Source organism: Protopterus annectens, chromosome 6.part1 (assembly GCF_019279795.1).
Source record: "Protopterus annectens isolate FY-2018-M chromosome 6.part1, PAN1.0, whole genome shotgun sequence".
Classification (NCBI taxonomy): domain Eukaryota; kingdom Metazoa; phylum Chordata; order Ceratodontiformes; family Protopteridae; genus Protopterus; species Protopterus annectens.
In genome coordinates, this window is record NC_056738.1 from 197,615,768 (window position 1) to 197,687,856 (window position 72,089).

The window sequence follows — 72,089 nt, forward strand, 5'->3', positions numbered from 1 at the left end:
AGGATCTTAGGAAGATTCCCAGAGCAGTCAGGAGGTAGTAAGTGGAGACTATTTGGATATCAGTATGCAGCCCCAAAGTTGTAATTCTTAGAAAAGGTGTGTACAGAGAACCAGGTTGCTGCTTCAAGGATGGCTTGGGTAGAAACTTCCCTATGGAATGGTGTGGTGGCAGCCACAGCTATAGTGCAGTGTGCTTTAATATGGCTTGGTAGTCATTTCCCATGGTGTTGGTAACAAAAAGCAATGTTGTTTCCCAGCCACCTGGAAAATATTTGCTTGTGAACTGTCTGTGCACATCAAAGGAATTTAGGATTTTCACTTCTGAATGCTGGGACCTGTGAGGGAAAGGAAACACTGGAAGCCTAATGTTCTGATTCAAGGCCAGTACAATAACCACTTTCAGCATAAAAGGAGGATTGCTACATAAGACCACTCTATCCTTATGGAACACTAAAAGAGCTCTCTGTGCAATAATTCTTGCAATTCCAAATACATCTAGCAGTGGTGACTGCCACCAAGTACAGTGTTTGCCAAGAAAGAAGATAGATACTGCAAGATACAACCGGTTCAAAGGTAGGCAGCCATCTGTCTCTCATGTGGCTTAAGATGAATCAATTTCTTACAGTGTAGGTCTAGAATATAGAGGGGGATCCATGGGCAGTCAAGTACAGACAGCAGATGCATAACCTTTGTGTGTCACCCAATTTTAAAGATATTTCTACTGATATATTACCTGTATGATCCTTATATATCTGTAAATACCTTGACTGTACTTACAAATTTCACTGTTTTCCGCACAAATCTTAACTTAAATGTCAACTCTAACACCGTAAATAAGTTTTATGATTTTACTATTCCAACTTGAAAATGTTATTACTTTGTCTATAATTACTATGTTCATTTAAAATTTTTTGTATTGTAATTTGTGGAACTTTTCTCCTCGGGCTTCCACTGAAAAAGGGCTATTACCTCAGCTGGACAAATCCGGTCAACAAATGTAAAGTAAAATAATAATAATAAATGTGTATGCCAGGCTTGATTTGTAGAGGTCTGAGGTATATTCCAGTACAAATGCCACCTTAGTCTTTCTGAGGTCTATGCCCCTTTAGGTTAACCAGAAGAACGTTTTCCATTTTGCTAAGTATGGTTTTCTTGTACAGGGCTTCTTCACCTCCTTCGTAATGTTTGGCATGTCCTCTGAATATTTTTGCCTGCCTAAGATTATTATAGTATAAGATTATTCTGGCAGTCAGCCTGATTCTGTTCAGACTGGGCTGTAATAGGGTCCTTTTATTCTGAGATAGAAGGTCCACTTACTGATACAGTGCTTCATGTTTTCCACTTGCCAATTTGTATAGGAGAAGGAACCAGTACTACTTTGGGGAGCTATGAGGATCACTTCTGGCCTCTCCTCCTGAACTTTTGTCAAAATCCTGGGAATCAAGGACATAGGAGAGAAAGCATACCAAAATAGACCTGACCAATTCAGGGAGAATGCATCTGTCATCCAGGCTCCTAGAATTGCTAGCCTTCAGCAAAAGTGGCTCAGCTGCCTATTTAGATGAAAAGCAAATAGATCTTTCTCTCGCACCCCACCCTACCTGCTTGTTCAATCTAAGAATACTTCTCTGTGTAGAATCCATTCAACAGAGTCTGCATACATCTTGCTTAGTTATAAACAAAGACATTGGCAACCTTCAAACACTGGACGCCATCCAGTTTGGGTTCGTGAAGGGCCGATCATGTCTCCTGAACCTGACTGACTTCTTTGAATCAGTCTCCAGAGCCATGGACGAGGGTAAGGTGGTCCACACAGCCCTCACCAAGGCCTTTGACACCATCCCCAACTCTGGAATCATAGATAGACTTGCTAAGCTGGGCATTAATCCATACGTCACTCGATGTATTGCCAACTGGATTACTGACAGAACCCACACTGTAAAAGTAGCCGACTCCAAATCCAGCTCCAGACAAGTGACAAGTGGAGTACCTCAGGGTTCAGTCCTGGGACCGCTCTTGTTTGGCATCTACTTCTCTGAAGTACAGGCCAACACTAAGGGACTCTGGCTAACAAAGTTTGCAGATGACTGCAAACTGGGAGCCATTATTGAATCCCCAAATGATGTGGATACTCTACAAAAGGGCCTTACAGAAACAGATGCTTGTTGCCAGAGCCATGGGCTCAAGCTCAATGCCAAGAAATGTATAGTTATCCCCTTTGGGGAAAAACTTGTAGCCGTGAATTACCATATAGGTGGCAGTACACTAAACACTGAAAGTGTGATAAAAGACTTAGGGACACAGGTGGACAGTGGTCTCACCTTCGATAACCACATCGCCACAACAGTCAGAAAATCCTTCTATGTGGCACACCTCATCACTAAGGGCTTTTCATCCAGAAAAAAGGAGGTCATTGTCCCACTGTACTCATCCCTCATTAGACCCATTATAGAATACAATGCCCTGTTTGGTATGTACCTCTCAAGAAATCTGCAACAACTGGAAAGGCTGCAGAAATACCTCACTAAAAGAATCACAGGCCTAAAGCAGATGCCCTACACTGACTGCCTTAAAAAACTCCAGCTATACTCTGTCGCATATCGTCTACTCAGAGGTGATCTCTGCTTAACATACAAGGCCATGTCAAACCCAGAGCTGTTGGACATGCTACACTTAAAGAAATCCCAATCCCGCAGAGCCACACGCTCCAGGGATCTAAATCTTGTCATCACAATAAACAAAACATGCTGGAGAGATAGGTTCCTGACCCAGAGACTCCCCAGACTCTGGAATAGACTGCCCATACATGTCAAGCAGAGCACCTCTTTGGCACTCTTCAAAAGGAACCTTGACGATTGGATGGGAGAAAGGAAATTCACCCTGGGGATCACGTCAGTCGCCCTACTAGACAGGGGTCCAAGAAGTAAATAGTGTGGGAAGAAATAGCCAGGGAATTGTTATGGCTAGGCTTGTATAGGCCCTAGGGCTGATAGCCTAGTACCAACCTATGAACCTATGTTTGCTATCACATTCTGATCTGAAGGGATGTATATGTCTGTCAGAAATATTCCCCTCTCCACTGCAATTTCTCATGCTTGCATGGCTAGTGTACACAATGCACAGGGATGGATCCCTCTTTGCTTATTTCCTTTCATTAAGCATTGTGGTTAGTTTATAGGTTCATACTAGGCTATCTGCCCTAGGGCATTTATAAGCCTAGCCAGAATGTGTTTGGCTTTCGACACCCATTTTAAATTTATTTTGCTATGCCCTTTTTCGAGGTTAGTATACTGTGCCTCTGTCTAACAGTGACACAGAAGTGATACCCGGGGTAAACCTACGATCTCCCATCCACTCATCAAGATTCCTCTTGAAGAGAGTCAATGAGGGACTCTGCCTAACCTGGACTGGGATTTTATTCCAGAGTGAAGGGAGCCTCTGGGTTATGAATCTGTCCCTCCAGCATGTCCTATTTATTTCAGTGCTGAGGTTCAAGTCTCTCGAGCGTAGCTCGATGGGATTTGGATTTTCTGAGGTGCAGCATGTCCATTAATTCTGGGTTGGACATGGCTTTATACGTCAGGCACAGATGGCCTCTGAACAGGCGGTATGCCACTGAGTAGAGCTGGAGTTTCTTTAACCGGGCAGCATATGGCATCTGTCTGAGCCCTTTGATCCTCTTGGTGAGGTACTTTTCGGGTCTTTCCAGTTGCTGCAGGTTTCTGGTAAGGTACATCCCAAAAGGGGCATTGTACTCAATTATGGGCCTGATGAGGGATGAGTAAAGAGGCACGATGACCTCCCCTGATCCATGATTAGGTGGGCTATATAAAATGTTTTTCTAACCACTTTGGCCACGTGGTTGTCAAATGAGAGATTGCTATCAACTTGGGTCCCCAGGTCCCTAATTACTTCTTCTGTACTTAATGGATTACCACCTATGTGGTAATTTGTGGGCACTTTGTTTTTGCCAAAGGGGATGACTATACACTTTTTGGCATTTAGCTTGAGGCCATGGCTCTGGCACCAGTTGTCTGTTTTATGAGGCCCTTTTGGAGGATGCTTGTGTCGGCTGGAGAGTCGATTATGGCGCCCAGTTTGCAGTCATCTGTGAACTTGGTCAGCCACAGTCCTTCCGTGTTGGCCTGTACCTCCCAAGAAATATATACCAAACAAGAGAGGTCCCAGGACTGAGCCTTGTGGGACACCACTTGTAACTGGTTTGGAGTCTGACATGGCTCCAGCAATTCTAACCATGTGGGTTCTGTCCTTGAGCCAGTTTGCAATCCATCTAGTGACATAGGGGTTTATATTTAAGCTAGTGAGCTTATCTATAATGCCCGAGTGGGGTATTGTATCGAAGGCTTTTGCGAGGTCCAGGTAGGCTGTGTGGACCACCTTCCCCTCGTCAATGGCCTTGGTGACTGTTTCAAAGAAATCAACCAGGTTTAAGAGGCAGGATCTGCCCTTAACAAAGCCGAACTGGGTAGGATCCAGTGTCTGTAGGTCCCCAATATCTTTATTTATGAGGTCCATGATGATCCTTTCCATAGCTTTGCAGAACAAGCTAGTCAGGCTTATGGGGCGATAGTTTCCAGGATCCGTTGAGGCACCACCTTTATGGAGAGGGACCACTGTTGCTGTACGCCACTCTTTGGGCACATATCCTGTAGTTATCCTTCCATTGTATATATATGCAGTTTTAACCTCCTCAAAGAAATGTTTAGAATAAAATGTGTGTGTTCAGCATGTTCTCTATTTTCATTATATAACTGAGTAATGATAGAACTAGACATGTTATAAAGGCTGACAAGGGTGGAGGCATAGTGGTTACAGATACTCTCAGTTATATAATGAAAATAGAGAACATGCAGAACACACCTGAGTTTTATTCTAAACACTCCTTTGAGGAAGTTAAAACTGCATATATAGCATAGAAACATAAACTAACCACAATGCTTAATGAAGAACTTATTAGTGAAAACTTCTTTGAGTATTTGAACACTCCTCACCCCAAGCTACCTTGCTTTTTCAGGATTCCCAAACCCCATAAGAATAGGGAAGATCCACTTTACAGACAAGTTATTGCAAGTGGAGGTTCCATATCAGAGGCCACTGCCATACACTTAAATTTTATTCTACAGCCTCTTGCAGAAAAGAACTCATCTTTTATTTTATGTGAATGAATTAAACATATTGACAACTATTGATGTTAAAGCCCTATACACTATCACACGTGCTGTATTGAAGCAGCTACAGAGGCTTACAGCAAAAATAACAATGCTACACAAGGGCAAACTGAGTGTTTGGGAAAGCTAATAAACCTGGTGTTGAGTTACAATTTTTTCAGTTTCAATGGCCAGGCTTACAAACAGATGAGGGGATAGCCATGGGTGCAGCTATGGCCCCTAGCCTGGCCAATGTAGCCTTGGGCAAGTGGGAGGAGGAATTTGTACTGCAAAGTGGATACCATGAATTTTTGACCAGCTACCTTCACTTTATTGACAATGTATTCACAGTCTGGCAAGGTGAGAAATCTAAACTCACTGAGTTTATCCATTGCATCAGTAACTCCACCTCTTTCCTGAAATGTATCACTTCCATCAGCTCGGAGTCAGTGCAGTTCCTTGATATGACTGTCAGTACTGATAAAGACAGAGAAAAAGGAAACCAACAAGAGTGAACTACTTACTTTACAGAGACAGTATGCATCCAGTAAAAACTAAGCACAATGTAATAAAATCACAAGGCTACAGATTAGCACACATTACCACAGATTTGGCCCTTTTTCTCAAAAATATGAATGATTTTGAAAATGATTTCTTAACCAGAGGATATGGCTTAAACATGCTGCATATGATCCTGGATCCCATTAGAGATTCTAAAATTAACAATGACCCTATATGGTAAGAGGCCTTCTGGTAGAATTATGCAACAAGGCCACCATAACCCAAAAGAACAGAAAAGTAAGGACAGTTGCATTTTAACTTACACCCGTGATTTTAATACAATTAAAGCCATTATTACAGAGAAGTGGGCCATCCTCACTGACAATCAGCAGCTTGTAAGGGTTTTAGGAGAACATCCTACTTTTGTATATAAAAAGAGCAGAAGCATACACAGCTATGCAGAAAAGAAAAATAAGAAACACCAGGATGACATGAGCACTAAAATCTGTGGCCTATATAACTGCATTTTCTGGGAGAACTTGCTGGAGTGCGATTCATTTGAGCGCCCCTTTCTTACAAAAATGGTGAAAATTTCAGCAGGTGGTAACTGTAATACTGAAAAAAGTTGTATATAGGGCTATGCATAGCTGGCTCTAGCAGGTGCACTTTTCCAGTATTTATTTAATATAGGTAGACCAGGATGGGGGCACCAGGTGGTGTGGGAGGGGGCATCGTGGAGCCCTTTTGCCTAGGGCACCAGTTGACCTAAGGCTGCTCCTGGAGCTATGTGCAATGATGTCCCTGCATTTCATGTGGGTAAGACTGTGAATAAACTGAAAAGGAGGATCTCAGGTCATCTTTTTGACATCAGACATAAATGCCAGAGGAACACCTTATCCAAACACTTATTAGAACACCCCAGACATTCTGGTTTTAAATTTATCATTCTGGACTGTGTGGAGATGGATGAGCTTGAAGGGGACATCAGTGGTGTTTTGGAAAAAAAAGAATTACGCTGGCAGCTGAAATTAAATCCAATCAGAAAACCAGGACTTAACTACTATTGCTCTATTAAAAGTGTCTTGAATTTACGTAAGCTGCCATACAATCTGTAAAAGTTTTTTTAGGGAATTTTTGTGGAAATATTTTATGTACTAAAAAAAAAAAAAAAACAAAAAACAAAAAAACAATGTGTAGTATGTGTATAAATATCCAACAGGAAAAAACGACCAACCTGTGCTGTGTAAACGTCTCATCAAACAAATAAACCAGAATAAAGCAGCCCAAAAAAGTAGAATGATGAGATGACACCAGGCTCTCAGCATAAAACAATCTTTTATTTTAAAACAACATAACAGCTCTTGCTGCTTCTTCAGCTGTCAGTATAAAAATGCACACACAGCAATTTATACAGAAATTCAACTAACAAATCAACCAATTAAGCAATTATGTATTAAAAGGATACAAACAATAAATGCAATAAAAATTTAAAAATAAGAAATAAACTTAAATTCAACTAATAGAAATAAGTGTATGTAAAGCTTATCTATAAAGTGAGCATGTCTGTAACAAAGATTTAAGGGGGACTTTATCATTTAGTCCTGAACCATAATCAGCCCTTAACTGAGCTATCCACTTACTCTCTAAGCATTCAGTAGCACTCCTAACATCACCCAGCCTGTGTGTGCATTTTTTTATTGACATCTGAAGAAGCAGCAAGAGCTGTGAAAGCGCTTATGTTGCTTTAAAATAAAAGATTGTTCGTTTTATGCTGAGAGCCTGGTGTCATCTCATCATTCTACTTATATGTATAAATATGTTTAGTTACTATAACCTCAATTCGGCTTTGATTAGATTTAGCACAGTTTTGCATCACAAGACATTTCAACAGTAAATTCAAAACACACATTTTTGTCATACCACTATTACCATGAAGTATTGGTAAAATTCCCCCATTTGGCATACCACTGTATACACCTGCACAATTTTATAAATTACTGGTTTACTTCATCCACTATTTTGTGTGTGTGTTTTTTTTTCTACTGGTTTTCATTGAAGAAACATATTTTTTGGGTTGTAAACATGAAAACTGTCATGACAATTTTTTAACAGCAAAGCACTGACATTTTTTCTGAGCTGTAAATAATTTTTTTTCTGAAATAATTTTTTCTAAATATTTTTTCTGAGCTATAAATAACTTAGTTTTTATACACACTAATACATATTACATATGATTAGACAATTATATATTTATGTACAAAAGCAACGGAACGAACCAGGCAGAATCCAGGCAAGAGGCAGAAGCACAAAAGTCAGTAATGCTGTATAAAAGCACAACAGTCAATAATGCTGTAAGAAATCATTCATCATGGCTAGAAATCCAAGAACCACGCAAGAAGTCTTCAAATAATAAAAACAATCCACAAGTTTAATAAAAACTGGTAAGCGCTTTCGCTGTAGAGCTTCTTCAGACCAAGTACAAACTAAAGAAATCACACTATATATACACATATTATCAAAACTTCATCCAATCAAAGACTGTTCAAAGTAATTAAAAAATTAGCAAGTAGCAAACACTTAATTGAATCATTCATCTGAAACAAATGAATGCTCATTCATTCAAATTGCAAAGCAAGCAAAATAAGCAATACTAAAACACATGCTAAAATAGCTGCACTAAAAGCTGTCTAATAAAGAAACAAAAATGTATATATATGTATATATATATATATATATATATATATATATATATATATATATATATATATATATATAGTAAATGAATGGTTACATAATGCTATGCTCTTAAATTAACTATACTAAACAAAAATGTATAAACATATGAATATATATACAAAAATAAATATATGTAAATATACATACAAATATCATGCAGTCCCAAAAATAATTTATGTAACCTTCTTTTCTTTAAGAAAGGTTTAATAGAGGCCCTTTCATTAAGGCCTTTTCCTCTGTCAGCACGAAGTATAACAATCCAACAGGTTTCTCTATGCTCAGTATGTGTCAGAATATCACCTTCTCTAATACTAGGATGAATAATTTCAATGACTGAAATTAAAGGTGTGAGTGTTATCCTGTTCTAACACATGCTTCGAGAGTGCATTATGTAAAGAGCTTTTTCTAATATGATATATATGCTCCCTCATTCTGTCACGGAGCACCCTGTTGGTTTTGCCAACATAAAAAGAACTACAGGCTGTGCACTCTGCTAAGTAAACAACATGGGGGGATCATGCAGTTTGCTTCTACTTTAAAAAATAATTCTTTTCGAAGATCTGGATGATAGACAACATTAGATGTGTTAATAAACGTACAAAAATTACAGGTACCACATGGCAGAGTGTGCCCCATAACAGGGGTCGTGTTGACAGAATTCCTGTCATAACACAAGAACCTCCTCAAGTTTTTATGATTCTTGAATCTAAACTTGGGAATATCGCCCACTATCCTAGCTATAACATCATCAACTTGTAAAATGGGCCAGTGCTGTGCAAAAAGATCAGTAACTTGTCTATAATCGCTTGTGAAAAACAGAGGAATTTTAACTTTATTTATGGTGTTATTTTGACCATTAACAAAACCTGCCTCCAAGGCAGGTCCAAAATACGGTCTCACTGTGGTTAGCCTCAAATCTTTGAGGTCTGACCATTGTTTGCTGATTTCACTAGCAGTGTATCCCCTGTCCAATAGCTTTCTATGCAAACCAGCAAGCTCGTGCTGGAAGCCGTCCAAAGATGGATTTAACCTAGAGGCCCTCATTCCCTGTCCTCTGATTAAATTTCTAAAAATATAACCAGTATGCATGCTGGACCTAAAAAGAAAGGTATTTCTATGACATGTCTTACGATGTATACCTGTATTAATTGTGTGCTCATCCAATTTTTCAATATAAATGTCCAGAAACTCAATACAAGTATAAGACCAATTCTAAGTAAACTTAAGACTGTCAGTTAAATTATTAATAACATTAAAAAATTGTACCAAGTCATCAGGTGACCCTCGCCATAACAAAAACAGGTCGTCGATAAAATAACACATGTTCCTTAAAACGTGTAAGAGGGAATAACATATTAAGCTCCCAATGGGCAAGAAACATATTGGCGTAGCTATTGGCACATGAAGTGCCCATAGCTACTCCATGTTTCTGTAAATACATTTCATCGCAGAAAGTGAAAACGTTGTTTTCAAGAACAATTTCTAGGAGAAAACAAATCAAGTCAATTTGCTTCTCAGAATAATCACTATGTGCTGATAAATACTCATGCACATATTGCATGCCCAAATCATTGGGAATCATGGTAAATAATGATTGAACGTCAAAGGTGACAAAAATGACATCAAAGACATCCTTGATATTTTCATATAAATCCACCAAAAACTGTTTGGAATCTCATAAAACTGTATGATTCTGACTGATGACAGGTCTCAGGAACTTCTCATCATACAGTGAGAGTGGTTCAGTAACCCACCCTCCTCCAGCCACAATAGGTCTCATGGGAGGATTGGTGGGATACTTATAGATTTTGGGCAAACCTTGAATTGATGGAATTAATGGATCAGTTACTTTCAAAAAAAAAAATAATTCTTCGGTGATAAGATGAGCAGAGAAAATATCCAAAATATCATTACCAACAGATGAAATAATATGATGCACATCCCCAGTCGAGATCTTATCATAAAAATTAACATCAAGGTCATGGATTGACTATAATGTGACCTGTCCATGACAACTATAAGCCCGCCTTTATCTGCTGGGCGAATTACAATAGAACTATTATTTTGCAACTGATTCAAAGCTAACCTTTCTGGACATGTAAGGTTATATCGGGTGTGCTTCCTAAAATTATTACAATTATCATAAAAATGATAGATATTTTCTTCAGTCAGTTTAAGGTATGCCTCAACCAAAGGATGATTACTAGGAATAAAGCTACTAGACTTCTTCAAATTAAAATAATGGCCCATTTCATCACTGGGAACAGGTCCTACATCAGAACCACCATATATCAAACGTAACATAACATTCCTGCAGAAAACTTTCAAATCTAAGATTGTATCCGACATCTTGCTCTTGCAAGAGGGTATAAAATTTAAACCCTTACAAAGGACCCTACATTCCTCAAATGTCAACTCATGTGCAGAGATATTAAGGATTAATGATTCAGCACCTTGCCCCACATCTTTTTCAGGGTTTGATTCGGATGTGGCTCCCCTGAAAATTTGCGCTTGTGGCACCCTCTGCTGACTGATCACCCCCACCCCCTCCCTGATCCATATGGACTGGTAGGGGAAAAGGGAGTTAGTCTATGGTGCCATTTCTGGCTATATTTAAAGTTTCAATGCCAACTGTGGGAAGACTTCTATCCTTTGGTCTGACAACATTGCCTGAATCCTGACCTTTATTATTATATTTGTTCACTACAACTTTCTGGTACAAACTACCCGTATGATTCACACTCCTAAGTGGCACCGGATTGTCGGACTGCAACCCTAACTCGGTGGTGCCAGGAGGAAATACTTGATTGCCCACCATGTCCGCACCATCTCCAGCTACTTCTGCAAAACTTAATACTCTAATATTGGACCCTTTAACTAAATCATGAATACGTTCATCACTAACAGTATCCCCCACAGACTCAACAGTACATCTATTAGAAGCATCATAATTGCTGCTATCTGCAGCACGATTGACGTTAACTTTAACTACGTTATTCCTTGCAAAATTGTCCTCATTATTATGTCCGGTACGCGGCTACATAAAGACGTGGCCGTTCCGAAAGTCATTTATGTCCTTCAAGACTTTAGTTTTCTTCTGATGCACCAGCTTCCGCTCAAATATGGCTACACCATCTAACAAACTTTCAAAAACAGGGGTCAAAACATCATGGTGATATTTCTTAATGAGTACATCTTGCTTTTCTTGTAACGAATGTCTTAGCCTGTCCTCCTCCGGGCTGAAATAATCAATAAGTAAGCACATATAGCTGGCACTTACCTCCAAGTTCAGCTTCTGCCAGCGTGCCAATAACTCAGGGTGTTGAGACCCTTGGGTTGGCATGTTGAGAACTCGAAGTCCTAGAGGTACTATCTTTTTCTCGAGGCACAATTCAAAGTGCAAACGTTGTGCTTGTAGTCTTTTTAATTTAAGGAAATCATGCTCAATATCCTCCATGCTGTGCTGCAAGCTGTCCAAATCCCCTGTCTCATCGGTGATGTCATCATCAGTTGTGCGAAAATCAAACTGCCACAGGCAGCTCCTGTCTCTCAGCAAATACTGAGAGAACCTTTCTGAGAAGGGTGGTAGCACAGTATTCACTTTGCTAGTAGGGTTATAGTCCAACTCGATCGTTAAGGGTTGTTCTGTTGCCATGTCCTCATGGGTTGCAGATAATAAGACAAAGATAAAAAGTAGTATAATAATTATAACCAGCAGCCCAAGAGGTAAATCTTCCATTGCTAGAAAATAACTGGCAAAAATAAAATATGTACAACAGCAACAGCCTGTAGTTCTTTTTATGTTGGCAAAACCAACAGGGTGCTCCGTGACAGAATGAGGGAGCATATATATCATATTAGAAAAAGCTCTTTACATAATGCACTCTCGAAGCATGTGTTAGAACAGGGTAACACTCACACCTTTAATTTCAGAGTCATTGAAATTATTCATCCTGGTATTAGAGAAGGTGATATTCTGACACATACTGAGCATAGAGAAACCTGTTCGATTGTTATACTTCGTGCTGACAGAGGAAAAGGCCTTAATGAAAGGGCCTCTATTAAACCTTTATTAAAGAAAAGAAGGTTACATAAATAATTTTTGGGACTGCATGATATTTGTATGTATATTTACATATATTTATTTTTGTATATATATTCATATGTTTATACATTTTTGTTTAGTATAGTTCATTTAAGAGCATAGCATTATGTAACCATTCATTTACTATATATATATATATATATATATATATATACATATATATATATACATATACATATATATATATATATATATATACATATACATATATATATATATATATATATATATATATATATATATATTTTTTTTTTTTTTGTTTTGTTTCTTTATTAGACAGATTTTAGTGCAGCTATTTTAACATGTGTTTTAGTATTGCTTATTTTGCTTGTTTTGCAATTTGAATGAATGAGCATTCATTAGTTTCAGATGAATGATTCAGTTAAGTGTTTGCTACTTGCTAATTTTTTAATTACTTTGAACAATCCTTGATTGGATGAAGTTTTGATAATATGTGTATATATAGTGTGATTTCTTTAGTTTGTACTTGATTTGAAGAAGCTCTACAGTGAAAGCGCTTACCAGTTTTTATTAAACCTGTGGATTGTTTTTATTATTTGAAGACTTCTTGCGTGGTTCTTGGATTCCTTGCCATGATGAATGATTTCATACAGCATTATTGACTGTTGTGCTTTTATACAGCATTACTGACTTTTGTGCTTATACTGCAACACTGACTTTTGTGCTTCTGCCTCTTGCCTGGATTCTGCCTGGTTCGTTCCGTTGCTTTTGTACATATTTTATTTTTGCCAGTTATTTTCTAGCAACAGAAGATTTACCTCTTGGACTGCTGGTTATAATTATTATACAACTATATATTTATAGTATTCTAGTCAGATAATGTTTATGGTTAGATAGCTATGTGTTTTTTCTTGTATCAGTCTCGTTAACTCTTTTTACTTATCTACCTATGTATATGATTTTAGCTCTTGTCACAGACCCCATGAAGGCTTTACTGCATTAGTTAGCTGAAAGCAATTTTAGTTAAAAGTCTGAATTTGTATGTGTCTGTTATGTTTTTCTTAGGTTTATAGGTTAGTACTATGATAACTGCCCTTGCGAGCCATTTTAAGCCTAGCAAATTATCCCTTGTGAGGCTCAAACCCTGCACCTTGTGTTTGTAAGGCAAACACCTTAACCATTAGGCCACCCTCCCAACCCATTAACTCTGGATGTCCACAGACAGCTTAAAATATACTTTTAACACCTTCAAAAATTCTAACCAGTTATTCAAAACAGATAACTTCCAAGTGGTTGTCCCGATTTGGGAATGTGGGTTGGAAATAGGTAGCGTTTTCCTTATAAATATCGAAAAAAAGGATAAAAACTGCCAAAAGTCACCAAGAACCATCCAAAAAGCAGCAACCACGATAGAAGGCACCAAGCAGTAGTTTTTTAGAAGCAGACTTGTCAAAATTTATTTCGAACACACAGTTAAAGCATAAACGCATTCACCATACAAAGAATTGTGTTTTCGTCATCAGAATGACTTCATCAGATAACCAGCATACCCTAAAGCTTTCAATTTATACTTGAATACATCTTTTTCCACCAATAGAAATTCACTTTTAATTAAGTAATAAAATGTTCTTTATATAAAAATATATATATATATATATATATATATATATATATATATATATAAAAATACCATTTCAGTTAAATATTGTTAAATGTACTAAATGCATTTAATAAATATAATATTATAAACATATTCAGTTTAAAAACAATCATTAATTAAAACATCAATTAAAGTAAAAACATTAAAAACCGTTAATATTGTTTTCAGGGAAATAGTGTGTCACCTATCTATGAGAACAGTGCCCTCTCCTGACCAAACATGTTTATTACATTTAAAGTTTTGCAGCTCTCATTTTTAATAGAGGTACTATGGAAATACAATCATTCAGACCTGGTATTTTGTCAGCTTCTAAAGTGATTTGCCACCACAGTTCCCTAAATTCAATTCTTTCTTCCCATAATCCCCCTCTATTGTCATTTTTTATCTGTTCTACCACTAAAAATTTGTACTTATATTCAGGACAAACTTTAGTGTGCTTAAACAACGCATTACTTTCTTTCCCTATTGAAATGTCGTAAACATGTTCGTAAATCCTTCTTTTTAATTTCCTTTCAGTCTTTCCTATATAAAATGAACCACATTTTTCACAAGTAGCTATATATATTAAACCTTTCGATTTACAATTGTAAAACTCTGCACTATTTACATATCTACCTCCACTTTCTAAGAATATTTTATCATTGTTAATAATGTATGGACACTGGGTGCAATGCCCACATTTGTATGTACCTATTCTACTTCTCTTTTTTTCTATTTTATTTCTATTACCACTATTCTCTATTATACATCTTATATTTGGTGAATTTTTGAAAATAACTTTCTGTGGTATAGTAGTTATATTTTCTATATCTGTCAAGGCTATAAATTTCCCCCATTCTTTTAAAAATATTTTTTTGACTATATTATTCAGACCATTATATTCGAGCAACAACGTTTGCTGATATTCTTCAATTTCTTGTTTATTACTATCTGTTTCCTTGATAGCTTCTCTCTTTTTGTATAAAGGACAAAATTTATCACTTCTCCCTTTTTCCACCTCTTGTCTTATTTGTGTAATAAATGTTAATGGGTAACTTCTCTCTAGAAACATTTTTTCTAAGAGGTCACATTCCTTTTTAAAATCCATATCAGTACTTGTCATTCTACTTCCTCGAACAAACTGTCCCTTCACTATGTTTCTTTTGCAGTGAAAGGGGTGAGCACTCTCAAAGTGTAGATAAGAATTACAAAAAGTATCCTTTCTAAATATTCTAGTTCTTAATTCATTTCCTTCTTTATATATTTCCAAGTCCAAATAATATACATTAGATTCGGAGATATTATGTGTAAATTTTAGAAAATTGGTAGTATTTTCTATATATTTTAAAAATTCAGTGAATTTTTCTTTTCCAGCTGTCCATAAAATTAGGATATCATCCAGGAACCTTCTATAAATTTTCCAACAATTTTTAAATTCTGAATTAAAAATATATTTTTCTTCCCAATAAGCAAGTATTAAATTAGCATATGTAGGGGCGCAAGCCGCCCCCATAGCTACTCCTTGTTTTTGCTGATAAAATTCCCCATTAAAATAAATAAAGTTGTTCTTCAAAACCAGTTCCATTAGCCAGGTGCTTGTTAATTTCTCATTTTGTGTTAATAATGCATCTTCATAAACAATTTCCTCAAACATTATTGTCCCTTCTTTATACGGAATACAGGAAAATAAATCAATAATGTCTATTGTTACAAACAATATTTGATCATTAACAGGACTATCGGGTAATTCCATTAGTAAGTCCCATGAATCTTTCAAAATACATTTCCTTTTCATCCAAACACTTTTTAATTTTTTGTCTATGAATTTGGCTAATGGATATGTTTTTGAACCTTCTGCCGAAACTATCGGTCTAAAGGGTGGGTCCTCTTGATTTTTGTGAATTTTAGGTATTCCAAATATCGTGGGTGTTCTAGGTTTGTCCACTTTCAAATATTTGAAGGTATTATAGTCTATAATTTCTTCATCCAACATATCCTGTAAAATAACATCTATTTTATTATAGGCTATATTCATTTCATTTAAGGATGCTATTGAGTATCTAACCTCATTCCACAAGATAGTGTTCATTTTACCTTCGTATAAGATAGTGTCCATAATAACTAACCCACCACCCTTATCAGGTTTCATAACCCTTAATTTACTATTATTTTTTTATTTTATACAGCAAATCACTTTCTTCTTTACTTAAATTTGGGTTATACCATATTTTGTTTGCCTGTTTCCTCACTTCAGATTCTATAATTTTCTCTACATTTTTTAATTGTGGATGTAGCGGAGGGTTATAGATGCTTTTACGTTTCAATTCTGTCTTAAATTGTACTTTATTATTATCGTGAAACAAAATATGTAAGTTTACTTTTATTAAAAAACTTTTTATATCTAATATACTACCTGTTATATCACCTTTCCTTTTAGGAATATATTTTAGGCCCCTAGAGAATAAACAGAAATGCTCTTTCTCTAAAACTAATTCACTGAAATTATAAATTGTAAAGTTGTTATACACATATTTATTCCTATCCTTTACTATTTCATTGTCAATTTGTATATTGGGGTGGGGATTCAATAAAATTTCCCCCTCCCCCTCCCCCCCCTGGAAAATTTTGCTGTTGAGGGCCCTGTTTGCTTTTCAGTCTTTCAGATCTCCTTAAAGGTGGGAATTCAACGTCATAGTCTTGTCCATCCTCTTCATAAAAACATGTTTCACCATCATTTACATTAATATTATTATGTCTATCATGGTATTTATGTCCATCACCATAGTTGTTATATCTTTTGTTAGGTGTAGGGTAACATGTGTTGTTCTCATATTCATTAATATCCATCTCCAGTTTTCTAATTTTCCTACTTATTAAATCTTCACAATTTATGTCAATATCTTTCCTAATGTTATAGTATTTTTCTTTTTCTTCTCTAATTGAAAAAATTAAATCATCTTTGATATGCTGGTCCATTTCATCAATATCTTTCTGTAAAGCTTCTTGGTTTCTTGTATTGTCTTTTATAATCAGCTTTAAAACATCAATACCACATTTGTTGAACACATCCAAAAGCTCTTTGTGAAAGTCAGTACCAATAACTACATTGTTCGGGAATTTAAACACCCATAATCCCTTAGGAACAATGTCCCTAGTAATACATTCTTTTAAATACTCATTCTCAATGCTCAATACTTTGAATTTATACATTAGTTTAGACAATTTATCAACTTTATTTTTATAAGAATCATTTAAACTTTCTTTTTTCTTATTGTTACAGTCCCATTTAAACACACATTTGCCTTTTAGCCAGTCGGAGGTCTCTTTATGCATAATAGTTGTCACAGTACCCGAGTTACAGCAACGCTCCTCTCAAAAAGCGTTGTTGTTTCCATTTAAGCCACTTCTTGCTTCCAGATTGTGAAAAATCATCGGAGTGTTACCAGCGTCAAAAGTACCTTCTATTTCCCCATTGTTAGTTCCACCAAGGTCGCCGGCTTCAGGATTGATGCCAATAAGCTCCCCTTGCTTCCGTTTGTTCCTTACAGTTTTAGCGTTAAACCCTTCGGTTCTTGACACTTGCGCTTGTAAGTTGACGCTGCTAGCCTCGATAAACGACTGGCTAATGGGTGTGAGTAATTCCACTAGGGCTGTTAACTGACCAATGAGCTTCCTAACTTGCCCTGCTTCGTCCTGCCTCCTAGAATCAGGAAGTGGTGAGCCATCCATCGTGAATCCACAAAGATAAACCAATAAATATCGAAAAAAAGGATAAAAACTGCCAAAAGTCACCAAGAACCATCCAAAAAGCAGCAACCACGATAGAAGGCACCAATCAGTAGTTTTTTAGAAGCAGACTTGTCAAAATTTATTTCAAACACACAGTTAAAGCAAAACGCATTCACCATATAAAAAATTGCGTTTTCGTCATCAGAATGACTTCATCAGATAACCAGCATACCCTAAAGCTTTCAATTTATACTTGAATACATCTTTTTCCACCAATAGAAATTCACTTTTAATTAAGTAATAAAATGTTCTTTATATAAAAATATGTATATATATATATATATATATATATAAATACCATTTCAGTTAAATATTGTTAAATGTACTAAATGCATTTAATAAATATAATATTATAAACATATTCAGTTTAAAAACAATCATTAATTAAAACATCAATTAAAGTAAAAACATTAAAAACCATTAATATTGTTTTCAGGGAAATAGTGTGTCACCTTGGTGCCTTCTATCATGGTTGCTGCTTTTTGGATGGTTCTTAGTGTTTTCCTTAACTAGGATTTAGTTTGACCTACTTAGTAGTAATGTGTGGGGTGGGTACTTGCTGTTCTAAAATGCACTTTTCATGGCCCTGTTTATATTGTTTGCCCTTGAATAGGCTGGTTTAAAATTAAGCAATACATATATTTTCCACATCTATTTCTAAGTGTATAAAAGTTGGTACGTTTAACATTGTAAAATATTTCTGATTTTTGTTGTCTGCGATGAATAAAGGTTTGTTGGTTTTGGAACACTCCCTGGTTTTCATGATTTTTGGGAATTATTGTGACTGAACTCATCAACAAAGTTTTAAGACCACTAGTTTCTCTGTGTTTTTTTTAGTGTTTCCTCACCACTCAAGGTGGCGAGGTTGGAACTAGACAGATTCATATGCTTGTTCATTTTTATATAGCTATATGGGCAGAATACCATAGCTTATAAGATTTGAGAAGAAGGATGTGTGTCCATGAGTTCCTGAAGAATGGTCCTGGCAAAGCCTGCCCTAGATCTGGAAAAAGTCTACTCCATTTCCAAAAGAAGGGAGTACCACAGTTGCCTGAGCCAGAAGGGAGTCACCACAGTGATCTTACAGAATCCTTCTGAATCTTCAGTGACCCAGGATAACAGTGGAAAAGCATAACGGAACATTCCCCTCGAAGACACAATCTGTCTGTTTTCCAGGATGCTCATGAGTCCTGGAGCAAAACTTTGTCAGCTGCTTGTTGTGAATGGAGGCAAATATGTCTGTTTGAAGAGTATACCTACAGCTGTACCAAATCCTGTAAGATCCCTGACTCAATTAATATCCGTGAAGGTCTGTCCTGGTCCTGCTCAGGTTGTCTACCACAAAGCTTTTGCTATGACTGAAGGTAACAAGCCTGTAGGATGACTGATATTGTGCAAAACTGATATATCCCTGACAACCACGGCTAATCTGCACAGAGGGTAAAATCTGGAAATCCTGTTTACACACCACTTCACTGTGGTATAGTCTGTGAACACCTGCAGGGGTCCAATGAACCACAGATGATTGAGAGAGTTGAGTGCATTTATTAGTGCTAATCATTCTTTGATGTTTAAGTGCTCTGATCTGTCTTTTTTGTTCCAAAAACCTTAAGCTTTTACCCCCAAAGACACATGTTCCTAAGCAAAGTCTTGTCTCAGTAGCAGATGGTCTAAGTAAAACTTCCATATCAAGTGGATAATTCAAAGTTTCAGCTATTACATCTTCAGGGAAATTTAGAGAACATACCCATCTAACTGTGTGACTCTGAGCAAGTCGCTTAACCAGATACCATTCCCAGGATGAGTCTGAAAAAGGTCCATGGAGATCATTGCACTATCTTGGAAAACAAATACAATAACAGACTGGTGCTCATATTTTCAAAGGTAGTAAGCAAAAACTTTAAAATGTGAGCTTGACACATTAGAATTATAAAATTAAGAATGAAGGAAGAAAATACTCTTTTCCCAACTATATCAACAGTGTTCCTATAATTGTCAGAGGGAGAAGGATTAACATTTACAAGTTCAGATAAGATTAGAAATTGAGTACCTGTAAGAATGAAGAACCTCATAAAATCTGTCTGCTTTGTAAGTGCTGTAAGCTGAAATAAAAAAAAAAAAATCCCCAAAGCTGGAAGTGCAGAAGGACAGCCATAGACTGAGGCAATTTCAGTTGTAATAAATCATAATATTTTTCAAAGAACCTAGAAAGTCATTCTGTTCACACTGAAAATATTAGTTTGTTCTAGCAAATGTTTCAGAAAAGGAAAATAATTTCCTCAGAGACAGAATTTGATGCCTGAGGGAAAATAACTGAATTTGTCTCCTTAGATTCTATTCCCTATACATTATATTGGGAATAATCAGAAAAGTACAGTTGTGCAAGAATATACTGTAACAGTAGATGTCTTACTGAACTCTGTTGCAGTATTCCAATAATTCTGAGTTATCTCATTGAGGTAACCTGACGTCCATCCTGTGTACCAAAGCCAAAAACCTACCTTATCCTATGCTCACACACCCAGCAAATGGCCTAAACCTGTGAGCATATGTGGATGAAAGAAAGCAAGCTCCTCAGACTATCTAAAGCCAAGAACCCCTGGGCAAGTCTAAGTAAAAGTTCTAAGAAAAAACAAGGTCACCCAAAAAGAGGAGACAAGGTTCTACTCCCAACTCGGTCCACAGGGTGTAGAGATAAATATAAGTAAAACGGGGAAGGATGGAGAGTTGCTATACTGCAACAGTGTTCAGTAGGACAGCTACTGTTATGGTAAGTTCTTACACAACTGTATTATGTCCTTCCTTAAATCACTACTGCAGTATTTCAATATCATTCACTGATTTCCAAAACTTAGAGGTTGGAAAGTGTGGATGTATCAGAGACATACCAATCCAAGAAGTACAGATCTGACAAAAACGTCCTTGATGTAGAAAAGGTATCTACTTTGTAATGTTAGTGAAGATGTGTACAGAGGATCAGGTTGCTTCTTTCAGAACAGCTTTGGAATCAATGACCTTGAAGAAAGCACCAGAGGAGAAGATTGCTCTGGTAGAATGTGCTTTCACTGGTGAAGACAAGGACTTGCCATGGCAAGAATAAAAGAAGGAAATGGATTTAGAGCTCCAACTGGAAATAGACTGCTTTGAGATTAAATTGCCCAGTTTTCCTTCCTGGAAAGAGACAAAAAGCTGGTCTGTTTGCCTAATGTCTTTGATCTTATCAAAGTAGAATCTTAGTTATCTATGTACAGCCAAGGAGATCCAAGGAGTGCAGAAAGCTCTCACCTTTGTTCTGTGGGTTTGGAATGAAGGTAAGTAAATATGTAGATTCATTGACCACCTTGGACATGAAAGAAGGGTTAGCCCTTAGGCAGATCCTATCCTTATGGAAAATAAGAAAAGGAGGAACAGTCAAAAGGGCTTGAAGGTCAGAGACTGTTCTGGCAGACATAAGGTCCACAAGCAAAATAGTTTTCCAAGTACAAAACTTTAGGGACACAGAGGTCACAAGTTAAAAAAGTTCCAAAGTGAGTTTTTCCAGGGGGAGGTGGAATAACCCTCCTAGGTGGATTCAAGTGAAGGATGCCCTTTAGAAACTGCTTGACTTTAACCTTTGAAAGCAAGGGTGAATTAAGTGGCATGCAGGCTGAGATGGCAAAGAATGCCTTAAGAGAAGAGTAGGCAAGTCCAGATTTGAGAAGCTCACACAAGTAGGACAGAATTGTTGGGACTACCCCCCCCCCCCCAAGAATGGGGCTGTCATTCTTTTTATGACATCAGATAGAAAATGTCTTCCATTTGTAGATGCAAGACTTTCTAATGATGGGTTTTATTGCTTCCTAAAGCACATTCTCAGAGAACCGGTGTCTGAAAATTATTAAAATTCTGTTTTCAACAGTATATTGAGAGCCTGTAGGTTGGGATGAATGCATCTCCTTATTACTACAATTGTCAATACCGGTATTCTACTCTTCATTATCTAAATATGCTCTCTTCTAAAACATCTCAAACCCTAAACTCAGCATTCCCCACCATTATACAATGTCTCACTCTATCCTCACTCATGCTCATATTATAAACCTACTCTACATCTTACCATTCACAACTCCCTGACTACTTTACCCATTATCAAAAGACACATGATTGCAATGCAACCCCTTCATCCATCCTGTTCAATATAGGTCTCCACGTACATAAAAATCACTACACAAACCCTATTAAATCTAAAATACTCCCAAAAGGATTCAAAGGTACAATTACCAACTGTTCCACAAAAACTAAAACAACACTTTCAAATAAGTGTACTACTGAATTTACTGCAGGTGATATTCACTCCAACCTGGACCCTTTCAGGTACCAAGTTACTGCACAAATAAATCAATGCTGCCCAATAACATAAACTGTTCTGACAAAATAAGAAATAGCAACAATAAAATCAATCTATTCCATATGAACCTCAGAAGTATTGTAAATAAAATCCCAGAACTACACTCATGGATAAAATATCACTCCTCTGACATATTAGCGACAAAGAATCTTGGCTAAAACCTAATATCAGTAACACAGAAATACTCCCTGGCTTTAACATCCTTAGTGCTGATAGATTAAACAAAAAAGCAGGAGTAGCAGCAATAATGTACCACAGTAGCATAAACTTGTTATCTTTCTCATCTCTCATACCCTCCTTCCACAATGCCTAACTACTTCTAAATTTTCTGAAACTAAATGCACATACAAAAAAGTTATGTACTCACCATAATTTTCCGTGTCATCCATTTTTATTATTCATCAACAAATGGGTTTAGATCCAACCATTGGATATGACCTGGATACTCTATCCAGCTCATAGAACACTGATACTCTCGAGCTCCTCCCTTACCCATAATGTACTAGTCCCCTATCATACCTCAGATCTTGTTTACCTATATAGTAATTAACACTTAGAAATGTTAGATCTGTAAAACAAATCACTGCAGTCACTCGTATACAATAAGGAACTTATTACAGCACTTGCCCAATGGCATTCAGAGATGTGCACCAAATTGTAGAAACAAACTCCAACCACTGGTATAAAGAAAGTCTCTTTAGAAGCCAAAAAAGCAATCCGGAACTGTTGAAAATAATAACATTTATTCCCATACAAAACGTTAAGCGCTTTCACTCGTTTAACACGAGCTTCCTCAGAACAATTAAATTATCCTTCATCCACTTCTTAAATACATTGCATTGGCGCCAAAATCCTGAATTATTAAAGCAACAGTGCTCTCTAACAGGATTATAATAAGTAAATTCTAAGCATTGCCATAAAAATTGTGACATTTCTATTAAAAATCACTTCACTTATAATTTTTAAAAAATCACATACGAACATTTAAAATGTTGCTTATTATAATGTACAGAAAATTTTACTTCAGCTCTCAGTATAAGGCTTTACTTAGTATGTATATAAAATCAGTCTATACTTATAATATAGAACCCTAATTATAAAATTACCTATATGTCTACTTAGTATTAACAAACTACATATGTATTGTTATGTCTAGTGTGATCAAAAAAATATATATAATACTAGTACAAATACATATAAATAGGAAATGAGTGGCAATAATTAATATATTGAAAAGGCCTTACTACAACAATAATTAAAAATATGCATGCACTAATTTTTAACCATCAAAAGAGGCAGAGGCAGATTACAGTTAAGCCTCTTTTGATGGTTAAAAATTAGTGCATGCATATTTTTAATTATTGTTGTAGTAAGGCCTTTTCAATATATTAATTATTGCCACTCATTTCCTATTTATATGTATTTGTACTAGTATTATATATATTTTTTTGATCACACTAGACATAACAATACATATGTAGTTTGTTAATACTAAGTAGACATATAGGTAATTTTATAATTAGGGTTCTATATTATAAGTATAGACTGATTTTATATACATACTAAGTAAAGCCTTATACTGAGAGCTGAAGTAAAATTTTCTGTACATTATAATAAGCAACATTTTAAATGTTCGTATGTGATTTTTTAAAAATTATAAGTGAAGTGATTTTTAATAGAAATGTCACAATTTTTATGGCAATGCTTAGAATTTACTTATTATAATCCTGTTAGAGAGCACTGTTGCTTTAATAATTCAGGATTTTGGCGCCAATGCAATGTATTTAAGAAGTGGATGAAGGATAATTTAATTGTTCTGAGGAAGCTCGTGTTAAACGAGTGAAAGTGCTTAACGTTTTGTATGGGAATAAATGTTATTATTTTCAACAGTTCCGGATTGCTTTTTTGGCTTCTAAAGAGACTTTCTTTATACCAGTGGTTGGAGTTTGTTTCTACAATTTGGTGCACATCTCTGAATGCCATTGGGCAAGTGCTGTAATAAGTTCCTTATCGTATACGAGTGACTGCAGTGATTTGTTTTACAGATCTAACATATATAGTAATTAAGAAATAACAAGAATATGAGATAACACTATCTGGAGCTCAAATAAAGGAACATTGGTTCCTTTAGCATCTTCTAATCCTTCCAGAAGTCAAATCAGTAGGGGTTTGGAGGGAGGAGCTGAGGAAGAATGAAAATGAACAACACAGCTGGAACTTTATGGTGAGTACATAACTTTTTTATCTGATGTTGTCATTTTCATTCATTCCTGAACAAATGGAACAGAGTCTCCAGCTACCTAAACCCTGGGAGGACTCTAAGGAAGGATAGTCCTGAGCATTGCTGAGCCGAGGGCCACTCTTCCCCTAGAGACCAGATCCAATTTGTAATGAGCAATAAAGGTATGAGGATTAGCCCATGTTGCAGCTGCACAAACATCATCCAAGGAAGATCTGGATAAAAATATAGAAGACGTTGCCAAAGACCTGGTGGAATGAGCCCTTAAAGGTTTTGACAAAGACAACCCCATTTTTTGTAAACAAAGGAAATCCAATCAGTTAACCATTTGGCTAAAGTTACTTTAGTAACTGGGTTGCCCAATTATGAATCTAAAAAGGAGACAAATAATTGATCTGATTTCCTGAAAATGTTTGTCCTATGTAAATAAAAATGTAACTGTCTGTAAACATCCAACAGATGCAACATATACTCTCCTTTGTTTGTGACATTAGGAAAGAAAACTGGAAGGTTGATATTTTTATTGATATTGGATTCTAACACCACCTCAAGAAGGAAGGATGGATTAGTTCGTAAGGATACCCTATCCTTATGAAAAATCAAATAAAGTGGCTTAGAAGATAGGGGTGAAGTTCTGGGACACTTCTAGCAGAAGTAATGGCCACTAAAAAGACAGTCTTCCAGGTTAACAATTGTAGTTCACGTTTAGCTGACAGTTCAAAGGGAGATTAGGGCAAAGATTATAAAACCACATTTAAATCCCACTGGGAGTGGGATCTTTAAAAGAGGGTCTAAAAAGAAAGATTTCCCTTATAAAGAAAGCTTGGAAGAAGCTCAAGATGAATTATTTACTCCAATTTGAAAATTAGAAATGGCAGAAAGTTGTACTTAAATAGCTGAAGAACTAACAGCTTCATTAAAAATCTTAGCTAAAAACTCAAGAACTTTGGGTACTGGCACTGAAAAGGAGTCAGTGACATTTTGCTGTGTCCAAACAACAAATATTTCCATTTGCTTCTGTAAATTTTTCTAATGGAAGCTTTGTGAGAAGATAAAAGAATGTGACATCCAGGGGAGAGAGCCTGAGCTAACTATCAATGGAAGTAGAGAACCTATGCGGTCAATTTTTAGGCCTAAAATGGCCAGGTGTATCATATAGGTTGGGTGAGACAGAAGGTCTGGAACTGGATACAGAATCTATGGTGAGTGAAGCAGATGAGGCCAAAGAAAGGGGAATCAAATCTGACGAGGCCAGTTAGGAGCAATGAGGAAGACTGTACTCTTCAGTCGAGATGCTTTCTGAAGGAATTTGGTGATTAGAGGTATTAGGGAAAAGGTGTAGAGGAGACTGGAGAGCCAATCATGGAGAAGAGTGTCTCCTTGTGATTCCCCCAGTGGGGGGATCAGGCAAAGAACCTGATGCACTTATTGTTGAGAGGAGATGCAAAGAGGTCGCAGCAAGGTTGACCCCATTGACGGAACATCTTTTCTCCCACTTTCATGTTGAGTGACCACTCATGAGGCATTAGAATGAACCTGTTTAACTTGTCTACTATCAAGTTGTGATTTCCCCTAGAATGTGCATCACTATCAGAAATTGATTGGATGAGATCGCCCATTGCCACACTGTCAAAACTTCTCGACACAGAGGATAAGATCTGGTTCCTCCTTGTTTGTTGATGTACCAGACCACTGGCATATTATCCATCTGAAGCATAATAGTCATGAAAGGGAGAGTGTCTCGGAAGACCTGCAATGCTAGGAGTACAGCTCTCATTTCTAGGACATTGATATACATATTTGCCTCTTCGGGAGGCCATGTGCCTTGCACTGTTCTTTTCCCAGAAGTACCCCCCCACCTGACTTGGGAAGTGTCCGTGGTAGCTATGGCCTTGGGCTGATGGAGAATGAAGGGGTGACCTTGCATTATCGGATTGGAGTAAATCCACCAAAGGAGGTAATTTGTACATGCCTGAATTATTTTGATTTTGGCGGACAAAGGTTAATGAAGAATAGACCACTGAGTCACTAGGATCAACTGAAGAATTCTCATGTGGTATCTTGCTAATGGAACCAAAATTATTGCAGCAGACATTGATCCCAATGCTTGAAGGATCAATCAAGGTGAGTGAGAAAAATTTTGGATGATCCTTTTGACTTTGAATCATATGGTGTGTACCCTTGGTAAAGGAAGGGAGGCTGTCAAAGATACTGTGTTGAACAATGCTCAGATGAACTGCAGTATTTGAGTTGATTCTAGTTGAGATTTGTTGTGATTTATAGTAATTCCCAAGTGAGACCATAACTGGAGTACATAATCTCATGCTTTGATCAGATGATGCTTGGTCGGAGCAGTTATGAGCCAGTGGTCTAAGTAAAGAAACATCCAGAATCATTGCAGTCTAAAGTGAGCTGCCACTACTGCCATGCATTTCCTGGGGGTTGTGGTGAGACCAAAGGGCAGAGCTCTGAATTGGTAATGACTGACTCCCAGCTGGAAACGAAGGAATTTTCTGGATTGTTTGTTCATTTTTATATGATAGTATGCATCCTGAAGATCTACTGAGCACATCCAGTCATCCTTGTGCAGAAAAGGCAGAATGGACTGAACCATGACCATCTGGAACTTGGTGTACTGAACTGACTTGTTCAGAATGCTGAGATCCAATACTGGTCTCCAGTTCCCTGTTTTCTTTGGCAATAAAAAGAATCTTGAGTAAGTTCTGGACTCTTTCTGACCCTGGGGGACCTCTTAGATGACTCTTTTTTTTCCTAGCACCTTTTTCATGTCTACTGCTGCTGCTTTCTTTGACTGGATGGAACATCGGGGATTTTGTTTACAGTTAAGGGGATAGGGAAAAAGATATTAAAAAACCTCTGGAAGTAATCCTCTGAATCCATGAATCTTTTGTAATCTATAGCCAGGCTCTCTGGTGCAGGGAAAAATGACTCCTGACTGCCTCCAGAGGTGGACAATCAGGCCTTCTTTCTGGAGCGCTGGTAGGATCTGTCAGAGATGGTATCTCTAGACCATTGGTTTTGTGGGCCTCCTCTGCTGGGTGGTCAGCATCTTCTGTTAGAGTCCCCCCCCTCCCCTGGGAGAACTTAGGATCCTGGGACTTTCTGAACCACATTTTTTGACCACCTTGTTGATTCCTAGAAAAGGTCCTTTGAAGAGTCAAAAAACATATGCCCACAACAGACAGGGTTTTACCATCCTGCTCACACCTGGATAGTTTGTCTTTAACCTTGGGACCAAATAATGAACTTCCGTCAAAGGGACATTGATTGAAGGAAGACTTGAAGGGCTCTGCAAAATCACACAGGTGCATCTAGGCATGCCTCCTAATGGAAATGCAAGAACCTGCCTCCCTTCAGCTACATGTGAGATGAGCCTCATGAACGAGTTTGAAATAGATTATAGGGTAGCCATCTGTGAGGCAAGTGAGCTCTCTGCCTCAGAAGTAATGGTCACAGAGAGGGATTTTGTAATTTCTTTAATCAAATCTCTCTGGAGTCTGGTGAAGTGTGCTAAATAATTCAATGACAGAAGTGCAAAAGTTGCTGAAGCATATACACTTTTCCTGAATCTGTCTGGTTCCCTAAACTTCCTGTTAGGAAGATGAACAGAGGAACTTTGTTATGCAAGTTCCTTTTTTGTGCCCACTGCTACAACCATGGCATCAACTGGTACTCCTTTGCTCCCAAATTCCCTATCCTTGGGTGGTACCAGGATCTTGTCTGGTCTCTTGGAGATTGGCTCAACAGAATCAGGTTCCTTCCACATCCATCGACACATCAAATCAATGAGATTGTCGGTGGGTGTAGTCACCCACGAGGGAGATGGTCCAGCTCCAAAGGCTTCCAGGAATACTGATTTCTCTTCAGAACGGTTGTCAGTGGACCAGTCACCCCTTTGCCTGAGGATCTGTAGTATGTGTCTAAAGAAGACGTCATCAGGTGGTGATCTTGGGAACCCTTCCTCTTCATTAAAATTGGTATTCTCCATGACAGACTCTTGAGAAGAGTCTAAGTGCCTCCTTTTACACTTACTCTTCCTAGGGACATCTTCGGCAGGATGTTCCATAGAAGTATCAGAAGATATCGATATACCCTGATGGGTATCCTGGAGACTTTCGGCTGGCTGTCTCCATGGTGCGCAAAGTTGAGGCTCAAGATGCAAAGACAACTGGGTCTGGGAAGTAAGAGCCAAGGAAGATGGATGTGTCCTTTCTCCTGGGGCAGAGAAAACTCTCTCTACTACCTCAAAAGCAGAATGCCTCTGAGAGAAAGAGACCAACGGTTTTGAGAAGACATGCTTCTGGACCATCGGCAAGGGTTGGTGCTGAGCTGTCCAGCACCTAGGATCTGAAGGGAAGAGATGGCTCTGACAACCTTGGAGTTGACTCCAACATTTGGGATTCAGTGCCGATGCTACAGCTACAAGAGTCATCTGGTTACAACATGCTCAGAGCTGGTCCACTCAGACACGGTATTGGCATAGAAGATACTATGATCTTCGGATCTGATATGGATGGATCTGGGATCCTCAGATTCTACTGCTCCAAAACAAAAGGTCAAATTAAAGACAAATTAGGTGGGGTAGTACTCACGAAGGTCTCCAGACCCGATGGAGTAGGAGCAGGGAGAACCCCCATTTGAATTTGCATTGAGAGGAATTTCCTTATCATCATGTCCACATCTGCTTCAGTCAAACTTCTACAGGAATGAGAAGAAGAAGCTATTAATGAAGCCCTAGAATGATGACACCTTTCCAGAAAAAGAGATGGGTGATGAGAGGACACCAGATCCAGGCTTGGAGGAGATTGGATCAGTGGTGACTTATCTGTATGCTTCTTCAGATCTCAGGGTTTTATATCTGAAATCTTTGTGTTTGGATCCAAAGTAGTCAAACCAGGAGATGTTGTCTTTGGATCAGAATAGGTTGGATCTGAAGGTTTTGAAATTTTGAGAGGTGGTACTGAACCTGGAGCAGAGGAACTCGTATGGCCCAGGGAATGCTTTTTAGCCTCTTTTTTGTCGTATTTCATAGGTTCACAGGTTCATTGGTAGGTACTAGGCTATCAGCCCAAGGGCCTACGCAAGCCTAGCCAACAAGGTTCCCTGGCTTACGTCACCCAAGAAAGTTATTTTCCTGTGCCACTGACGAGCAGAGACACAGAAGTGATCCCCGGGGTGTATTTCCTATTTCCCATCCACTCATCAAGATTTTTCTTGAAGAGTGCTAATGAAGAACTTTGCTTGACATAGGTGGGTAGCCTGTTCCAGAGTATGGGAAGTCTCTGGGATAGGAATCTATCCCTCCAGCATGTCCTGTTTAATGTGGTGACAAGGTTTAGGTCCCTAGAGCGTGTAGCTCAGAGGGATTGGGATTTCTTTAGGTGTAGCATGTCCAACAGCTCTGGGTTTGACATAGCTTTATATGTTAGGCAGAGATCACCTCTGAGTAGGCGATATGCTACGGAGTAAAGCTGGAGTTTTTTGAGGCGGTCAGTGTAGGGCATTTATTTGAGTCCAGTAATCCTCTTTGTGAGGTACTTCTGTGGCCTATCCAGCTGCTGCAGATGTCTTGTGAGGTACATTCCAAAAGGGGCATTGTACTCTATAATGGGTCTAATGAGTGATGAGTAGAGGGTAACGATGACCTCTTTTTTCCTGGATGAGAACCCTTTTATGATGAGGTGTGCCACGTAGAAGGACTTCCTGACTACTGTGGCAATGTGACTATCAAAGGAGAGACTACTGTCCACCTGGGTCCCAAGGTCTCTTATCACGCATTCGGTGTTAAGTAGATTGTTGCCTATGTGGCAGTTCATGGGTACAGAGTTTTTACCAAAGGGGATGACACACCACTTTTTGGCATTGAGCTTGAGGCCATGGCTCTGACACCAGGCATCTGTCTCAGAGAGGCCCTTCTGTAGGATGTTCACATCATTTGGGGACTTGACTATGGCTCCTAGTTTGCAGTCATCTGTGAACTTCATTAGCCAGAGGCCTTCTGTGTTAGCCTGTACTTCAGAGAAGTAGATACCAAATAGGAGCGGTCCCAGGACGGAATCCTATGACTCCACTTGTCACTGGTTTGAGGTCAGATTTGGAGTCTGCAACTTTTACAGTGTGGATTCTGTCAGTGAGCTAGTTGGCAACCCATCTTGTGACGTAGGGATTTCATGCCAAGTTTATTGAGTTTAGCTATAATTCCAGAATGGGGGATGGTGTCGAAAGCCTTGGCGAGGTCAAGATAGGCTGTGTGAACCACTTTACCCTCATCTACGGCTTTGGTGACTGCCTCAAAAAAGTCGATCAGGTTCAGGAGGCATGATCTGCCTTTCACAAACCCGAACTGGGTGGGATCCAGAGTTTGGAGGTTACCAATGTCTTTGTTTATGAGTTCCATGATGATACGTTCCATGGCTTTGCAGACCAGGCTCGTCAGGCTAATAGGTCTATAGTTCCCGGGATCAGTGGTGGCTCCCCCTTTGTGGAGTGGGATAACTGTCACTGTGCGCCATTCAGTGGGCACAAAGCCTGATGCGAGGCTATTATTGAACATGGTGCTTAAGTGGGGAGCCAGTTCATTCTGAAGTTCGTGTAAAACACAGCCTGGGATGTTGTCCGGTCCCATGGATGCTGTGTTTTTGGCTTTAGAGAGTGCAGCTTTCACCTGCGTAGTTGTGATTACAGGGACTCTGCATTCTTCCTGTATAGATATGGGCCCTTTAGGGGGTGGGGTGGGGGGTAAAGTTAGCACTGAACCTATCTGCCAGGATGTTGGCAATATCAGTTGGTTCTGTAATTTTCATGCCTTTGTGCTGTAACTCAGAGCAGATCTGGGTGTTGCCATTGAGATTCTTGACATAGCTATAGAATGCTTTGTGGTTGTCCTTGGAATTAGTGGCAATTTTATTTTCGTAGCTAGCTTTGGAGGATCTTATAAGGGATCTCAGCTTCTTACTGAGGCTGATCAGGGAGCTCCGCCACTCATGGGATTTTACTCTCTTCTGCAACAGTTTCTTCCTTCTGTTGTACAGTTTGTTTATGGCAGGGGACCACCAGATTGGCTTCCTTTTTTTGGAGGATAGCGTCTTGGTTCTGTTTGGGATAGCACGATCCATGCACTCATGTAGGTGCTTATAGAGCGCATTTGTGTAGGATTCAGCAGTTGTAACTGTATTGTCCATCTGCATGGGTGTCATAAAGTTCACTACTTCTGTCTTAAGAAGCATGAAGTTGGCTTTGGAGAAATTTCTTACTGTGGTTTCCTTAATGAGGGGTGGGGGTGGGATGTGGATATCAAGGGTGATTAGCTTATGGTCGGATCGGACCAACGAGGAGTTGACTTCACGTGTGGAACACCAGTCACTCATGTTGGTAATGACTAGGTCTAGGATACTGTTGCCCCTGGTGGGGGTGCGGATAAGTTGATCTAGGGCATTGGAGTTTATGAATTCCAGAAAGCGTTGCACTAAGGAGTTAGTACATGAGAAGTTTTCCTAGTTAATGGTGGGGTAGTTGAAGTCACCCATTATTAGGGTGTTTGGTTGAACCCTAATATTTTTGAGTACATCAAGAAAAGAGGAGTGGGAATCCTGGGGCATGGTGGGGGATCTGTAGCAAGCTACAATTTGGACTGCAGTTTTGCCATGAGTTAGTTGCATTTGGATAACCTCGGATGCATTATGCTAAGCAACTAGCTAGGAGGTGTGGATATCCTTAATGAATATGGACACACCCCCACCTTTGGTGTTTCGGTCCAGGTTAGATGGCCGAAAAGTGTGGTATGAGTTATAGCCTGGTGGTGCAGGGGTGCTCTCTGGAGCCTTGAACCAGGTCTCAGTCACTGCACAGATATCGATGTTCTCCATTTTAAGGAGTGCCTCGAGTGAGTGCATTTTGAAATTTAGACTTCTAGCATTGAGTAGCATTACCCTCAGTTTTTGCTTGCCTGTTCCTGTTATGGTGGTGAATTTGTTACTTGAACCCTGCCTAAAAAAGGCACTATAGGGGCAGCAAGAGCCTTAGACAGTATCCGGAATCCTAGGGGCGACAGGTGCAGCCCATCTGTGGCAAAGCATCGTGGTCTGTCAACCATGTCATCCCAAGCAGACAGATACTGGATCCCCTTTGAATGACACCAGAAGCTTAGCCAATTGTTGAAATCAATAATTTTGTCCTTGTACTGCGGTATCATTCTGGGCGATGGCAGAATGCTACTCAGGGCTAGGGTCATACCTGCCTGGGCTACAAGATCGCAGAGCTCTTCCATGTCTCTTTTCATGTAGTCCAGGGAGGTATGTCTCAGGTCATTCCCACCAACATGGACAATGACAGAGTCATATTTGTACTTGTTGTGGAATTACCTGAGTGCGTGGGTTATGTGGCAGATCCTGGCACCCGACAGGCAGCTGACAGTAACCTTCTCCTTGTTTAGCCTGGTGAGTGGGACATCAGTGTGCCTGACTATAGAGTCACCTATGACTAGTGTGTTGGGTATGTTGTTTTGCCTTATTGGCTGTGTTTGAGTGGCACACTGAATCTGTGGGCTGTGTGTCATTTGGGTTGTGTTGGGGGATGGAGGTTGCTTGTGTTTCTGCTTTAGAGGTCTCTGTTGCTTAGGCAGATTATTATTGAGAGCCTCCGCGAATGTTTTTGAGTTTCTATGTGTGGATTTTGGTGGTGTAGACGTAGTGAGAATATGTGATGAGTGTGGTGTGGTGCAAATGTTTACCTTCTCCTCATGACTGTCAGGTTCAGTCTTGGTTGGTGAGAGCTTTACCTCCAGTTTGGCTAGATAAGTGCATCTCTCACAGGTTGTAGTGTTGGGTGGTAGGAGGAGAGGGTTGTCTGTGTACATGAGTCAATTTCTACATTGCCTCAAGATGCCCAGATTCATCAGATAGACAGGGGAGAACACTGGGAGCTAACCCTTGGACATGCCTGAATAAAAAATTATTTTTCTCTAGATAAGTGAGGAAAGTGAGTACAAGAGCTGTTTTTCTCAACGCCAGTGAGAAAAGTAAGTACAGAAACTGTTTTCCTTTAGGTAATGAGGAAGATTGAGTGCTATAGTACTGAGTAGCTTATTTAGTGCTTACAAGTTCTGAACAAGTGCTGAGTATGAATAAGCAAATTTAAGTGCTAAAACTAAGAATCTGTATCTGCACTAGACGAGTTACAGGACAGAAACAAGTGCAAATGCAGGCTTCCAAATCAGAAAGTTGAGAGAGATGGAAGATTGCCCAAACGGCCAATAATTACAAATTCTGGGCCAGAACCACTCCTTATGTGGTAGACAGGTTACCTAATGCTTACCACTCCCACTGATAAGCTAGAAGGCTTCCCTCCAACACAGAAAGGCTTGGGGGGCTCAGAAGCTTACAAACAGTCCTGGATACAGCATATCTGTATCTGGAACACTAGTTACAGGAAATATAGGAAACGGACTTACAGTTTTTTTTTTTTTTTTTTTTTTTTTTTTTTTTTTTTACAGAAAAGTAGCAAAAACAGTAGTAAAAACAATTCACATGCAGTGCAAGCTAGCACACTTGAGTATGTAGCAATATTAGACCACACACAGTTTGAAAAATGCAATTAAATTAAAAAGGACTAAAAGCAAGTGCAGAAAGGGTTTATTAAGTAGAATGCGGTAAAGAGATGGGACTGGGGGAGTGTCCTAGATCAAATTTACAGTGGGGCGGGCACTGCAAAAGCCACCAAATTTAAAGTACAAACCAAAAACAGGGAGGGGGGGGAGAGACAGTTTCAGCAGAGATTTGAGCGACCACTAATAGTATAAACTATAAAACCAAAAAAATATACTCAGCTCTGTATATTTGCAGATCAGACTCTTAGAACAGTGAGACAACAGATATTTAAGCAACAATTAAACTCTATAATAAAGAAAACTATACTCAGCTCTGTATATTTGCAGATAGTCTTGTAAGGCTGTCTCTCAGAACACAGGTTCCAATTTAAATGCAGGCTGTTATTAACAGGTCAAATTAAGGGAACCTTGAGTTAGGTAACACACAAGCTATAAAAAACAGTTATATCAGCTGAAGACAAGGCAGAAAATGGGGGTGGGAAGACAGTTTCAGCAGAGATTTGAGCAACCACTAATGGTATAAACTATAAAACCAAAAAAATATACTCAGGTCTGTATATTTGCAGATCAGACTCTCAGAACAGTGAGACAACAGATATCTAAGCAACAATTAAACTCTATAATAAAGAAAACTATACTCAGCTCTGTATATTTGCAGATAGTCTTGTAAGGCTGCCTCTCAGAACACAGGTTCCAATTTAAATGCAGGCTGTTATTAACAGGTCATATTAAGGTAACCTTGAGTTAGGTAACACACAAGCTACAAAAAACAGTTATATCAGCTGAAGACAAGGCAGAAAATGGGGGTGGGGGTTGGGGAGACAGTTTCAGCAGAGATTTGAGCAACCACCAATATTATAAACTATAAAACTAAAAAAATATACTCAGCTCTGTATATTTGCAGATCAGACTCTAAGAACAGTGAGATAACAGATATCTAAGCAACAATTAAACTCTATAATAAAGAAAACTATACTCAGCTCTGTATATTTGCAGATAGTCTTGTAAGGCTGTCTCTCAGAACACAGGTTCCAATTTAAATGCAGGCTGTTATTAACAGGTCAAATTAAGGGAAACTTGAGTTAGGTAACACACAAACTATAAAAAATAGTTATATCAGCTGAAGACAAGGAAGAAAATAGGGGTGGGGGTGGGAAGACAGTTTCAGCAGAGATTTGAGCAACCACTAAAAGTATAAACTATAAAACCAAAAAAATATACTCAGCTCTGTATATTTGCAGATCAGACTCTCAGCGCAGTGAGACAACAGATATCTAAGCAACAATTAAACTCTATAATAAAGAAAACTATACTCTGCTCTGTATATTTGCAGATAGTCTTGTAAGGCTGTCTCTCAGAGCACAGGTTCCAATTTAAATGCAGGCTGTTATTAACAGGTCAAATTAAGGGATCCTTGAGTTAGGTAACAAACAAGCTATAAAAAACAGTTATATCAGCTGAAGACAAGGCAGAAAATGGGGGTGGGGGGTGGGAAGATAGTTTCAGCAGAGATTTGAGCAACCACTAATAGTATAAACTATAAAACCAAAAAATATACTCGGCTCTGTATATTTGCAGATCAGACTCTTAGAACAGTGAGACAACAGATATTTAAGCAACAATTAAACTCTATAATAAGGAAAACTATACTCAGCTCTGTATATTTGCAGATAGTCTTGTAAGGCTGTCTCTCAGAACACAGGTTTCAATTTAAATGCAGGCTGTTATTAACAGGTCAAATTAAGGGAACCTTGAGTTAGGTAACACACAAGCTATAAAAACCAGTTATGTCAGCTGAAGACAAGGCAGAAAATGGGGGTGGGAAGACAGTTTCAGCAGAGATTTGAGCAACCACTAATGGTATAAACTATAAAACGAAAAAAATATACTCAGCTCTGTATATTTGCAGATCAGACTCTCAGAACAGTGAGACAACAGATATCTAAGCAACAATTAAACTCTATAATAAAGAAAACTATACTCAGCTCTGTATATTTGCAGATAGTCTTGTAAGGCTGCCTCTCAGAACACAGGTTCCAATTTAAATGCAGGCTGTTATTAACAGGTCATATTAAGGTAACCTTGAGTTAGGTAACACACAAGCTACAAAAACCAGTTATATCAGCTGAAGACAAGGCAGAAAATGGGGGTGGGGGGTGGGGAGACAGTTTCAGCAGAAATTTGAGCAACCACCAATAGTATAAACTATAAAACTAAAAAAATATACTCAGCTCTGTATATTTGCAGATCAGACTCTCAGAACAGTGAGACAACATATATCTAAGCAACAATTAAACTCTATAATAAAGAAAACTATACTCAGCTCTGTATATTTGCAGATAGTCTTGTAAGGCTGTCTCTCAGAACACAGGTTCCAATTTAAATGCAGGCTGTTATTAACAGGTCAAATTAAGGGAACCTTGAGTTAGGTAACACACAAGCTATAAAAACAGTTATATCAGCTGAAGACAAGGAAGAAAATAGGGGTGGGGGGTGGGAAGACAGTTTCAGCAGAGATTTGAGCAACCACTAATAGTATAAACTATAAAACCAAAAAGATATACTCAGCTCTGTATATTTGCAGATCAGACTCTCAGAGCAGTGAGACAACAGATATCTAAGCAACAATTAAACTCTATAATAAAGAAAACTATACTCTGCTCTATATATTTGCAGATAGTCTTGTAAGGCTGTCTCTCAGAACACAGGTTCCAATTTAAATGCAGGCTGTTATTAACAGGTCAAATTAAGGGAACCTTGAGTTAGGTAACAAACAAGCTATAAAAACCAGTTATATCAGCTGAAGACAAGGCAGAAAATGGGGGTGGGGGGTGGGAAGATAGTTTCAGCAGAGATTTGAGCAACCACCAATAGTATAAACTATAAAACCAAAAAAATATGCTCAGCTCTGTATATTTGCAGATCAGACTCTCAGAACAGTGAGACATCAGATATCTAAGCAACAATTAAACTCTATAATAAAGAAAACTATACTCAGCTCTGTATATTTGCAGATAGTCTTGTAAGGCTGTCTCTCAGAACACACGTTCCAATTTAAATGCAGGCTGTTATTAACAGGTCAAATTAAGTGAACCTTGAGTTAGGTAACACACAAGCTATAAAAACCAGTTATATCAGCTGATGACAAGGCAGAAAATGGGGGTGGGGGTGGGAAGATGGTTTCAGCAGAGATTTGAGCAACCACTAATAGTATAAAGTACAAAACCAAAAAAATATACTCAGCTTTGTATATTTACAGATCAGACTCTCAGAACAGTGAGACAACAGATATCTAAGCAACAATTAAACTCTATAATAAAAAAACTATACTCAGCTCTGTATATTTGCAGATAGTCTAGTAAGGCTGTCTCTCAGAACACAGGTTCCAATTTAAATGCAGGCTGTTATTAACAGGTCAAATTAAGGGAACCTTCAGTTAGGTAACACACAAGCTATAAAAACCAGTTATATCAGCTGAAGACAAGGCAGAAAATAGGGGTGGGGGTGGGAAGACAGTTTCAGCAGAGATTTGAGCAACCACTAATAGTATAAACTATAAAAAACAAATAAATATACTCAGCCCTGTATATTTGCAGATCAGACTCTCAGAACAGTGAGACAACAGATATCTACGCAACAATTAAACTCTATAATAAAGAAAACTATACTCAGCTCTGTATATTTGCAGATAGTCTTGTAAGGCTGTCTCTCAGAACACAGGTTCCAATTTAAATGCAGGCTGTTATTAACAGGTCAAATTAAGGGAACCTTGACTTAGGTAACACACAAGGTATAAAAAACAGTTATATCAGTTGAAGACAAGGCAGAAAATGGGGGTGGGGTGTGGGACGACAGTTTCAGCAGAGATTTGAGCAACCACTAATAGTATAAACTATAAAACCAAAAAAATATACTCAGCTCTGTATATTTGCAGATCAGACTCTCAGAACAGTGAGACAACAGATATCTAAGCAACAATTAAACTCTATAATAAAGAAAACTGTACTCAGCTCTGTATATTTGCAGATAGTCTTGTAAGGCTCTCTCTCAGAACACAGGTTCCAATTTAAATGCAGGCTGTTATTAACAGGTCGAATTAAGGGAACCTTGAGTTAGGTAACACACAAGCTATAAAAACCAGTTATATCAGCTGAAGACAAGGCAGAAAATAGGGGTGGGGGGTAGGAAGACAGTTTCAGCAGAGATTTGAGCAACCACTAATAGTATAAACTATAAAAACCAAAAAAATATACTCAGCTCTGTATATTTGCAGATCAGACTCTCAGAACAGTGAGACAACAGATATCTAAGCAACAATTAAACTCTATAATAAAGAAAACTATACTCAGCTCTGTATATTTGCAGATAGTCTTGTAAGGCTGCCTCTCAGAACACAGGTTCCAATTTAAATGCAGGCTGTTATTAACAGGTCATATTATGGTAACCTTGAGTTAGGTAACACACAAGCTACAAAAAACAGTTATATCAGCTGAAGACAAGGCAGAAAATGGGGGTGGGGGGTGGGGAGACAGTTACAGCAGAGATTTGAGCAACCACCAATAGTATAAACTATAAAACTAAAAAAATATACTCAGCTCTGTATATTTGCAGATCAGACTCTCAGAACAGTGAGACAACAGATATCTAAGCAACAATTAAACTCTATAATAAAGAAAACTATACTCAGCTCTGTATATTTGCAGATAGTCTTGTAAGGCTGTCTCTCAGAACACAGGTTCCATTTTAAATGCAGGCTGTTATTAACAGGTCAAATTAAGGGAACCTTGAGTTAGGTAACACACAAGCTATAAAAAACAGTTATATCAGCTGAAGACAAGGCAGAAAATGGGGGTGGGGGTGGGAAGATGGTTTCAGCAGAGATTTGAGCAACCACTAATAGTATAAAGTATAAAACCAAAAAAATATACTCAGCTCTGTATATTTACAGATCAGACTCTCAGAACAGTGAGACAACAGATATCTAAGCAACAATTAAACTCTATAATAAAAAAAACTATACTCAGCTCTGTATATTTGCAGATAGTCTTGTAAGGCTGTCTCTCAGAACACAGGTTCCAATTTAAATGCAGGCTGTTATTGATTTGAGCCCCAGATGCTGTATTGGAAGTTTTTGAAGGAAGTAATCCTCTCAAAATTAGTTTATTTCTCCAATCAATAAGGGCCCTAGGGTTAAAGGCCTTACAAATATCCACAGGCAGAATCCAAGTGGGCTGGGCCTAAACAATAAGAACACATAGTGTGAGCATCAGATAATTATGGCTACAGGCTGTACATTTATTTTTGAACTGGAGATTTTTCAGCCATATCTATTATAAATAGTGAAGAGAAAATATTTTTTTTTTTACATATAGAGAATGATGAAGGGAAAGTATTACTAACAATGGTAATAGAAGAAAATACCTTAAAGGTATAAGGGAGAAAAAAGGAAAGGGACAATACCAACTATCGTACTGTAGAAAAACAGTAAAAGTATAGAAAGGGCAAGGGAGGATTTGTACAAAACTTTACTAAGAAAAAGGTAAAAAGATTAACAAAGAAATTTCTACTTTTACTCACAAAAAGCCTGTTACTGCTCAAGAGCTAATAGCAACCATGTCCATACATGACAGCAGGAAATGAGATCTGAAGTATGGTAGGGACTTAGTGCATTATAGGTAAGGGAGAAGATTGAGTGTTTCAGTGTTCTAAGGGCTGGAAAAAGCGGCCTAGTTGGATGTATAGTAGCCCTTTATATCCCACCTGGAGACAATATCAGTACACTGAAGGACATCCTATCCTGGCTACCTCACAAGGTATTCACAGAGACAATTATATTAGGTGATGTTAACATTCACTGGTCAAGCCTAACCTCTGAGAGAACCACTTCTAGTATAAACCTGTACAATTTCTTCCAACTTATCAATGATCCTACCAGAATCAACCTGAAAAATGGTAAAACTATCATCTTGGACTAGTTAGTAACAAGTTACCCTAACAATATAAACTCCCACTTCACCTTAGCAAGCACACTTAGTGTCACCTGCCCATATATGACCATATATATCCTTATTCAAAGTCCTCTAACTCCTGCTTGTCCAACCTTTCTTGTATCATTTATTCTCTATATTCTCTACCCTCCAATGAAATAGCAATATGCTTCATGTAACTCATTGTGCTATTTTTTGCTGTAACACCATTGTTTCTGTATTTCATTTATTTTGTAACGTGTACTTTTACATTTATTTGCTGTTATTTACACTGTCTTACTATCTTAAAGTTTCTGCAGCTTTTCTCCCCAAGTCTCCACTGAAAATGGGGCACTGGCCCAGTCAGATATTACCCGGTAATCAAATGTAAAACAAAATAAATAAAATAAAATGCCATACTACTCCCATCTCCCAGGGAGCACGCATATAGATCCTCTTGTAACATGAACAATTTTGACCCAGAATTGTTTAAGACTTCACTGCAATCTCACAACTGCAACATCCTAAAAATCTTGCCACTAGATGTTACAGTTTTCTATTTTAATACGATATTTATGGAACTACTAAACAGCATGGCCCCCCATTAGGCTTAAAAGAAGGCAAAACAACCTTTCTCCTTGGCTCACTCCTACCACCAGGAAATCAGTGAGAAACAGAGATAAAGCCTGGAAGGTATGGTCTTCAACAATGTAAATAAGTATGAAATAAAGCCAAATGCCAGATCAAATTTGACAAGAAATTGTATTACTTCAGTTTACAGAACAGATGCTACAAAAATTCCAGACATTTCTGGGCCACCATATATAAAAATACTACACCCTGGCTCAGACAGACAACCAAACCCCAACCCTCACAACTAATCAGAAGAAACGGCTTATGATTTCAATGATCACTTTATCTATAGCATCAACAAACTACTTCACAACCAAACTTAAAACAAATCAACCTTCTCCAATATTCTGACCACATTCCACTCAGTCTTACCTCCTAATTCCATTAATCCTCACTTTTTCTCCTTTCAACCAGTATCCACTATGACAATCAGGAAATACCTCAAAGAAATTAAATTGAGTACACTAGCTCCATAATCAATTAATGACTAATTTACTAACAAACAATGTTGTTACTCCACACAACATGGTTTCAAACCAGGTCACAGAACTACCACAGCTCTTCTAAACTTCACCAGCACTATTAACCTAACCAGAGAGAAAAGCCACCTGGTTTCTGGATCTGTCCAAGGACTTTGATACTATTTTCCACAGCTTATTTCTAAAACAACTCTCTTTTCTTGACCTATCAAACACCTCCACCAAATTGTTCTCTACATGCCCTTCCAATAGACTCCAGCCTGTTAAATGCATTAATTCCTACACATTCTTCCCATCTGTTAAAACAGGTGTTTCCAAGGTTCTGTACTGGGGCCACTGTTTTTCAACATTTTTGCCTACAACCTACTCTCTGCTAAATGTCAAGCATTCCTAATACAATATGCAGACAATTCCACATTAATGTGTTCTGCCAGTAACCTAATTACTCTAGAATACTTTTATCAAGAGTCACATTCATCAGCTGAAAGGTGGCTCAATAACATCCAGCTTCCACTCAATCAAAAAAATAACTGCTATTATTTCTCTCAAAAGCCTTTAAATACATCAAAAAAAGTTTTTCAGTAACACCCTTTGATAATTTCCCTGCAGAAGTTATCTCCCATTCCAAGCCAATAAGCATGACACTTGATAATAACCTGAAATTTGAATTATGTGTGCAACAGGTTATCAAAAACACTCATCAAATATTATGAACACTATATTACAAAAAAAAGAAAAAAATTAAGTAATTTATCCAGGAAACTCCTGACCTCTACGCTCCTACTCTCCACTTTACTATATGTCTATATGCCCCATCAGTACTGTCTGACCTGCAAGCTTCCATCCAAAATAACTAAACCGGTTCTACAATAAAATAGCAAAAATTGCCTCTAATGCATCCAAGAGAACCCATCACTGCTTAGCCCCAAAACAGCTTGATTGGCTTGAATTTTCTAAGCAGCTCACTTAAACCAAACTACTCCTAGCTTACAAATTAATACACAAACCACAGCAAACCAAAGCCTTACTAGACTTGTTGCATACAAACACTCCTGCTAGGCTACTTTGATCTGAAAACAAAATACACCTCACTACTTACACACCATACTTGTCCACAGTAACCTATCTCTATTCCTGCAGTGTAGCCCACTACTGGAACACTATCCCCCTTATCCCTTAACTATACTAACATCCTTTCCAGTTTCAAGACCAATCTAAAAAATATCTGACACTTGGTACCTGTACCACCCTCAAAACAATGCACGGCAACCTACTTATTATAACTCATACTTATTTCAACAATTGGCTAAAGTATTGGTGTCACTCAAAGGGGATCCAGTGTCTGTCAGCCTGGGATGACATGCTTGACAAGCCACGTTGCTTCGCTAGGGACGGCTTGCACCTGTCACCCCTGGGTTTTCGAATACTGGCCAAGGCTCTTGCCACCCCCATAGTACCTTTTTTAGGCAAGGCTCAAAAGACAAACCCACCTCCTTAGACAACACAAGGAAAAAGAATCTAAGGGTAATGCTGCTCAATGCCAGAAGTCTAAACCTCAAGATGCATGCACTCGAGGCTCTCCTCAGTATGTTGAATATCGATATCTGTGCAGTAACAGAAACCTGGTTCAAGGCTCCCGAGAGCACCCCAGCACTACCAGGCTATACCTCATACCATGCTTTTCGGCCCTAAAACTTGGACCGTACCACAAGAGGAGGGGGAGTATCCATATTCATCAAAGATACCCATATCTCCAGGCTAGTGGCACTGCACGAAGCATCTGAGACCATCCATGTGCAACTAACAGTGGGCAAAACTGCCTTCCAGTTTGTAGCCTGCTACAGACCACCCTCCCAAACTCAGGAACCCCACTCGGCTTTCCTGAAGACACTGGAGAATATGAAGGTCTCTCCAAATACCATTATATTGGGTGACTTTAACTACCCAAACATAGACTGGGAGCACTACTCAAGCCCCAACACCCTAGCCCAACGGTTCCTAGAATTTATAAACTCAAATGCCATGGAACAACTGGTCACCACTCCCACAAGAGGGGAAAACATATTGGACCTGATCATCACCAACATGGGGACTCTATGTTCCATACCAGAGGTATACCCCTCATTGGTGAGATCTGACCATAAATTAATCATTATGGACATCCATATCCCGTCCCCACCCCCAGCAAAGGAAGCCACGGTCAAAGACTTCTCAAAAGCAAACTTCCCACTTCTCAAAACTGAGGTGGAATCCTTCAAAGCTCCAGGGCCAGTGGAAAATACGGCCCAAACCGCAGAATCCTTTACAAACGCATTCTATGGATATCTACAGGAATGCATGGATCGTGCTATCCCAAATAAAACCAAGACACACTTCTCCAAAGGCAGGAGACCTGTCTAGTGGACCCCAGCCATAAATAAGCTGTACAACAGAAGGAGGAAGCTACTACATGATAGAGCAAAATCCCTGAAAGGTAAGGCAACTCTGATCAGTACTAGCAAGAAACTACGATCCCTCATAAAATCATCTAAGGCTAGCTTCGAAAGAAAAATTGCACAAGACGTTAAAGATAATCACAAGGCTTTCTTTAGTTATGTCAGAAACCTGGGTGGAAACTCTCAGATATGCTCTGAGTTAGTGCAAAATGACAAAAAATACACTGAACCCACAGACATTGCCAACATCCTGGCAGACAGGTTCAGAGCAAACTTCTCCCCCCCAAATGAGCAAATGACTATCCCAACAGACTGTAGCCTCCCTGACATCACAGATGCACAGGTGAGAGCTACCCTCTCCAAAGCAAAAAACACAGCATCAATGGGACCGGACGGTGTCCTGGGCTGTGTTTTACATGAGCTCCAAGAAGAACTGAACCCTCACTTAAAATCACTGTTCAGTCTTAGCCTTACAACAGGATATGTACCCAAAGAATGGCGTACAGCAACAGTGGTCCCACTCCATAAAGGTGGTGACACAATGGACCCCGGAAACTATCACCCTATAAGCCTAACTAGCCTGGTCTGCAAAGCTATGGAGCGTATCATCATGGAACTCATAAACAAAGACATTGCGTACCTCCAAACACTGGATCCTACCCAATTTGGCTTTGTTAAGGGCAGATCTTGCCTCTTGAACCTGGTCAATTTCTTTGAAACAGTCACCAAGGCCATAGACAAAGGGAAGGTAGTCCACACAGCCTACCTTGACCTTGCAAAAGCCTTCGACACAATACCCCACTCGGGCATCATAAATAAGCTCACCAGCCTAAATATCAACCCCTATGTCACAAGATGGGTTGCAAACTGGCTTAGGGATAGAACCCACATGGTCAGAATTGCAGGTGCCATGTCAGACTCTAAACCAGTTACAAGTGGCGTCCCACAAGGCTCAGTCCTGGGACCTCTCTTGTTCGGTATATATTTCTCTGAGGTACAGGCTAACACAGGAGGACTATGGCTGACAAAGTTTGCAGATGACTGCAAACTAGGGGCCATAATCAACTTGCCGGCTGACACAAGCATCCTCCAAAAAGGTCTCACAGAGATGGATAACTGGTGCCAGAGCCATGGCCTAAAGCTAAATGCTAAAAAATGCATAGTCATCCCCTTTGGGAAAAACAAAGTGCCCACAAATTACCACATAGGTGGTAATCCATTAAGTGCGGAAGAAGTAATTAGGGATTTGGGGACCCAAGTAGACTGCAATCTCTTCTTTGACAATCACATTGCCAAAGTGGTTAGAAAGACATTCTATATAGCCCACCTTATCACGAAGGGGTTCACATCTAGATCAAGAGAGGTCATTGTGCCCCTCTACTCATCACTCATCAGGCCCATAATTGAATACAATGCCCAATTTGGGATGTACCTTACCCGACACCTGCTACAACTAGAAAGACCCCAAAAGTACCTCCCCAAGAGGATCAAGGGACTCAAACAGATGCCCTACGCAGTTAGGCTAAAGAAACTCCAGCTCTACTCAGTTGCTTACCGCCTACTCAGAGGCGATCTGTGCCTGACGTATAAAGCCATGTCCAATCCAGAATTAATGGGCATGCTCCACCTCAAGAAATCCAAATCCATCAGAACTACACGCTCCAGTGACTTAAACCTCTGCACAGAAATAAATAGAACATGCTGGAGGGACAGATTCAGATCCCAGAGGCTCCCCTCACTCTGGAACAAAATCCCAAGCCATGTCAGACAGAGCCCCTCAATGACCCTCTTCAAGAAGAATCTTGACGTTTGGATGGGAGATCGTAAATTTACCCGTGTCACTGCTAGACAGAGGCATGGTAAACTAACCTTAAATGGGCTATCTTCTGTGACCTACTATACAGAGGCACAGTCAACTAATCTAAGAAGGGTGGCAAAAGCCAAACACACTCTGGCTAGGCTTGTAAATGCCCTAGGGCAGATAGCCTAGTATCAACCTATGAACCTATACCTTTCTTGCTCTGAATTCACTAACATCTCCAAATCTTAGCAGATGGTAATGGCTTAACATTAAAAGAAATTCTCACTTGACTTACAAGATGGCTGCACACTAATCAACAGCTTAACTTCAGCTCTCTGAGTGTGAAAACAGAAACCTGATAAACAGCGGCCAGAGATCTTGTCAGCTAGAATGAAATTCAGTTACTGGCTAGTAAGTACACTGCCTGGATGCCTGAAAAAAAGAAACTAAGAGAGCCTGAAGGAAAATCTAGTAGAAAAGGTGAAGAGAAGACACTGACTGGGATGTTGCAAGACATGGCTTCTGGTAATCTAGAGGAAAATATGTCAAATGTGCTTAGAGCTGTATAAAATAAACAAAACACTGAAGGAGTATATCAACTCAAATAGCAAAAGGCAAGAAAAAAAATGGAAGAAACTTTAAACAGACATTCAGATGAGCTGATAAAACTGCAAAAAAACAGAGGCCAAAATGAAGAAAAGGCTGGCTCAAGAAGTGGTTTGGAAAAAAATGGTAGAATTAGAGGACAGTCCTTATACAGTGAATCTGAGATTTTCTGCTGTACCAGAGAAATTAGAAGGGACAGACGGTATTAATTTTATGAAGGCACAAATAAGCAGCTGGCCTGGTATTCCACAGCAGGAACTGTTAACTGAAATAGTTCGCCATTTATATGCTCCAAATATGGCCATGAGAAAGCAGCCAAGACTTCTATTAGTAAAGATGCAAACCTACCAGCAGAAATAGTTGATCCTGACAAAACTGTGGCAAAAGGGCAAAGTATTAAAAGTTGGAGACAGCAGAGAGTTTGTGGAAAATGATTATTCATTGTCACCAGACAGAAGAAAAAAATTATTCCAGTAATCACAGGATGTTGAGAGACAGGTGTGAGATTCAAGCTACAGTATCCGGCTGTCTTCAGAATATTTTTTCCTGGTACATCAGTCATTTTTGATGCAGAACAGGCTAAGAAGGAAATGCAAAAGTTTGTCTAACAAAAATGACACCTCAAGCAGAGGGGAACTCTGCTTCTCATTCTTCTGATAACAAAGCACATGGACAGATTTTGCCAGTGAAACATTTTCCACTGTTGCAAAGGAAAATACTTGAGAGACAGAGAAAGGCACAGGAGTTGGCCAGATGAATCTGGAGCATAGTGGAACTGAATGGGAATCTGGAGTTGGGAGATGGAGATGAACAAGACAAAATCAGCAACAGTGAATAAACATGACACTGCAAAGCATCAACCACATTTGTGAAATATGAATATATAATTATAAGTGAAGCGAGTGGACTTTTCTTTTTACTTTGTTAAACTTGTAAGGAACTGAAAAGCAGTTGCCTCATTTCCTATCATTAATGTTTGGAAGGAGGGGAAGAAGAACGAAAAAGGTAACTCTAGGTAAAACATTTTTTTTCTTAACAGTATTTCTATAAATCTTTTCACAAATGTAAATTGCATATTTTATATTAAAGTATTTTAGTTGTTCTTGTGTGTGATAAAGTTATTAAAGTATTAAGACATGTAGGCATTGCAATGCAAAAACAGAAGGCAAGTATACAAAAGCATGTTTAAGTTAATAGGCTGTAAACGTGGATTGTTGTGGTCGGGGTGGTGTGAAAAAGTACACAGACCATAATACATGTAGAGCTGATATGTTTTCTCCTACTTTTGAATATGTGAATTTCTGGATTAAGACCCGTGGCTTATTCTATTAACCAATTTTTAAATGGAAACAAATAAATTTGAGAACAGTGATTATAATTACAAGTTTTCCTTTAGCAATAAATGTTTCAGCTTTTCTTTCATCCTGCAACAGAGAACTACATTTTTCTTAGTTTTTCCACGGAGGCAAACTAATGATAGGACAATAAAAGACAGAACACTGCTTTCTTCAAGGTTAAAAGTTAATGATTTCTGAAATTATGCAAGTAGTTTTTAAATCTGGAGAAGGGAGAGTAAAGATAAAAAGAAAAGACACCAGTTAGTGTAAGTAGAAGCATAGGCAATAACACACATTTTAGCATGGATAACCCCAGTTTCAGGTTAATTAGGGCCTATATTAGTAGCTGTCTATCTGGCACAAATGTTCCTTTTAGGAGGGTTAAACTACATTATTTGAATATTCACATAGTTATGTGTGTTTGTTTTAACTTAATAGGTTAAGAGGGTGTTCAGGGGGTGTATTTGGCTTTTTGTTTGAGGGTTTCTATTAAAACAAAAAGTCTTGTAAAATGTGACATAGGTTCTAATGTTGATGATAAGAAAATACTTATAAATGATTAATTCACCAAACATAATGGGTGCATGTGTCACAAAAGCAGAAAATAGACATTTTAAAATGCTGCCATATATAATAGGTGGGAATAATGACTTCTTACCATAATGGTGGCACTTTCCTTATCTTGGAATGTGAATGGTCCCACAGGTGTAGACAAAAAGGAAAGAATACTTAATTATATTAAGAAATGTGTAAATAGCAATGATACAGGAGGCACATTTGGAAAGAACTGGACATTTGAATTTGATAAATAAAGGATTCCAGGATGGATATTCTCCAGAATATTAGGGACAAAGGAGAAGAGGAGTACTTATATTTATTGTTACAGGAGCTCTAGTAGTGATAGAAAAGGAACCAATTAATAATGACAAATTTGTAGTAGTAAGGGGCTACTAGCAGGGGAAGAGAAATACACTGGCATATGCTTATATTCTGACCTAAAACTGCTATTTTGATTTACTATATTTTTGAACTTTAAAAAAATTGGGAAAAATAAATAGCTTTCAGCAGGGGATATTATTTGTAGGTGGGGGCTGGGATTTGATTTGCAACAATGAGGATGTATCGGGGGGGGGGTTATATTTCTGAAGAACTTATGAAACTATTTGGTATGAAAGACATTAATTCAGTAGTAGAAACTTGGAGAGAATTTGCATAATATTCCCCAAGGTACAATGACTGGGATAAACTTGACAGAAATTATATTTTACAGGAGCATACCCATTTAATTGAGAACACTGATATGCATCCAATAACTATTCAAGATCATGCACCAATAATTACTAAGATAAAAATGCATGGTAATGAAATAAAGATGAAACACTGGAACGTCCCCACCTACCTGTTAAAAAGAAAGACATTTAAGGAATGAGTAGTGAAAATTATCCGGTAGTTATTAGGGAAGATGGAAAGTACTCCAGACGTTATAGCTAGTGAGTGTGATAAAATGAAAGTGGTGTTTAAAAATAGGGTAGAAATAAAAGAAGAGATAACTGGTTAGGAAGTAATAAGAATTAATTAGAGGAGCTGACAAAGGTTCAAGTATTACAAAACAAGGGGAATTTCCCAGAACATGAAGAGGTACTATTGAGAGTACTAAAGAGAAAATAAGGGAGTACCTGGACAATATGCATGAGTTTAGAAAGATTGCTGTTAAGCAAGTCTTTTTTGATAACTCCAGAGCACAAAAAAACTATAGGTGCAATGACTTAGGCAACAAAAAGTAGAAGGGGTTGTTGCTAAGCTTAGGATGTCTATAACAAGAAAAACATCCAGATATTCTGCAGCGATATTAGAGATATTTCAGAAATTTTATGAAAATTTGTATAAAGCAGAGACGTGGGGAAATCCAAAAAAAGCTCAGACAGGAATATTTATGGAAGGCTTAACTATACCAAGGTTAGCCATAGATGAGGCTCAACAACTAACATTTAATATGGTAGGAGATTAGATAAGAATGGTGATGTATAATCAATCTACAGGAAAGTCTCCAGGAATAAATGGTATACCAGTAGAAGTTTGGAAGTTAGGAGTGGAAGAAAGTGATAAAGATCTGGAAGGTTTTGTTTAACAACATATTAAAAGGAGCTGAATGCACCATCTTTGAAAAAAGCTGTGGTGGCTATAATACATGAAAGCAGCAAAGACCCATCTGATCCAGCTTTTTATAGGCCCATTTCAATTTTAAACCATGATTATAATGTGTTTATGTCTATAATGGGTAAAAGAATGGCAAAGGTGATGCCAAAATTGAATATAAGAAAATACCGCCGTCACTGGGGGGGGGCTTGATACAGAGAGAAAGCATTTGAGAGAGTAAGCTGGGATTTTATGAGTAAGGAAAGGGCAACATTTGCATTTTCTCATACAATAATAATGTTAATTAGAAGGATATATGAGGGTTTAGAGGCAAAATCAAATTGGGAGGGTTCCTGTCTGATAAATTATGTCTGAACAGAGGAAACAGGCAGGGGTGTCCTCTTTCCCCTTTGTTATCTGCATTATATTTAGAACCATTGGCAAAGAAAATAATGGACACAGAAATTCAAGGACATAATTGGTATTGTGTTCGATAAAAGTTGGCTTTATTTACAGGTTATATTATTTAGTAATTGATGGAACCAGAAAATGACATCACAGTGTTGTAGAATATTCTGAGACAGTTCCTTTTTTTCGGGATATAAAATTAATGAAGATGAAACAAAGGTTATAGCTATAAACTATTTACCACACATGTATTGGTCCGGCAATATCCATATTTATTGGGACATGATAAAATTAAATATTTAGGAGTATGGATTAAACAGGATTTGGTTATGGTGGATAAGGATATGTGGGATGAGACTAAACAAAAAATAATACAAAAACTGAGAAACTGAAAGGTCTTGCCTATGGATATGCATGGCAAGGTACAAGCAGTAAAAATGTTTTTAGCCCTTTTCATTTTATAAACAGGTCAGGCATATTTTTATCAACCAGAGGAGGAAGTTGTTGACAGTAATTAATAAAAAGTTGGAGGATTTTATTTGGGATGGGAAGAGGGCAAGATTCAAGTGGGGCAAGTTTTTTTTTAACATTTTAACAAGAAACATCTTTATTAAATTACCACTTATGACATAGGTGAGCCTACGTTTATATAAATGAAAACAAACCATATTGACATAATCTTAGTTGCAAGCATTATAAATCACAAATCAGACTGACATAATTTTAGTTGCAAACATTATACATCACTTAGAATTGGGTCTATATTACGAAATCGAAAACCCGTTTCAGCGAACACTGCAACCGCAACACCAACACACATAGCCCGAACCACAAATACGCCGAACCCCCTAAACCACGAAATTTCAAATCTTGAATTGTCATAGTTGGCCAACACCACCGCGCGCTACTTACTACATACCCAAACATAATAAATAAAACACATACATACACTAACCAAACCCTACTTCTAACCCTACACTAAACCTTACATACATTACTATCTATGCACTTACCTTAACCCGCACCCTAACCCTAAGGTCCGTAACTATCGCACACTTACCCTACAGACATATACCCAAACAAAACAAATAATCCATACACATACACTTAACAAAACCCTACTTCTAACCCTACACTAAACCTTACATACATTACCTATCTATGCACTCACCTTAACCCGCACCCTAACCCTAAAGTCTGTAACTATCGCACACTTACCCTATGGAGCTATACCACAGACAGGCGAACCATGACACTTCGACATTTTGTGTTTCGCAGTTTTGAATGTTAACTGTTACCGTAGTTTGTGCTATATGTGTCGGTGTTGTGGTGTTCGCTGAAACGGGTTTTCGATCTCGTAATATAGACCCCTTAGAATCTACCCAGTCATTGTCAGTCAAACATTACATAGCTCATTCAAATCCTGCCTTCTTTTAAACCTCATTCCTTCCCTGTAAATATTGTTCCCATAATTCTCATTTTTTTTTCTGTGTAATTTACTCCTACCCTTTTCTAAAGATTCCAGTTCCATTTGTTTTATCTCTGTTACTATATTCACTACTTCAAGTACACTTGGTTTAGACTTTGATTTCCATTTTGTAGTAATTGTTTTTTTGGCAGCTGCCATAATTAGACTCAGCAAGGTATGTCTATGTCTAGGCAGTTCTCATTCTGTATCATAGCTCAGAAAAATAATTTCCCTAAATACGTCAGTTTTCAAACCCAGTATCTCTGATAGAGTAGTCTGCAGGGAATCTTTAAAGTCTGCCAACTCATTACACTCCCAGAAAATATGTTTCCAGTTGCCTCTTTCTTTCTCATCACACCTCCAATATTTTCTGTCCACCTGAGGAAAAATTCTCTGGTGTCTACTTTGGGTATAAAAACACTTTTGTGAACATTTCCAAGCAAAACTCCTAAATCGTCTAGATGTTGTTGCATATTTAGGAGACATACATATATCCCCTATTGTTTCTTTGTGAATTGCTTATCCAATCTATCTTCCCAATCCTTTATAACCTCCTCTAATTGACTTTTAGAGTTATCATGCAATATTTTTTATGCTCTACTGATTATTCATTTTTAACCGTAGCTTCTGTTCTAGATTCCACTAAAAACTCTGTTAGTGCTTCTATTTTGTTTAGATGCCCTCTGTTTCTTTCTCTTTGCCTATATTTTGATATCAGTGCTTGACAGGGAAGGCAATCTCTAGCCTGCAGTCCAAATAAATTGTTGGCCTCTTCCCATTCCATTATTTTCCCCACTTTAATTATTTGCTCCCAATACCCTGGTTCTTTTGCCAGTTTTCTCCAATAAATTCCAGCCCCCTTCTTGCCTATTGTCTGTATACCTAATTGCAGCCATCCCTATCAGCACAATTCCTGTGTTGCCTTAGTTTTTAGAGTACTTTCTGCTACTTTATGAATATAATATTCTATATGATTATTGTTATTCTCCTAAAATATTTGCATCCAAAATCTCAGTCTCGCCTTGTTTCTTGAGCTTCCCCTGTTTCATTATCATCCCTTTCCACTTTGAATTTTAGGTTTCTCCTTGTGTTATGTATAGGAACCTTAACTGTGTAGCTCTGAAATACCCCTTCAAATCGGGTAATCCTAATCCACCCTGTTCTACTGAAATAATCAGGTTATCACACTCGACTTTTGCTGTCTTCCCATCACAGCTAAAATCCTTCAGCTCTGTATTAATTGCTATTCACAATTTATAATCTGGTTGATAAAAATATGCCTGACCTGTGTATAAGACTAAAAAGACTAAAAACATTTTAACTGCTTGTATCTTACCATCCATATCCAAATACGAGAGCTTCCAATTTCTCAGTTTTTGTATGATCTTTTGTTTAATCTCTTCCCACATATCCTTAGCTGCCACTCCAGAATAATTTTTAATCCATACTACTAAGTACTTAATTTTATCATATACCTATAAATACAGATATAGCTGAACCAATTAGTGTGTGGGTACATAATTTACAGATATTGCCTTTGTTTTAGCTTAATTCATTTTGTATCCAGAAAAGACTTGAAGCTGTCTGAAAAATGTTCCACAACATTGAAATGTCCTTTTCCGATTTTCTCAGGTATAAAATAATCCATCCATCCTCAACCCCATTTTCCCATTTTGCATATGGGGTTTGGGTCTCACTTCAACAGTGATAATCATCATCAGGTGGCTAGGGCTGCTGTGGTAATTCATCTGTACCACTCACTCACATACACGCTCACACCTATGGTCAGTTTAGAGACCCCAATTTACCTAATGCATGACTTTGAAATGTGGGAGGAAACTGGAGCACCTGGCAGAAACCCACACGACCGCAAGGAGGACATGCAGACTTCACACAGAATGCACTCCAGCTGAGAATCAAACCAAGGAACCTCTTGGTGTGAGGCAACAACACTAACCTCTGCACCATGGCGGCTGCCCAATCAGGTATAAAAAGAATATCTGCAAATAATATAGAGCCAGCTTTTCTTGATTACCATACCAATTATATCCTTGAATTTCTAAGTCCCTTATTTTCTTTGGTAATGGTTCTAAATATAATGCAAATAACAAAAGGGAAAGAGGACACCCCTACCTGATGTATCTTCTCAAGCAGAAATTGTCAGAGAGGAATCCACCTGCTTTAATTTTCGCCTCCAATCTCTCATATATCCTCCTAATCAGCCTTATACTTTTATCAGGGAATACAAATGCTTCCATTGCTCTGCTCATAAAGTCCCAGCTTACTCTATCAAATGCTTTTTCTGTATCAAGACCCAACACCAACAGTGGTATTTTCTTACATTCTGCTTCCCTCTGGATCAGCAGTATTCTATTAATTGTTGTCAAATGCTTGCCTCCCCTCCACAAAACCACACTGATCCATATCTATCAATTTTGGCATCACTTTTGCCATTATTTTAGCTATTATAGACACAAACACTTTATAGTCATGGTTTACTATTGAAATGTGTCTGTAAGATGCAGGATCTGATGGATCTTTACCTATTAGGTATTACAGCTAGTACCGCTTTCTTCCAGGATGTTGGTACTTCCCCTCCACTTAAAACACTGTTAAAAAAACCTTCCAGATCTTTAGAAGTTTTTTTTCTCCTCCTAGCTTCCAAACTTCCACAGTAATACCATTTATTCCAGGAGAGCTTCCTGTGGCTTGATTATATACAATATATTACAATAAAACTGCTAAATTTGCAGCCAACTTACCTAATCCTACCCACCATTGCATAGCTCTCAATAAGCTGCAATGGCTTGAATTTTCCCATCATCTAAAACTATTCCAACTACTTTTAACCCACTATAGTAAATGAAAACCAGACCACTGTGGACACCAAGAACTCGCTCCAGAGGTTACAATAACAATTGATTTATTAAAAAAATAAATAAGAATAAATAAGAACAAGAACTTTTAACCCACCTCATACTAAATAAACCCACTGCATGTCCCTCTCTCACCAATCTAGTTATCTACTATTCCCCCTTTGTCCCCTACACAGTTCAGAAAAACATCTTCCAGAAACATGTGCACCCAAAATGAACACAGACAATCTCTTATATAAATCATCCATAACAAAGGTCTGGAACACCCTTCCCTCTAACTTGCAAAACATCACACAAACAGTTTAAAAAAAAAACTAAAACACTTCTTCCAGAAAAATTGGATCTGCCCTGTCAGGATCCAACCTGACCAATCTCTTTCTCCTTCTGTCTTTTCTCTTTGTCAAATCGACTTAATCTTAAAAATTCTTGACTCCTAATTGCATACTCCTCCTTGTACTTGTTCTCAAATTATATGTATTTCTATGATATCTCTGTAAATGTTAATTATGCTGCAGTTTTACTGCACTGTATGTTATCTAATCAATACACTTACTGTGTTATTCTTGTAAGAATTACTTTTGGAGCTTTTCTCCTCGAGTCTCCACTGAAAATGGGCATGTGCTCGGTTGGACCAACCCAGTTAACAAATGTGAAATAAATAAATAAATAAATAAAATCTATCATCCTTTTATTTTATCTCATTTCCTCCTATCTTAACAGTTAGTAATTGAGCCTCATCCACCTCTAACCTTGGCACATTTAATTCTTCCATAAACATTTCCGTTTGTACCTTTTCTTGATTTCCGCAGTTCTCCGCTTTATACATACTTTCACAGAATTTCCAAAATATTTCTAATACCGCTACAGGATCTATTGTTATCTTCCTTGTTATAGGCTTCCTAAGCTTGGCGACAGCCCTTTCTTTCTTTTGCCCGAGTCATTGGGCTAAAAGTTTTTGAGTTCTAGAGTTATCATCAAAAAGAAGTTGCTTAACTGCAGTCTTTCTAAACTCGTGCATATTTTTTAAAACACCTTTATTGAATTAACACTTGTGACAGACAAATTTAAATTCATATAAAAGTAATCAAACTATATTAATATAACAAACATTGTCCTTTACATATATTGCTATATATCATATAGCCTAAGCAATATTACATAAATTATTCAAGTCCTGTCTTTTTTTTAAACAAGAAGCATCTTTATTAAACCATCACTTACTACATAGGCAATCATACATTTATATAAATGAAAACAAATCACACTGACACAATCCTAGTTGTAAGCATTTTACATCACAAACCATACTGACACACTCCCAGTTGCAGACATTATACATCACTTATAATCTACCCAATCTTTCTCACCCAAACATTACATAGCTCATTTAAGTTCTGCCAGCTTTTAGACCTCATTCCTCCCTTCATAGGTTCATAGGTAGGTACTAGGCTATTGCCCAGCCAAAAAGGTCCCCTGGCTTTTGCCACCCAAGAAAATTATTTTCCTGTGCCATTGTCGAGCAGAGCCATAGAGGTAATCCCTGGGGTGAATTTCCTATTTCCCATCCAATCATCAAGATTTTTCTTGAAGAATGCTAATGAGGAGCTTTGATTGATATAGATAGGTAGTTTATTCCAGAATATGGGAAGTCTCTGGGACAGGAATCTATCCCTCCAGCATGTTCTGTTTATTGTGGTGACAAGGTTTAGGTCCCTAGACCGTGTAGCTCAGAGGGATTGGGATTACTTTAAGTGGAGCATGTCCAACAGCTCTGGGTTTGACATAGCTTTGTATGTTAGGCAGAGATCACCTCTGAGTAGGCGATATGCGACGGAGTAAAGCTGGAGTTTTCTGAGATGGTCTGCATAGGGCATCTGTTTGAGGCCGGTAATCCTCTTTGTGAGGTATTTCTGCGGCCTTTCCAGTTGTTGTAGATTTCTTGTGAGGTACATACCAAAAGGGGCTTTGTATTCTATAATGGGTCTAATGAGTGATAAGTAGAGGGGAACAATAACGTCTTTTTTTCTGGATGAGAAACCTTTTGTGATGAGGTGTGCCACGTAGAAGGATTTCCTGACTACTGTGGCGATGTGATTATCAAAGGAGAGACTACTGTCCACCTGTGTCCCAAGGTCTCATCACACTTTCGGTGTTAAGTATACTACTGCCTATGTTGTAGTTCATGGGTACAGAGTTTTTACCAAAGGGGATGACAATGCACTTTTTGGCATTGAGCTTGAGGCCATGGCTTTGACACCAGGCATCTGTCTCAGTGAGGCCCTTTTGTAGGATGTCCACATCGTTAGGAGTTTCGATTATGGCTCCTAGTTTGCAGTCATCTGCGAACTTCATTAGCCAAAGACCTTCTGTGTTAGCCTGTACTTCAGAGAAGTAGATACCAAGCAAGAGAGGACCCAGGACTGAACCCTGTGGTACTCCACTTGTCACTGGTCTGAAGTCGGATTTGGAGTCTGCTACTTTCACAGTGTGGGTTCTGTCAGTGAGCCAGTTGGCAGCCCATCTTGTGACATAGGGATTTATACCTAGTTTAGTGAGTTTATCTATAATTCCAGAGTAGGGGATGGTGTCGAAAGCCTTGGTAAGGTTTAGATAGGCTGTGTGAACCACCTTACCCTTGTCTATGGCTTTGGTGACTGCTTCAAAGAAGTCTATCAGGTTTAGGAGACGTGATCTGCCTTTTACAAACCTGAACTGAGTGGGGTCCAGAGTTTGGAGATTACCAATGTCTTTGTTTATAAGTTCCATGATGATACGTTCCATGGCCTTGCAGACCAGGCTCATCAGGCTAATGGGGCGGTAGTTCCCAGGGTCCGTGGTGGCTCCCCCCTTGTGGAGTGGGATAACCGTCGCTGTGTGCCATTCAGCAGGCACAAAGCCTGAGGTGAGGCTATGACTGAACATGGTACTTAGGTGGGGTGCCAGTTCGTTCTGTAGTGCATGTAGAACGCAGCCTGGAATGTTGTCTGGTCCCATGGATGCTGTGTTCTTGGCTTTGGAGAATGTGTTTTTTCCCTGTGCAGCCATGATTACAGGAACGTTGTATTCTTCTGGTATAGAGATGGGCTGTTTAGGGGGTGAGAGGGGGGTAAAGTTAGCACTGAACCTATCTGCCAGGATGTTGGCAATATCAGTTGGGTCTGTATATTTAGTGCCATTGTGCTGTAACTCAGAGCAGATCTGAGTATTGCCATTGAGATTCTTGACATAGCTATAGAATGCTTTGTGGTTGTCTTTAGAATCAGTGGCGATTTTGTTTTTGTAACTAGCTTTGGAGGATTTTATCAGGGATCGCAGCTTCTTAATGAGACTGACCAGGGAGCTCCTCCACTCATGGGATTTTACTCTCTTCTTCAACAGTTTCTTCCTTCTGTTGTACAGTTTGGTTATGGCAGGGGACCACCAGATTGGTTTCCTTTTTTGGAGGATAGCGTCTTGGTTCTGTTTGGGATAGCATGATCCATGCACTCATGTAAGTGCTTATAAAGTGCAATGGTGTAGGATTCAGTAGTCGTAACTGTATTGTCCATCTGCATGGGTGTCATGAAGTTCACCACTTCTGCCTTAAGAAGCTTGAAGTTGGCTTTGGAGAAATTTTTTACCATGGTTTCCTTAATGGGGGGTGGGGGCAGGATGTGGACATCTAGGGCAATTAGCTTATGGTCAGATCGGACCAATGAGGTGTTGACTTCAAGTGTGGAACACCAGTCACTCATGTTAGTAATGACTAGATCTAGGATATTGTTGCCCCTGGTGGGGGTGTGGATAAGTTGATCCAGGGCGTTGGAGTTTACGAAATCCAGAAAGCATTGAGTGAAGGAGTTGGTAGATGAGTAGTTTTCCCAGTTAATGGTGGGGTAGTTGAAATCACCCATTATTAGGGTGTTTGGTTGAACCCTAATATTTTCCAGTACATCAAGAAAAGAGGAATGGGAATCCTGGGGTATGGTGGGTGATCTGTGGCAAGCTACAATTTGGATTGCTGTTTTGCCCAGAGTTAGTTGCACTTGGATAACCTCGGCTGCATTATGCTGAGCAACTAGCCTGGAAGTGTGGATATCCTTAATGAATATGGACACACCTCCCCCTTTGGTGTTCCGGTCCAGGTTACATGGCCGAAAAGTGTGGTATGAGTTATAGCCTGGTAATGCAGGGGTGCTCTCTGGAGCCTTGAACCAGGTCTCAGTCACTGCACAGGTATCGATGTTCTCCATTTTAAGGAGTGCCTCGAGTGAGTGCATTTTGAAATTTAGACTTCTAGCATTGAGTAGCATCACCCCCAGTTTTTGCTTGCCCGTTCCTGTTACGGTGGTGAATTTTTCATTTGAACCTTGCCTAAAAAAGGCACTATAAGGGTGGCAAGAACCTTAGCCAGTATCCCGAATCCCAGGGGTGACAGGTACAGGCCATCTCTGGCAAAGCATTGTGGTCTGTCGACCATGTCATCCCAGGCAGACAGATACTGGATCCCTTTAGAATGGCACCAGAAACTTAGCCAATTGTTGAAGTCAATCATTTTGTCCTTGTACTGCATCATTATGGGTGATGGCAGAATGCTACTGAGGGCTAGGGTCATACCTGCCTGGGCTACAAGATTGGAGAGCTCTTCCATGTCTCTTTCATGTAGTCCAGGGAGGTACGTCTCAGGTCATTCACACCAACATGGTCAATGACAGAATCATATTTGTACTTGTTGTGGAATGACCTGAGTGCATGGATTATGTGGCAGATCCTGGAACATGCTTGTATGTCTTGTTCCCACAATTCCCATTTTTTTACTATATGGTTTCCTTAAGATCTTGATTCCAGTTGTTTTATGTCTGTTACTATATTCACTTTCTGTATAGTTGGTTTAGATTTTGATTTCCAGTTTCTAGTAATTGCTTTGTTGGCAGCCACCATTATCAGACACAAGGCCTTACCATGTCTAGGCAATTGTGATTCTGTATCATAACTCAGAAAAATCATCTCCCTCATCAGACCAATCTGCTCACCCACCATCTCCGACAGTGCATCCCACAGTGAATCCTTAAAGTCTGCCAACTCACCACACTCCCAGAAAATATGTTCCCAATTATCTCTTTCTTCCCCTTCACACCTCCAACACTTATTGTCTGCCTGAGGAAAATTTCTCTGGAGTCTACTTGGGGTATAAAAATATCTATGCAAACATTTCCAGGCAAAAATCCTAAATCTTCTAGATTTTGTTGCATATTTGGGAGACATATATACATCCTACCATTGTTTCTTTATGAATTGCTTATCCAATCTCTCTTCCCAATCCTTTCTAACCTCCTTTGATTGATTCTTATAGTTATAATGTAATATTTTATATACTCTGCTAATTATTCCTTTTTTAACAGCAGCTTCTGTTCTAAATTCTATTAAAAACTCTACTAGTGCTGGTCTTTTGTTTAGGACATCCCCATTTCTTTCTCTTTGCCTATACTCTGATATCAATACCTGATAGGGAAGGCAATCTCTAACCTGCAGTACAAGTAAATTCTTGGCATCTTCCCATTCTATCATCTTTCCCTATCTAGTTATTTGCTCCCAATACCTTGGTTCCTTTGCCAGTTTTCTCCAATAGATTCCAGCCCCTCTTGCCTATTGTCTGTATCCCTATTTGCAGTCATCCTTATCAGCAGAATCTTCTTTCTCCATTCCCATGTTGGTTTAGTTCTCAGAATACTTTCTGCTACTTTATGGAAATAATATTCTGCATGAATATTGATATTTTCCTTAAAGGCCTGCATCCAAAATCTCGGTCTCTCCTTGATTCTTGAGGAGAGGGGAAAGAGTGCACCCATGCCTGGTTCCTCTCCTCAAGCATAAAATATCAGAGAGGACCCCATCCATTTTAATTTTTGCCCCTGATCCCTCATATGTTCTCCTAATCAACCTTATATTTTTTTCAGGAAATGCAAATGCTTCCTTTGCCCTGGTCATAAAGTCCCAGCTTACTCCGTCAAATGCTTTCTCTGCATCAAGACCTACCAAAAACAATGGTATTTTGTTACATTCTGCTTCCCTCTGGATCATCAGTGTTGTATTAATGTTGTCAAATGTTTGCCTCCCCTCCACAAAACCACATTAATCCATATCTATCGGTTTTTGGCATTACATTTGCCATTATTTTAGCCATTATAAACATGATCACTTTATAATCATGATTTAGTACTGAAACAGGCCTGTATGAAGCTGGATATGCTGGATCTTTACCCTCTTTAGGTATTACAGCTACCACTGCTTTCTTCCAGGACAGTGATACTTCTCCTCCTCTTAAGATACTGTTAAACAAAACCTTCCAGATCTTTATCATTATTTCCTCCTAGCTTCCAAACTTCCATAGGAATACCATCTATTCCTAGGGACTTTCCTGTAAATTGGTTATACATCATAATTTTTATCTGATCTCCTCCTATCCTGTTAGTAATTGAGCCTCATCTACCTCTAAACTTGGTATAGTTAATTCTTCCATAAACATTTCCATTTGTATCCTTTCTTGATTTTCATACATTTCTGCTTTATAGAGATTCCCATATAATTTTTGAAATATTTCTAATACCTCTACAGGATCTACGGTTACCGTCTTTGTTATAGGCTCTATAAGTTTGGCGACAGCCCTTTCTACTTTCTGTTGCCTGAGTCACTGTGCTAAACGTTTTTTGTGCTCTAGTGTTATCAAAAACAGTTGCTTAACAGCAATCTTTCTAAGCTCATGCATATTATCAAGGTAATCCCTTATTTTCTGCCTAGCATTCTGCAGTTGATCCTCTTCTTGTTCTGTAAGATTCCCCCTATTCTGCAATACTTTAACATTTGTCAGTCCCTCTAAATAATTATTGTTACTTCTTAACCATAGCTCCCTTTCTTTTATTTCCACCTTATTTTTAAAATCCACCTTAATTTTATCTCACTCCCTAGCTATATTTTCAGCAGAAATGTATATCCTCTCTAACAGCTCCTGAATAATATCCACTGCCCATCCCTTAAATTCCTCTCTGTTCAACAGATAGGTAGAAAAGCACCAATATCTCATTTTTATTTCATTACTTTGCATTTTTATTTTAGCTATTATTGGTGCATGATCTGAAATAGTTATTGGGTGGATATTAAGACCTTCAATTAAATGCACATGTTTCTGTGAAATGTAAATTCTTTCTAGCCTAGCCCAGTTTTTATATCTTGGGGAATAACATGTAAATTAACTCTGAACTCCTATTACTGAATTCACTTCTTGCATGACAAATACTTTCATAAATTTCTTCAAAATCTACTCTTCTTTGTTATATTTTCCCTTCTGCCCCAACATATTTTCACTGCTGCAAATCAAATTCCATTCCCCACCTATTAGTAATATTCCTTACTGAAAATTGATTATTTCTCCCAGAATTTTCTTAAACTCCATTATAGCAGCTTTAGGTGAAATGTAAATACATACCAGTGTAATCCTCCTCCCTTGCCAGTAGCCCCTTAGCACTACAAATCTGCCATTATTATCTTTTTTACCTTCTTCTATCACTATTGGAGCTCCTCTTGCAATTAATATAAGTACTCATCTTTTCCTTTGTCCCAGTTATTCTGATGAATAACCATGCTGAAATATTTTATCAAATTCGCATGTTCAGTCCTTTCTAAGTGTGTCTCCTGTAACACAGCTATTTGCATGCTACATTTTTAAATATAGCTCACTACTCTTTCTTGCTTGTATTTATCTGTGAGGCCATTTACATTTAAAGACATTGAAGAAATCATCATTATATTAAAAAGTTATTATTCCCATCTTTTATGTATAACACCTTTTTTTGTTAAATGTCTAGTTCCAACTTCTGGGTTACATGCATATACTGTTTGGCAGACTGAACATTTATACAGTTTTTCTTGTCATATACATCTTAGCCTATGTCATGTCACATCTTACAAAACTTTTTGTTTTATTGAAAACCCTCAAACAAAAAACACACACACCCAATACCCCATGAAACATATTAACTTAATACAAACACACAAAACTATGTACACCTTCAACTATTGAAGTTTTACCCTCCTAATAGGAACAGAAGTCCCACACTCACAGATGTGAGTTAATCTAAAAGAAAGGTCATCCATGCTAAGACGCATGATGCAGCCTGTGCTTTTACTAAGTGCTGATTGTTTTTGTCTTATCTTTATAGCTCTCCCAGCTGGGAAAATTCCTGAATGTTTTCAGAGAACATTAACTACCTTGGGAAAGCCCCTGAATGCTTTCAGAGAACATTATCTACTTTGGAAAAAACCCTGAATGCCTTTAAAGAACATTGTTTCCTAGCCAGTTTCTCTTTTCTTTGTTTTTTCTTAGCCAATCACTCTCCACCAGACTGTAGCCAATTTCTCTGTATTAGACTGCTTCAATAAGAACCAGGTAGCCAGTTTTTCTTTATCAGATTATTTCCATGGAAACATGAAGACCAGTTGCAGAATTGTTACTGAGCATATATGTATTTGCTAGAAAAATGCCTCATAATATTGAATGTTTTTTCATTTACTTGCTCACTCTTAAAACATTACTAAATCAATCTAAGGTCTTTAACCCAGTCATTTCCCCCATGCAAGAATGAGAAAAAGCACATTCATTTTTTTATCATGCTTTTTAAGCAGTCAACTCTTGTGCTCCCTTCCTTCTCTCCAACATTTTCCTTTGAAATTTTTGAAAAAGGTTTCACAGGTACAGTCCCTTTGTGGTCTTTATTACCAGAAGAACAAGAATCTGAATCTCCTTCTGTTTCACAGCTTACTTTGTGTTGAACAAACTTTTGTATGTTCTCCTTAGCATGTACTTCATCAAAAATTATTTTTATCCCTCCAGGGAAGAATACATTGAAGACAGCTGGGGATAGCAGTTTGAATCTCACACTTGCATTGCGACATTACCTGAATAGTAGAATAATCTTGTTCCTCTTCTGTCTGGTATACAATGAGTAATCATGCTCCACAAATAGTCTGCTGTCTCCCACTTTTAGTTCTTTGTCCTTCTGCCACAGTTTTGTCAGAATCAACTCCTTCTGCTGGTAGGATTGCATCTTTACTATTAATGGTCTAGGTTGCTTTCTTATAGCCAGGTTTGGAGCAAATACCCAATGTGCCCCTTTCAACGAACAACTCCTGCTGTGGAATACCAGTCCAGTTGCTTATTTTTGCTTTCATAAAATTAATGCAGCCTGCTCCTTCCAGATTCTCTGGTGTAGCTGAAAATCTCAGGTTTTCCCTATGTGCTCTGTCCTCTAATTCTATTATTTTTGAAACATCTCTTCCTGACCAGTCTCATATTCAGTCAGCCTTTTCTTTATTTTTTTTAATAGTTTTTATTGATTTTACAACATATGAGAACAAATATTTCTATATAATTCAACAGTTTCAATAAAATCAGAACTAAACACAACTATTTACAATGCCCATAACAATCACTATTATCTATTAATGATATTACATCTTGTCTAATAATTTCTTAAGTTTCAACCACGATAACTTGTGTTACTTTTGTTGATCTTAATTCTATGGTTAATAGTTCTCTGTTACATACAGATTTAGCCAGTAATATAAATTCAATAAATGGACTCATATGTTTTCCAATAAGATGTAATGACTTTCCTTGCTATTGCAAGAAAAGACCAGAGAAGGTGCACTTGTATCGCTGGGATATGTTCTGGAATCGGTGCATTAAAAAGTATTAGTGAGTCTGGAATGTCACATTTGTCTGACCACAGTGCCTTTGAAAAGACCTTAAATTCCTGCCAGAAGGTGACAACCATCCTGCACTCTAGAAACATATGAGCCCAGTCTACACACAACATCTCCTCACATCTCCAACATTTGTGATTATTATTATGTGAAATTAAGGCTATTTTTTGTGGAGTAATGTAACTTCTATGTATAAATTTCCAGGTGAAAAGTTTTCAAAATGGAGATGAAGTTGTGTTGTTAACAGATTTTAACATCAATGTTTTATCTTATTCTGAGAACTTTAATTTGTTTGTTTTTTCAATATAGGTCTATAAAGAGTCTTCTGGTAGTTGTAATTCTGACCTTAGTATTTTATATATTACAGATAATGAAAACCTTGTATTATATTTTGCTGTGTTCAGCTCGCAGAAAAGAGAAATTATCCTTGGATGTGATGAAACATTGAGCACATGATTTAATTTGAGCTCATTTATTATATGTTCTCTAAAGATTTGTATATTTAACCAATTATTTTGGTTTGTGTTATATCTTGCTATTAGACTGTTTATATCATATATGTTATTATTGCAAATTAATTGATACCAGAATACAATTATCCTTCATTTCCATTAATTTTCTTATATTAAATGAATCTATACATTTTCCTGAAAATGCTATCGGGAACATTAAGAATAACAGCGGTTTAGTTTTATAATTTTTAATCATTATCTTTTTAAAATTGTTTGGAATGTAACTAATACAATAAGGAATTCTTTCAATTTTGTTTCCTTTATAGATGATATCCTTTACAACCAAAAACATTTTAATGTTATCTGAGTACATATCAATATTTATTGTTTCATTAAGATTAGAAAATAGTATAGCTTCATGAAGTTTTTTCCAATTTGATGTGTAATTATGACTTAACCATAGGCTCTTTATATGTAGTATTACTGATTCAGCATAAAGTTCTATGTTCGGGAATGCTATACCCCCTTTCTCCCATTCCTTGTAGTGCCAGTCATATCTTATTCTTGGTTTTTTGGGGTGCCAGAAAAAATGAATCAGAAGGGAGTTAAGTTTATTTATTACGTTTTTAGTGGGACCAACTATTATAGATTGAAATAAAAAAATTATTTTTGGTAATATACACATTTTTATTAATGATAATTTTTCTTCCATAGTAAAGAACCTTTTTTCCCATTTACATATATTCTTTAACCAAGTCTTTAAATTATTGTAATTCATTTGGGTGATATCTTTCCAACTTGTTTTACTATGTATTCCTAAGTATTTAAATGTATCATTCTTCCAGTTGAAATTATGTTTTTCCATTATGGTACTAATTTTTTTATTAAATATTATGGTTTTAGTTTTATTATTATTAAATTTTAGGCCTGAGATTTCTTCAAAGTTTTCTAAAGTTTTTATAGTATGATCTATAGAGGAGTCTATATTCCCAATAGTTAATAAAATGTCATCTGTGAAGAGTTGTATTTTGGAGGTATAGTGTGTGGTAATAGGAAAACTAATTATATTATTATTTTCTCTTATACAATTTGCTAATGGCTCAACTGATAAAGCAAATAATAGCGGAGATAACGGGCATCCTTTTAGCATTTTAATTTGAGATGATAGAAATGCACCAATTTTGATACTGAGTTTTCATATAGGTTATTTAGTAATTTAATAAAATCAGGGGAAAAATTAATGTTTCTAATACCTTATACAAATATGGCCAAGTTATAGAATCAAAAGCTTTATCCAGATCTAGACTTAAAATGGACAATTCTTTCTTTTCTTATTCACACAATCTATTAAAGACAAAAGTTTGATTACATTGTCTTGAACTTTCCTATTTAGTATGAAACCCATTTGATCTCCTTCTATTAAATTTTGTATGATTTGATTTAGCCTCTTTGTTAATATTGAGATGAAGATTGTGTAATCTACGTTCAATAGGGAGATCGGACGATAGGACGTTACTAGATTTAGATCTTTTTCATGTTTAAGAATAGGTGAAGTTAATGCATACTTCCATGAGGGGAACAGATTTCCATTCTTTCTGAATTCCTCAAAAGCTGCTACTAAAATTTTTAGAGTTTCATCAGGGAGAAGTTTATAAAATTCCCCTATGATCCCGTCTATACCTGGAGCTTTATTGTTTTTAATGCTCTTGATAGTTTCCTTAAGTTCTTTTAATGTAAATGATTTAATCAATTTGGTGTTTTGCTGACTTGTAACTTTTTTATTAATATTATCTTTTAGAAATTTATCTTGTGGTATATTTTTACCTGAATTTGTTGTCATATTATTGAAATTTTCATGGTGTGTTCTAAATATTTCTAAAATTACTTTTAGGTCTGCCACTTGTCTAGATTGATTTCTGGTGATATCAGTTATTTATTTTATATGTCTTACGTTTGATACATTTTTTGCTTTGACTGATAATCTGTGTAGGTTTTTAGGATTCGCTGAATAAGACTGTAGTTTAAGCCTCTCTAGATTTATAGCCACTTTATGGTTTAGAATCTCTACATACTTATTGTTCAATGCTTTTAACTCAGAGTTTGTATTTACATCTTTGGTTTTTAAATTTTTTTAGTATGTCAGTTTTCGACTGTAGTGCTATAAGTTCTCTATCCCACTGCTTCTTTTTGTTTAAATACCAGTTTTTAATTTTTTCATAAATATATGATTTTAATGAATCCCAGACAATGATTTTGGAAGTCTCATTATTGTTGTTAATATTAAGGAAAGATGAGATCTCATTTACAAACCATTCTTTGTAATCTTTAACTATATAAGCAGGTAGTCTCTGCCAAGCTATCATATCTTTTGGAGTAATGCTAATCTTGAATAAAAGAGCACTGTGGTCTGACAACAGACAAGATGTGCTCAAAACCTCTTGAGTTTTAGATATGAAATTATTAGAAATTAACACTATCAATTGTTGTTTGCGTTTCATACCTATATGAGTAGTGTGTATATTTTAATGACTCAGGTTCCATAAAATCATGTATGTCTGTAAGATTTTGTGAATAAATAAAATTTTTTAGTTTTTTGGCTGGAGCTGATAATTTGAAATTAGTGTTTTTGGTGGTATCTTTTTTATTAAGAATACAATTGAAATCTCCAGCCTACATTGTCACCTTTTGCTTTAATAGAAATTAGTTCTAAGTGCTTATTACCTGTTTCTGCACCGATTCCAGGTATCTAATATGAGTTGACTAAAGTAATGTACCTTTTCTCTCTCTCTAAAACTATTAGACATAACATACCATTCTTCTCAGAGAACGTTTCTACTATTTTAGGTAACGGTAAAGTTTTATTCCATAGTATCATTGTGCCTCTTCTCTTGGTCTGGTAGTGGAAGTCCACAAGAATTGTATAGCCTTTAAAAGTTATTTTATCTATATCTTTCTTAATGAAATTGGTTTCTTGAATAAATGCTATATCAACTCTATTCATTTTCAAATATTTAGATAAACTTCCTCTCTTCATGGGATTGTTAAGGCCATTAATGTTTAAAGATAAACATTTAAAAGAGTACAGTCTTAGTAGAGCATTTGTGATTCTTGTATTTTGTTATGGGCAAATATTTAGCAAAGAACATAACTGATAAAACATATATATCTATACACAATCCTAAACATGGAATATTAAATTCCTGGTTTGATGAACGTGTCATCCTAACCACCATCATCTAACCCCTAAGACTCTCAACAATATCCATCAAAATGCTTCTGCCTTTTGTATTGAATAGTTATACAGGTGAACTTTTAAATCAATTCTCTTTGATGAGTATAATTAACATTTACTACAGGTTGATTAGAAACTTTTAACAAGATCTATTAGTATACATTAATGAATATACTAGTTACTGACTTACAAGTAATCAGTAAGTTAGAAACTCTCAACTATTTATAAATATACTGAATTTGCATATATAAACTAACTTCTTTTAAATATATTGAAGCATATTCTCTTAATCTTGCATAAAACATATATATATATATATACAATATAAGAATTATTGCTAAAGATCAGTCTCCCCCTTCCTCCCTCTTTTGTGCAATCAAAGGTAAAAAGATATTTCTCTTGAGTAAAAATGATATACTTCTATAAAAATCATAATACATCTTCTTAAAATGTCCACACATATATGAATATTGTGTAATCCTTTATATAAAGGATAATTGCCTTTGCCTGTGTCTTAATTTATTTTAAAGTGCATTTGATATGTGTCTATGAAGCTATTTATTTTGAAACTGCAAGGGGGGGAGTAGCAACTATAGTGCACCGAAATGAATGGTGTACTTGTTATGTGTTTAATGTTTTCCATTTAATGATGGCTACTGGTTCTGAATTTGTAATACAGATATTTCATATATAGAAGCTGAGACTGCTGAAAGCATTGGAATGTTATGAAGTTGTCATCAGCTTACAAGTATGATGGATCTAAATGCATTTAAAATGGTTACATATCTTAAAACCTCTAATGCAGCATTCTTTGTTTTTTTAAGTTTCATCATAATGTATATGTAGTTTTAATACACATAGAAAACCGCTTTACTTCCAATCATCAGTATGCTTTCTTAATTGCTTCTACTTTGTAAGAAACATTCCTAGATAAGGTATATATAGCTTATTCGTTTCTGTCAGTATTTACACAGATATAATCGGCTCAGATATTAAAAAGCTAGGCAGCCTATGTAAAATACATATTATAGCCTCGTTTCTTGTTTAGAGTAACAACTTACAGTTTAAAGCTTGAAAATGTGCTGCAAATCGTCTTTAAATGAAGAAATAACTTCAAGCCACCATTTTCCTTTGTCGCGCATGATATTAAATATGCAGCGAGAGTTCAAAGGTCTTCTAAGCTGCTCTGTCAGGTTCCCACGTTCGTAATAAGCTTTCTGGATTCGGGACGCTATTGAACAGCTTGAAAAGTGGATCTTGTGAAGCTTTTACAGTTTTTGGTGGTAATGCATGCCTCAAGGCTGGGAAACTAGTCTTTTAGAAGAAAGAGTCCTCAGCATATGTGCTCGTATGTTAAATAAATGGAATTTTACACCAGGTATAGAAATAATAAAAAAAGATACACAGTTTGTGACTGTCAAAAAGAAATCAACCACATCCAAATCCCAAACCCGGACCACATGTGGGCTCATTGTACACCTTCCAAATGAGCATTTAATATCCCAATTCAACATTTGAAATATCAAAGCCTAATTTATTTATTTATAGAGCTCTTGTAAAGTAATTGTATCATAGGGACTTCTAGACTGTACAACCCACACATAACCCCCACTCTCCTGTCCTGAATGTTTCATGTTTCACATATATTCTCAGTCATATTACATGTTTCACATACATTCTCAGTCATATTACAACATGTGGTTATATGGTTTAGACAAAAAAATATATATATATATATATATACATATATACACACATATATCTCTAAGGGTAAACCTCTCAGATATCCCTACCCATATTCACTATGTAAGCAATTACATAACTACGTAGGTATTATATTTGGATTAGTAGTGAAGTAAAAGCAATGTATGAAGAAGGGAAGGAGAGTTACATGAAGGTCTTAATAGCCAAGACAAAAGAATAAAGAAGGAAAAGATATGCTTTAATGCCAATATATTTTAAGAAAAACACATTTTACCTTATATTTCATTTGCAGATTTCTCATGTTTTAGAAGTTTATATCCATCATGTGTAGTAATGTAAAATAGTAATGTATTTGTTTATTTCCCTTTAAATTTCTTGCTGGTTTTGTCATTGGGTGTTATTTTCCCATTAGTTGTCTGTCTTTTTAAACTTAGTACTGAGATGTCCTTGTCTTCAACTTTCACTAGTAATTTGTTGTTTTTAAATTCTGTAGCTTCTTCTAAGTTGTTAAAAATGTTCTGACCCTCTTTTAAAGTAATTTTAATTCTGGCTGGGAAGAGAATCTGAGCCTTTATATTAAGGTCTTTTATAAGAGGAATGCATGCTTTCCTTTTAGTTATAGTACTAGATGTATAATCATTATCAAATCTGATGTTTCTGCCATTGTCTTGAATTGGGTTCCCAGACCAAGCAGCTCTCAAAACCAAATCTTTATCTTGCGTGGATAAAAACTTGACAATAATGGATCTCACTGAAGCTGAATTTTTTGTGGAAGATAAATCTGATAGAGATCGATGTGCTCTCTTGATTCCATAAGAGAAGGATTCAAGTAGATTTAATACCTTAAGTAGCCAGTTGTTTAAGAAAATAATCATATTGTTTCCTTCCATCTTTTCAGGAACACCATAAATTCTCGTGTTGATTCTCCTTGATCTTAATTCCAGATCTTCTATTTTTTCTATTAGGGAATTATTTAGTTTCAGAAGGAAGTTAATTTGAGTGTCATTCTCCATTTGCCTTCCTTCAATGTCATTCACTGCTTCCTCTATGTTTGCTAATTGATCTGTACGTTTAGTGATTATTTCTTTTATGTCTTCAATTTGCTTCTTGCTTTCTTTCTTCATGTTTTCCATTATGTGTTCCAAATTGTCCATTTTTGTTGAGAGCTCTTGAATGCTACTAATAATAGTTTGAAGTTCCTTCTTCATGAGACTATCTTGAACTGAAGATTTTTTATGGCACATAACTGCTGTACTCTGTGTACAACTGTAGAAATTCTGACAGTGAGTTATAAGAGAAAAATCACTGAAAATCTGGATTTTTTTCCTTTTAGATAATCCACAATAGTATAAGGAATAAGTTTATTAAGAATCCTTCAATGTTTTTTGAGAAAATTTATAAAAATCCTGTCAGAAACATAATCTTACAGGCAGAACATCAAAAAAGTGTTGTTTTCACTCAAGCATCTTGGCCACGCTGCCTTTTCTTTATTTTGACCTCTGATTTTTACAGCTTTATCATCTCATCTGAATATCTGTTTAAAGTTTCTTCCATTTTTCCAGCCTTTTGTTGTTTGTGTTGAAATATTCCATCAGTGTTTTGTTTATTTTAACAAAGCCTGTATGTATTTGTCGTATATCTTCCTGTAGGTTACTGGAAGTCATGTCTGAAGGTTGCATTGCTTTTTGCTTAACAGCTGCAGAACCTTCCCCAGTCAGTGTTTCTTCCTCACATTTTGTAGCTGATTTTTCCAGGTCTTCTGTGTTTCTTTATTCCTGGCATCCAGGCAGTGCACTTACTAGCTAGTTACAGAAATTTACTCATAAACACACGTCTACTGGCCTTCTCTGCTGAGTTTCTTTTTTCACTCTGGGAGAGCCAGAAACAAGCTGTTACTCAATGTGCAGCCATCTTTGTAGTCCCAACTCATGCATATTATTGAGGTAATCCCTTATTTTCTGTGTAGCATTCTACAGTTGCTCTTCTTGTTCTGTGAGATTCACCCTATTCTGCAATACTTTAACATCTGACAGTCCCTCTAAATAATTCTTGTTACTTCTTAACCATATCTCCCTTTCTTTTATTTCCATCCCATTTTTAAACTCCACTTTAATTTTATCCCACTGCCTAGCTATATTTTCAGAAGAAATTTCTATCTTCTCTAATAGCTCCTGAATAATTTCCACTACCCATTCCTTAAATTCCTCTCTTTTCAACAGATAGGTGGGAAAGAGCCAGTGTCTCATTTTTATTTCATTACCCTGTGTTTTTATTTTAGTTATTATTGGTGAATGATCTGAAATACTTATTGGGTGCATAGCAAGACTTTCAATTAAATACAATTGTTCCTGTGAAATGTAAATTCTGTCTAGCCTAGCCCAGTTTTTGTATCTTGGGGAACAGTAAGTAAATTCATTCCAAACTCCTACTACTGAATTCACATCTTCCATGTCAAATATGTTCATACATTTCTTCAAAAATCTACCCTCCTTTGTTATACTTTCTCTTCTGGGTCCCCCAGACACATCTTCACTGCTGCAAATCAAATTACAGTCAAGTGGGATATGTTGATCCTCCCAAAAGAACAAGGAGGTTTAGGATTACTTGATTTGAAGGGATATTTTAGAGATACACAGTTAAGGGTCTTATATATAACACAAGCAGAAAG